Source organism: Genypterus blacodes, unplaced genomic scaffold (genome assembly GCF_046128005.1).
Source record: "Genypterus blacodes isolate CSIRO-AG114 ecotype Tasmania unplaced genomic scaffold, CSIRO-AGI_Gbla_v1 ptg000105l_1, whole genome shotgun sequence".
Taxonomy (NCBI): Eukaryota; Metazoa; Chordata; class Actinopteri; order Ophidiiformes; family Ophidiidae; genus Genypterus; species Genypterus blacodes.
In genome coordinates, this window is record NW_027466909.1 from 2,117,254 (window position 1) to 2,187,811 (window position 70,558).

The following is a 70,558-nucleotide window of genomic DNA, read 5'->3' on the forward strand; positions in this document are numbered from 1 at the left end:
TCAGATCTGAAGAATAAGAGGGCAAAACAAGGAGGACATCAAAGAACAAAAGGCCAAACATCAAACATTCTACAAGAAAATGTTGTGATAATTGAGCTCGACCTGTAGGAGATGCGAGTTCTTCAATCAAACACTGAATTAATGTGAAGGACCTCTTAGAAACGACACACGAGTTAAAGAAAACGCAGCAGTCTTGGGTTTTAATCACATCAAATGGATTTATGTAAAAGTGGAAAAGGAGGAAAACATTGAGTCTCATCATCGTCATCATCGTGGTGATAGTCATGTTTATCACAGCAACAGAAATCTGAACGTGAGTGTGTTCTGTACAGGCCGAGCGTGTTGCGGGTCACTTCCACTGCATGTGACTGAACTGTGTGTGTGTGTGTGTGTGTGTGTGTGTGTGTGTGTGTGTGTGTGTGTGTGTGTGTTGTTAGTGTTACTGAGCAGAATAAAAAGCTGTAAAGAAAAAAAACAACAACCTATTACAGGATGACACCAAACATGTGCGACTACGGCTGCAAACTGCAGTAAAGGCGACCCTGAACACACCCAGGGTCAGTCTCTCATCTCACATCACAACCTTGACTCGTGATTGGCAGTCAACAGTTGAAGTTCAATCACGCGGTTGGCATGTTGCCATGGCAGCATGGCTTCCTGTCCTGTCATTTTGGCATCCTTGCAAACGAAATCCGCCCCACAGAAAACTCTTCTCTTCCATCGGTAGTCCGGACGAGGAAAGTGGGGCGGTTGGCTGATTGATTGCTCCATGCAGATTGCGATAATTCAGTCTGATAGTAGGTTGACATGCTTGAAAATGTCTCCACACACACGCGCGCGCACACACACGGGGCTGAACGTGTAAGGACAGCTCCTGGCTTCTAAAGTAGTACAGATGCTTCTGCTTGTGCATGCCGTCCATTTACAAAATCTTTCATTATCATCATCATCATTAAAAGGCAGAAGGTCCAGCTGATTTGGAAGTCACACAGAGGATCTAAAAGGTCCTCAGGGTCTGTGGGGGTCCAGGTGGTCCTTTAGTCTCAGTCCATCAGGCTGGACGCTCTGTGGCAGTGTGATCTGCCAGAGCGTTCCTTGTAGAAAAAAAGTTCACCACAACATTTTCTAGAGTTCTGGAGTTTCCTTGATTCAAGGAAGAAAAAATGAAACAGAGAAGGAAGCTGCTGTTCTCTACTGAAGTGTCCCAACGTTTCAAAACAAAGAGGGAAATCTGAGATATACAATCTGTTCTGACTGTGGACGGTGTCAGCAGATTGAACTTGACGCCGCGCTCCGAGGCCGCCGCTCTGGCTCTGAGTCCCAGGCAGGCAAGAAGAAGAAGAAGAAGAAGAAAAGGTTGAGAGAGTGAGTGAGAGAGAAGACGGAGAGAGAAAGGGAACAAACGAGAGCAAGAAAAGAGAATAAAAAGTTAGAAATCAGAGACGGTGTCAGAAAGGACAGCGGGAGACGAGGGGAAGCAGCCAGCCGGACTCCACATGCAACGCCAAGGTGGAGGAGAGGGGGGGTGGAGGGGGAGGGGGAGAAAGGGGGAGCGCCACACGAAAGCCATGCATAACCGCGGCAACAGACAAAGCAAAGGGAGAACGCTCCGTCAGCAGGCACCGTCACGACCACACGGGGCGCTGCAGCACTCACAGGACTCACTTAAGGTCACGACCGGGGACACACACAACAGATCAGCCAATATGGTGAACAGCCCCGCCCCCTCCCCCCCCATATACCATGCAGACCGGGGTCTTGTTAAGCTCTGAACGGGCGTTTGGCACCACAGGGACGGCGGGTGACGGAAGGGCGGGGGAGGGCGGGGTTACAGTAACAGCTCAGGGAAGCGAGGGCACAGCAGGATGGAAGACATCTGTTACACCATATTTGAGGGGTTCCCATGGAGACAACACCCCTCCCTTCCGCCCCCACCACCAACACCACAGTCCCCGCCCCCTCCCTCTTTCCTCGCCGAGCAGCTCACTCACTCACCACGCGCTCGCAGCGTGTGTATGGGGGGGAGGGGGGCGGGGCTTAGGAGTTTTTCTGCGGCTCGCCACTCCTGCTTTTAGACTTTCTGCCCTCCACATCTGTAGGACAAAGGCAATGTTTACATTACATCTGGAGACATGAGACAGAGACAAGAAGCTTCAGGAGTTCATAATCGTCATGACGATAAATATAATAAAGCCAAAAAAAAAGAGCAGAAATAAATAAAATGTCTAGAGGCAGAGAGTTCTTCTCCTAGCATCGGCGCATTAAACAGTGCTTGTCTTTGAATATAACTTAATAATGCTTCATAACAACAATCTGTACAACATCTGGTCGGTCTGCAATATAATAAAGTCATAAAGTATTCAGTCTGAACTTGTGGCACATTGTTAAGGAAATAAAAGAATAAAAATCCCCCCAGAAAAGATGTTTGCTTCATTCCAAGACTAATCTGAGCAGCCTTATGAGCTCCAACCTCAACCTGCCCTTTACACTCTCTACTTTATAAACTCAGCCTAAAAACAAAACCCCACACTGGCGTTGTCAACCTGCTCTCCTCCAACCGTAAACATCCATCAGATTAGATTTGGGAATGAAGCTTTTTCACTTTGTTAACAGACGGAAAACCCATCAGAGCATTCAGGACGCTCTAATGCATGAAGGTACAAAAGAAAAAACAAAAGAAAATACAGGAAACCAACGTGTCAAATGTACAAACGTATACAAAACAAAACACCATCCATAGAAACAAAAAGCAGATTCAGGCGATGAGCATTTTGATCACAGCGATCAAAATGAGCCGCACAGGAAGCCATGCAGGTTTAGTGGATACAGCAGAGTGGAGTCACCCGCGGCAACGCACCCAAACAAAGAGGAAGCAGGAGGTGAATCTAGTATCTGACACAACACGGTGACGATTAAGTGATTCCATGAGTGAGATCATGACTTTAGACACTGATGGAGCCTGAATGAAGCTTTTTTTCCCTCCCATATCTGGCAACCTTACCTGGATGTCGCAGCTCGGCTACTTCCACTCAACTCTACTGTACGGCTGCTGCTCTGACCTGAACTCTGCCCCTGACTGCTGTATACAGTAAACCCCAGCGCTGCAGATAATAGTCTTGCGTGATGAAGAAATAACAACGTGGTAAAAGCTGCTTTACAGTCGAACATTCACCAAAATAAAAGCCCAAAAAAAGAGGAAACAGAACGGGAAAGAACCACAACAAAGTGTAGGGGTGATCAAAAACAAAACCAAACTGAGAACAGAGATAGTGCTCTGATAACACATGCAGAGGAAGAGGAGGAGGAGGAGGAGCGTTTCCTCCCTGTTAGGTCCAATCAGGAGCCTCCCTTGTGGTTCACACACAGCCGTACTCGTACCACAGGGACTGGTTGTCCTCTGGGCTGAGCGGAGGCGATTGGTCCGAATCATTCTCATGATTTGGATCAACGGCCTTCTGGAACTCTGGGCCGGACCTGGCCTGGCCGTTGGCGTGGCTGTGGGGGGTCTGGTTGTTCTGGGTGGGGATGGGCTGCGGGTGGCTTTTACCAGCAGCCGGGGGGCCGCTGATGTTACTGACTAGGGTGGGATTGAGCGACAGGAAGGGGAGGTTTTGGCTGTCTGACTCGTTAAAAATGGAGTCCATGAACACCGACTCTACGGTGAAGGAGGGGCCGAGGAAAGACTGGAGGGTGGAGAGGTCGGGGTCCTCCAGGCTGTGGCAGGGCAAGCTGAGGGACTTAGGCAAGGGAGCGGCGGTAGTGAGGGGTCCCTTTGACTTGGTGCTGATGGGGTGGTACTCACTGGGTGTGGGCTGGCCGCGCCCGCCGGCCTTGATGGGGGCGACAGGAAGAGAGACGTCCACCGACACGGGCTGCCGGCTGTCCTTGGACAGCAGGTCGTGGATGCTGGTCCGGCGCGTGGTTCCCTCGGCGGTGGAGATGACGCTGCTGGCCCGGGGCAGCGTGGAGGAAGCAGAGTCCAGCCGGTCGGACACAGACGTGGCTTTTCCCTGCGAGGACAGGCTGGGCCGGACCTGAACCGAGCCTTTCACGCGGGTGCTCTCAGCCTTGCGCAGGGTCGGGCGCCCCGGCTGCCCGGCTGATCTAGGCGGGCGGTCTGAGCTGCACAGTGCCGCTCTCCCGCTGGCTGAACGCAAGATGCCCCTCCCCTTTGTGGCGGGGCGATCCTTCAGCATGTGCTCAGAGGAAGTGGAGAGGCGGGGAGAGTCTACAGTGAGGTTCTCCTGACTGCCAGACTACAGAAGAGCAGGCAAAGCAACCATTAGAATTAAATTAAATTAAAAAGCGCTCACAGCTGTCTAAGATTCAAACCAACAAACCTTTGATTCTACCACATCCTGTTCCAAAACTATTGACAAAACTGTTGATGTTCTATCTAAAGTTAGATTTTCTCGGTCTCTCACCTCTGCAGGGTCGATCCCCTCGTCCAGGAACTGCTGCAGTGACAGCACCTCGTTGGCTGGAGACCCGGTCTTCCTTATCTGGATCTGTCCTGCGATCGCGGCGGCCGCCGTCGGGTCCAGCGACCTGCGCAGCAGCATGGGGCTCTGGTGGGAGGAGCGTGAGGAGGAGGGCTGCTGGACGGGGCTGCTGCCGCTGCTGGACCACACCTCCTGGTCCAGGCTCAGGCTGAACTCGCCGCTGCTCTCACTGTGGGGCCGGCTGAGGTTGCCGTTCAACGTGCCTGACAGAGGGGACGAGGAGGAGGAGGAAGAGGAGGAAGAGGAAGAGGAGGAGAAAAGGCTATGAAGCTCTGGAACTCTACGATCGTCTTTAACTGTGACCGCAAGGAACTTTACTCATACTTTAACATTTTCATAACTTAGATCTGGAGAGAAAAAGAAATTGTAAGTGAAAGAAAAGATGTAAAAAGGAGTAAAAGGAGAGGTTGGTGTAGTTGGGAGGAGGAGGAGGGGAGGGGAGAGGAGCGTACCTTTGGCCTCCATAGGAGATATGAGGTGGGAGTTATGGTTACTATTACTACTGGTGGTCCTGTTGCTATGGAGACTGGAGGGTCTGGAGGCTGGGTAAAGGACAAAAGGGAACACACACACATAATTAAGATGTAGATACTTACACGTGTACACACAAGCACATGGAGTAACACATAGAAAAGCTGCAGACTGGCACAACAGAAAGAGGCCCGCTGGGGGAACAGATGGACGGACAGGAGGGGCGGCACAAACAAACACACAGAGGGCAGTGAACCAAGCACCAACCCGCTCCAGAGGAAAGGAAAGGGGAGGACAGGAAAGGAAAGGAAAGGAAAGAAGTGACCTTGGAACCACATTCAGTTGCAGCTGGTGACCAATATGTCCCTTGGTTGACACCGAATTTAGAATTTAAATGAGCCAGAATCTAAAGGTTCTGTTGAGTACTACAGAGCATACCGGTGTGACCCAGAGTGGGTTTGAGTCCCATGTAGACGTCACTTACTGCAGAAGCTACAGGGAACTCTGCACTGAGCGCTCGGCTCAGCAGGGGAGCGAGACTGAGCCAGAGCTCTGCTAAACACGAGCGCACCTAATGAAAACACACACACACACACACACAAATGCAACACACGCTGGGAGGTGACACATCAAACAGGAAATGAGGCCCAAACGCAGAGACCGGATCCCTTTTGGTGTCATCAACTATCACATCTGTAGCTGCTCCGGACCCAAAGTGTGTGTTCAAAGTTTGATGGCTAGTGGGAAAGAAGCTTTCTGTAGCTATTACGTTACGTTTTTTTGGAGTATTTCTGCCCCCTAGTGGTCATAAATGATCTGCGACTGCGTTCTTTCACAGTTTTATGCCTCCTTTTTCATTGTATTCTCTCTGGAGCAGCTCCAGTCTTCATACCTGATGACATCATACATATTTGCGGGTAAACAATACTACTGCATAATTATCATCACAAAGCATACAAATGTCAAAGTCTCTCTATATTTGTAAGACTTGTAAACAAAACCTGTACATGATGGAGTCTGTCTTAGTGGTGGTTGAACCATTTCAGCACAGCAGGAACATGATGTCATACGCCATTATGCCAAGTCATTGACATTGCAGAGGCACAGAGGTGATGCACTGCTTAACATTTTCCTGCTGTTTTAGGCTATTTAACGTTTTCAGATTCTGCTAATGAATCGTCCTCTGATTGGCTGCTTTGCTCTGAAATACTGCAGCAACAATGCGTCCTTCTCTTTTCTGTCAGTTTGTCTCACCTTGACTCTTTGGCTCATCCAAGGAGCCGGCTACGTCCTCACAGGAGACGTTGTCTGTTGAACAAAAGGAGAAATCAATGTCGAGACAAAGATGGAAATGTATGGAATGAATGGAATGTACAAGAACTGCTCCACGTATCTGCAGATCTAACGGACGGCCCTACCTTTGACCTGCAGCCGGAGCTTGGCCCTCCTGTGCCCGGCAGTGGGCAGTGTGAGTGCGGTGCAGTCGATGGCGTTGGTGGAGAGGGCGAGCTCCTTCATGCGCCGCCCGCTGCGACCGCCGGCAGCCGCCATGCCGGCCTCTCCTGCCTCGGTGGCGTCCAGGTTTTCGATGCTGCAGGCCCACTGAGGCCCGGGACTCCCTGCCACCGCCATGGTCTGCAGCAAGTCATTCATGGCTGAAGGGACAAGAGACAGACAATAAGATATAAGCAGCAGGTCATGTCCCTTTATGAGGAACATGTGCTCTGGGTTTAAGAGTTGAATGCACTTTGTTAAAGAAGCTGATGTGTTAGTAGAGCACACAGAGGCATGCAGAGCTGCTCCAACGGAAGCAGCAGAAGCAGTTTGAGTACACAAAATATCATTGCCAAAGAAAGAGCGATGCAAGTCCAAGTTGAGAGAGACAGAGACAGAGAGAGAAAGAGAGAGACAGAGAGAGACAGAGCGAGAGAGAGAGAGACAGAGGGAGAGAGAGACAGAGACAGAGAGAGAGTGTGTTTTTTTTTAGTCATGCCGTTATGAGCTACAGTCAAAGATGGGAGCAAAAACACTACAGGCACATGAAAGGTAAACAAACCCCCCCCACACACACACACAGCCCATAAACCATGGAGTAGATTGCACTAAGTGGCTCACTACATAGCGTTTCCTGCTGTACATGGACGACATCCAGACTAAACCTTAACAAACCTATGACCACACACACAATCACAGGACAGGTCAATAGAATTTGCTGAAATCCTCATTAGATCCTGTTAGGAATCCAAATCCTACTGATCTGATCCTGAATGTGATTTGGGAGAAAAATCCCACCGTTAACCAACCACGGGACTCGCTGCCTCAAGTGTCCATCACGTCTCACACTGTCATTAAGGAAGGAAAGGTGGAATCTTACAGACTGCTGCTCTAAATGAGGTTAGTGCTAAATCAACACACTCATGGTGACTTGTGCATCTCACAACGTGTCCACAGCACACACAGTTAGTGAAGCTCATCTACGTAGCTTAATTAGTGAAAGCTGATTACAGTTACAGGAGGCTGCAGGCGCAGGGTCGGGGGGTCGGGGGGTAGAGGAGGAGAGGTCACTGAAGGCAGCATGGAGACACATAGGCTCAGCTAAGAGTTCACATTAAAACGTGCACAGAATCATCACACTGTCTTGATTATCAACAGTGAAAGCAGCCAGTCAGTGAGCGCTCCTTCTTTGTGTCTCCTAAGGTGACGGCGAGAGGAGAAGGAGGCGGAGGAGGACTAGCGCGGCGGCGAGCGGAGGTCTTACACATGGAGCGTCTGTAGATGGCCTTGGCCTTGTCTTTGTCCTTGGATCTGTTCCTCATGAAAGGCAACCTTTTCAGAGCTGTCAGAGCGCCCCCAGAGGACAGAGAGAGAGACAGAGACAGGAGAGAGAGACAGGAGAGAATGATGGAGGAGGAGGAAACGGAAGAGAAGGAGGACAGAACAGAGGGGCGTGGTTAACGTTTGGGAGAGAGATCCAGGGGGGCGATGCAGAGGGAGATGAACATATGGATGGATGCTCGACCGGACAGAAGACAACACTTCAGCACATTACACCGCTGAGAGGGTCGGATCATTACATCATGAAGTCCATCTGATTCAGGAAAGCATTTCAGTCAAACACAAACATTTGATTCTTGGTTTCTCGCAGCTTCCAGAGAAATCAGGTCTGGTGCTTGGATTGATTGAAATGAGAATTGTATTGAATTCATAAGATAGACTTCATGTTAAACCTGAATGATCCATTGTTGTCATTTATGATCTATATATGACACAAACGCAAACACACATAAACATCAGAACATATGCAAATACACTCGACACAAATCTGAACGCAACAACGGCGCACAAACAGTCTGATGTCAACATCAGGAGTGATGTCTGCTTTGTAATAGTGACTTGAGCGTTACATACACACACACACAAACACACATACATACACACACACACACACACACATGCACATCAACACAGCTGACAACACGATCACCTACACAAAACACGTAGGATGGAAAACATTAAAGGGTGCAATCATGAAAATGTCAAACCAGGGGAGGTTAATAGCAGCAGGGGGGAGAGGGAGGGGGCAGCGTTGTCATAGCGAACACATACATGTACTGTATGTGCGGGACGCCATTTGTGATTAACCCCTTGCTTTGTCTTTCTATTGTTCTGCTTTGAGATTAAACGTTTCATTCCTGTAATCTTGAAATTGTAATCTTGAAATCTCCTGAAACTACATCTCACGTCAAACCAAAGACATTAAACACGCGACAGACCCGAGGCCTTTCACCCGCTCACTCGTTTCCTCCTCGCTCAACCAACATCCAGACGGCCATGATTGTGTGACCTCATGCATGGAACGCACACGACGAAGCCTCTTACAGTGGAGCTGCACAGATCAGCAGGCTGACACGAGCCCATGAGCAGGGTTTCAATGCAATTACATTACAACTTTACAACCCTTACAGCGTTACAAAGTTTTGCAATATTTTCCAAAACGAGTCTCCAAATTCTACACTTATTCTTTCTCGCTGCTCCGGCCAGTAGGAGTCGCTGTTGCACCTGTGACTGCCATGACTTTGATGAGCTCTCCGTCCGTTAGCTGAACAACCTGAGCGGCCGCTATTGTTGTTTCCATAACACATCAAAGTTGTGGATCAGGTTTAGAGGTCAAAGGTCAACCTAAGGGTGCTGCTCAGCTTATCGTAACCTCCAGGACAGCTGACTGACACAGACAATGGATGGACTGACGACAGCATGCCCAGAGAGACGCGACGGTGCGGTCACACAAGCCCCGCCCCCACCCCGCCCAGCCCCTGTTCAGCCCCACCCATACCATTGGAGGAACCCTGCCCCTGGGCCTGGGACTGCTGCCCTCGCCTCCCTTTACACAGAGGGATGAAGAAGCAGAGGAGCAGTTAGAGGAGAATAAAACAAAATGATTCAAACACTCATACACACCGATACACAACCACACACACCCTCACAGCTGAAGTGTGTTTGGTGTAAACGTGTGCAAGTCAGTGAGTGTGGAAGTTCAGTTTTCTGGTACGTGTGTGTGTGTGTGTGTGTGTGTGTGTGTGTGTGTGTGTGTGTGTGTGTGTCTCTATGGTCCTCTTTCTTTACTCACTGCTGCTCCTCTTCTGCGTCAGCGTGTCGTCCAGCGAGTTGGAGCCGGAGCCGATGGAGGAGCTGTCCTGACCGTCCTGGGGGAAGCTCAGGAACGCGTCGCCCAGCTCCGAGCGAGACGGAGTCAAGGTGAGGGAACGCATGCGCTCCCGGCTCTTCGGCTTGATCAGCTTCTTCATCGTCAGGGTGATCCAGTTGCCGCGCCTACAGAGGGAGGAGGCGGCGATCAATCACATCATATCAACGGTCACTTTGGTTGTAATCGGATAACTGGATTGGAAATTCCTTTTTACCTGCGTGGAGGCGACGGGTCGTAGAACTTGTACTGGTCCATGATCTTCTCCTCCAGCTTCTCCTTCTGTCTCCTCAGTACATTCAGCTTGTCTCTGCCGGGAAGAGAGAGGACAGAAAAACCAGTGAGGCCAGGGTTCAAACATTCCCAGCACACATGTAAACCAGCCAGCGTCTCTCCTCAGGTATTACATGTATTGTCTCTGCTCCACGTGGTACAGGTCCTTGCTCTCCATGGTCTGCTCCAGCAGGGTGCGGTTCTGCAACATCAGGGTCTGGATCTGGTCCAAGAGGTGGCGATTCTCCTCCTCCAGGTTCCCTTTCAGCTGGCTTAACAACTGGCACACACAGAAGAAGACAGTTGGGCTCAAGAGGAAGAAGAGGAGAGCGGAGGAGAGGAGAGGAAAGGAGAGGAGAAGAGAGGAGAGGAGAGGAGAGGAGAGCTCACCTCACACTGGTTAGTCAGCTTGGTGGAGGTGATGTCCAGCTGCTGGTATTGCTCTCTGAGTTTGGAGAACTCAGCCTCCAGCTTGGTCTGCTCCAGCTTGGCACTGTTAAACTGACTCTTCACGTTCTTGTGATCCAGCTGAAGAGACTCGTTGTCCTGCATCAGCTGACGGTAAGTGGTGTTCAGCCTGGATACAGGAGCAGACAAGCGTCCGGTCAGTACACACACACACACCCTCCTCCCTACAGACTGGCTACAGACTGACTGACCTGTCGTTTTCCTCTTTCAGCTGCTTGTACTGGTCCGCTGTAGTTCGGTGGCTCTCGTTCTCCGACGCCATTTTCTCCTGCTGCTCCTTTAGAGTTCGCTCCAGCTCCTCCAGCTCCCCCTTCCTCTGCAGAAGCTGCTTGTATCTGCATGCGTTTACACACGTTACAGAGTGTTACATAGAGAATCATGACAGCACTTTCTATACTGTGATTCCTATACTGTCTCCTCTGCAATCAAGCAGCCTGAATAATTAAAGCACTAAAAGGTGAGTGGGTGCTTTTCTCTCTTTAATAATTAAAAGGTTAGAGCACAGAACAAATAGGTTACAAATGCAGTGAGAGTGTACATTTGTGGTTTCCTCAGACTTGTGTTAACAGCAGGAAACGAGACTTGAACTCTAATTGGACTAGACCCTGTCCCCCATGCCCCCCCCCCCCCCCCCCCCTGTCCCCCTCCCCCCTGTCTCACTTGTCCTCCAGGTCCTTGTGCTGCTGCTCCAGACCCTTGTGGGAGCTCTTCAGGCCTCCGTGTTTCCCGATCAGGGCTTCGAATTCAGTCGCCTGCCTCTCGTGCAGCGCCGCCAGCTTCTCGTGGTCGCGGAGGAGCTGCTCGTACGTGGCCCTCACCTCCTCCTTCTCCCTCAGCGCCCCCTCACGCTCGCCCTCCACGCCACTCTGCTGGCTCTGCAGCTGGGCGTTCTGGGCCATGAGAGCGGCACCCTGGGAACTCAGGGTGGAGTTCTCCACCTGGGAGAGGCGGAGGAGACGTTAAAGCAAAGAAACATTTAACAACAGTTTAACCTGGAGAAGCGATGAGGAGGTCAGTACCCTGTTTGCTCTATAGGGGGCACTGTGTACCCATGTGCTAAACTCCATCCATCATAAAACACAGACAGGAAACAGATTCTTTTCATGCTTCCTCTGTGGTCACAGTGGTTTCCCAGTCCCTCCAATCACCCCTTGTGTGTGTGTAATCCTGCCCCACTCACACTATCACAGACACACATCTACAGTACCTGTACATAGAAACAGCCATTTACCATCACACACACACCTAACATAGAGAAACCCACACGAGCAGCTAATGTATGGTTCAGTGTAAATCTGGACGCTTCTATGATGTAAGCAGGGTTAGAAAGGCTGCTGGGCCAAATCTAGGATGGGGAACTCAGCACTTTGGCAAGACAAGGCAGCCATACACACACAGAAATACACACACACCACAGACAGAAGAGTGCCTGTTCTCGCCATCTGATAAGAAACATTTTCATATCCAGATTTACGATTATGTCAATTATTGTCCCACCCATACATAAGTACACAGTGTTTATAGTATACAGCAGGATACAGGGATGTGTGTGTGTGTGCGGTTTGTGTACCTGCAGCTTGGCGTTCTGTGTCTGCAGCGAGGTGTTGTTCTCCTGTAAGGAGGCCGTCTGCCTCTGAACAGCCACGATCTGAGCCTGCAGGTTGCTGCTTTGAGTCTCCAGCTGCTTGAGTTGACTCCTCAGGGCAACCTTCTCAGCCTGCAGCGTGGCATTCTGGGTACAAAAACAGAAATGTGTGTGTGAAAAATCCTCTCCATTCATAGAGGAGAGTGGCATATAATCATTCCTCTCCTGATGCGTTCACTCACGTTCCTCTCCACTTCGATGAGTCTGTCTTTGACCTTCAGCAGCTCTCTGGTGGCTTCATGACTCTCCTTCTCCCATTTGCTGACGGCCTGTGGGTCCTCTGCTCCTCTAGGGGGCGAGCTCTGCACCATCCTCTCCTCTTCCTCCCTCTGCCGCAGGGCCTCGTAGTTTTTCTTCACCTGGGGAGAGGAGCGTGCGGGGGTCAGAAGACAGGACGCATCATCCTCAACACTACTGCACCATGTTGTCCTGCTGCTCGGTCAGTAGGAGGGACGAGGGAGATGCTCTGTCCCAGGTTGGACTGGAAAAAACTTTGGGTGTTTTTTTCCTTGACAAGATCTAAACATGAAACACCTCCCACAAGGAAAACAGACATCCTCTCCTCCTCCACTGCCGCCTCATTAATAAGTAGACTGGAGACAGACGAAAATTGGTGGATGAATAAATAATATGTCGACCTTGAGAGGCTCTCAGTATTCTCTCTTGTTTGAGACTGCAGGGGAAAGTGTTGTTGAAGGCTTGAGTGGGTGAGTTGGCATATTCTGGAATGTGTGTGTGTGTGGGTGTGGGTGTGTGTTACTGACCGTCTTCAGCTCCTGGCGAAGCTGCTGGTTGAGGTTAGATGACTCATGCAGTCTGGCCTCCAGGGCAGCGATCTTCTCCTCCTTAATCTCCAGAGATGATTTCAGGGTGGACTCCAGCTTGGACTCCAGCAGTTTAAACCTGACAACACAGCAATGGTTAGTTATGTATGTGTGTGTACATGTGTGTGTGTGTGTGTCTGTGTTTGGGTTCATTTGTGAGAGTATACCTATCATCAGAGCCCTGTTCATCGTGCAGAAGTCCTTCCTTGTTCAGTCCGATCTTCTCCAGCTCGTGGGTCAGTTTGTCCAGATCGTTATTCATCTGCTGAGTCCGCAGCTTCTCACTTACCAGCTCCTACACACACACACAAACACACACACATTGTCAGCTATCCTATGTTAACCAAGATGCACAGTGCAGCTTAGGAGGTTGTGGAAAACCTTCTTACCTCTCTGAGTGTGATGAGGGTTTTCTTATCGATGCTGGCCAGTTTGACGATCTCCTTGTTCTCCTTCTCCAGATCTTTGACCCTGGTGCAGGAGTCTCTGAAGAAGATCATCTCCTTGCCCATGGTGCGGTTCTCTTTCTCCAAGGAGGTGATCCGCTGGTTGTTGTCATCCAGCTTGGAGTCACGGATCTCCGCCTGCTGCCTCAGCCGCTTGTTCTCCTTCTCCAGGAGCTTCTTGTCTTTCTCCAGCTGGGAGCTTTCCTGTTCCAGAGTTTTGTTCTAGAGGACATGGAGACCATTTGAAGATATTACTTACAGTATAAATGTCTTGTAAATACATGTTTGGCTAAAAGTGGACATGGATCATCTCAGTTTTGACCAATAATCTGGATTAATCTATCAGTGCGGAAACTATGACATCACTTTTACAAAATGTATAACACAAAATCTATGCGGAAACATTGTTGTAATAGTGATGATATACGATGACACTTTAACTGCAGCGTCAAATTCAGGTTTCACCCTCAGGGGTCATTGTACTGCAATATCGCTATTTTGGATCCAATTGGCCCCATTCTGTCAAAACAAATTGGTTTGTCCCAAAAAAAAGTCTGTGGAGTTCCAGATTCAGCTGCGGTCCAAATATATTTCTCATCTGAACTTAGACTTGGCTTATGTGATCAGCGTATCAGCAGGAAGTGAGTGAATGGTTGAACATCCTTACCTCCTGCTCCAGCTGCTCCAGACGCTTACTGGAGATCTTCAGCTCCTCCAAGTTGCGCTGGAGCGTCTGATTCTCAGCCTCCACCTCCTGCAGCTCGACCTCCAACTGCTGAATCTTCTTGCTGCTGTTCTCCAAAGCCTTCTGCAGACGCTGGTTCTCCGTATCTAGGCCCTGATAACTCACCTGGGAGAGAACAGACCAGGATATTAAAAGCATTTGTGAACTAGTTGTGCTGTTCCCTGTGCCCGTGACCTGTAATTTACCTTTAAAAATATCAAGCAAGCCATTTTAACTGAATCTTCCTGCTCTCATCGTCTCACCTCTAATCTCTCGGTCTTCTTGGAGGAGGCCTTGAGCAGCTCCAGACTGCGCTTCAGCTGGCTCTTCTCGCTCTCCAGCTCGCGGTTCTCGGCCTCCAGCTGAGCGGCTTTGGCCCCCGCCGACCGGACGCTCTCGGCCGAGCGCCGCAGCTCCAGGTTCTCCTGCTCCAGCTGGGAGTTGTCTTTCTCCAGCATCTCCACCTGGAAGGCCATGTTCTTTAGAGAGTCCAGCTTTTTCTTCAGACGCCGGCCCTCCCCCTCCAGCTCCATGTTCTCCTTTTCTAAGGACAACACCTGTACACACACACATGTAAGCAGTGATGCTGAAAACATGAGAAAAAGTTGCTTATGTTACTTTCTATTGTTTCTGGGAAGTCAGACCAGACAGAGAACATCAACCAGACCTTTTCACAGGTGATGCCTAGACTGGCCACTTTCTTCTGCAGGCTCTCGTTGTCCCTTTCCAGCTTGCGTACCTGAAGCTCCAACTCGTCTGCTCTCTCACCTTTCTCCTTCATCACCTCAAGCTCTTTACCTGCACATACAAATCAACATTCTTAACACCAACGTGGCTCACATCAGAGATCTCCCACAAACAGCTGGAGACGGCACGTCACTCACGTAGCTGCTTCCTTTCAAACTCCATCTTGTTGAGCTTAGCGCTGGTCTCACAGATGGACTCGTGCAGGACGCGGTTCTCCTTCTCCACGTCCTTGACACGAGCCTCGGCGCCCACCTGGCAGCGCTGCCGGAGAGACGACACCGTTTGTCCCAGGTGCTTGTTCTCCTGCTCCAGACCCTTCAGCTGGTAAAACAGATAGAGAGGGTTAGGGTAGTGACTCACTGAGCTCAATCTGATTATTAGTAACAACATTTAAGCATATGGTGTGTGTGACTGGTGATGTGGTTGCCTTTGTAAGTCACTGCATCTCCTCATCGTTCCACTGAAGAGTAAATTAATGGCACTTAGCTTTGATTCAGTAAAGCTTAAACAGAGTTCTGTTGATCTAAGTTGTGTTTTTTCATTGGTGCTTCCTGGAACAAGAATCAATGCTGGTTTTGTGGAGAGAGCAGCATGAGTGACTCAGGCTCTCAGAGATATACCAGTGATTAATGTGATCTTAACATCAAAGACAAGGACCCACAGGGCGACGCTGTGCTCTGAATGAATCTGCACAGCGACACACACGTCCAACAAGCTCATGCAGCAGCTTATATTACGGCAAAGATGTCAGTAAGACGTATACATGTGCGGAATTAATACGATTCAGCCGCTCCCTGAATATACACGACCACATTACTAACTCATCTCAGCTGCATGCAGAGAACACTCAGTATTCCTTTACACGCTTGAGGGAATTGACTGACATTTGCATTATCTAGGTTTGTTCCTCCACACTTGATTTATGCTGGAAAAAGATGATTTATTGCTTCAGTCGTGTGATAAATGAAGTTTAAGATGTAATCATACAGATACATGTTATGGACATAGGAAATGTGTGTAATTCATGCTTTCATATAAAATGTTGATTTTGTGTGACATTCAGGGCAAAACATTTCAAAATTACAAAAACACTGAAGCGAAACAATTTATGTGGGTATAAAATGAACCCATGCACATGTAAACACTCCCTGCTCTCATTTGGCAGTGTGTGTGTAGTGTGTGTATGTGAGGTGTGTGTGTACCTGTCTCTCAGAGTTCTCTCGGAGTGTTTCCAAAGTCTTCTCCAGTAAAGCCTTCTCCTTCATCAGGTCGGTGCCGAGCGACTCGGCGCCGCGCAGAGACTCCCTGTCTGCTGCCAACTCGCTCTCCACCTGCTCCAGCTTTACACAAACACACACACACACACACACACACACACACGAGACGGCATTACACATTAAGAAAACAATCAATAAATGAAACCTGACAACAATTGGATCTTGATTGGATTCGACTGTGGCTGGGTAGCAACCAATGCTAGATGCTAGCACAACCAAATTCTGTGTTTCCCCAAATAACAACATTGCAGGCACCAACGCAGAATTGTATGTTATGTAAGAGAAGCTTCAAAAGATTAAGAGATGAAACAGCAGAACGCCATTTGCAACGCTTCCTTTTCTGGAGACATTTTAACTGTGACACTGTTCTGCTTCTGCCTTTTGGCTGTTCATGAAGGACCTACATTTGAATAATGACCCATAAGTTGTGCGTTGGTGTGCTGTAACAACTGATTACACTCCCAACACTGCCTCCTGGATTAAACTCTCAACTAAACTTAGTGTGTGAAGTGTGCGATTAATAGTTTATTAAAAATACTTCGCTATTTAAGAGGAAGTTTTCCTGCGATCACATTGGTCCTCTCAGCAGATCTCACATATAAGGAGAGTATCTAAGGGTTTGTGTGCCTCCTTCTTTTGTTCTGATCTCCTCACTGGTTCTGACTAATATAGACTAAATGTGGGGGAAAGGGCCTGAGGGTTTGTTTTGTTAGCTTCTATCAGCAGCTGCATTCACATCTTAATGCCTTTCGCTCTAAACTCACTGCGTCACTCGTCGATAAATTTCCCCTCCTGTTTTTTTCCTCTTTGTAAGAGAAAAGTACAATTTTTTAGCTCTTTATTTGTGGGCCGCACACAGAGGGGCTTATGTTTGTGAGAATAGCTCCGACACTTCTCTTAGCAAGGGGCGTTCAAGTGTCAAACAGTGGCAAAGAAAAGGCAGTGCAGGGGCTGCGTGGATTTACAGCTCAGCTTTCATCCTCCCATCCTCCCCTTTCTCTTTTTAGCCTCCCCCTCTCCCTCTCCCTCTCTCCTCTCTCACCGCCGCTGTGTGAAAAGGTCTAGAAGCCAAGTGCTGGTGTGATAAATTACAGAGGAGGCCTGGCACATGATAGTGAATGGTAGGTGGTAATTGTGATGAGGAACCAAAGCAGCATTTCCAAAGCGAGCCTCGACGTGATTGCAGAGGAAAATTAGACTGAAGCAGCGTAAACACTCCACACTCACTCTCTCGCCTTCTTTCAATGAGTCAGGCAGTGTTGGTTGTTACATGTGCTTAACCTGAGGGCAAAGGTTCATTCTGACCTTGTTTGCAGGGATGTTCTCCTCCATATTCTTTAAATTGCTCCATATTTTACAGCTAATCCCAAAGATACTCAACAACATAACCAACAACTAACTGATTCATTGGATTTACCAGAAACATTTCTCCAGTGGGCAAAAACAGGAAATAGCTTAAATCCTTCAAACTTGGCCCTCGTGTTTTACCCAACCACTGAGACACACACACACACACACACACACACACACACACACACACACACACACACACACACACACACACACACACACACACACACACACACACACACACACACACACACACACACACACACACACACACACACACACACACACACACACTCCCTTTGCTTACTTTCTGGGCCAGTTTCTGGTTCTCCTGGCTGACTTTGCTGAGCTTTGTGACAACGTCCTGGCTGGCGGCGCCCTTGAGCTCCTCCACCGTCTTCAGCAGGGCCTGGTTCTCCTTCTCCAGCTTCAGTAAGCGGCTGGACGTCAGATCGTTCACCTCTTCGCCCAGAGACTTTTGAGGTGCTGCTTGTGGATGATGGCAAAAAAACAAAAAACAACCAAACTTATATACCCTCAACTATACAATGAATAAATTAATATACCTCATTTTCTGTAAATCCCTCCTTTGTGACGATGATAATGTTCATTTTGCTTATATACAATTCAGCAATGGGCAGAAAAGGCAAAAATAAAAACAGTCTCTTCCCCCATAGCCGGTCTTTATCCAGATCCCAGGCTAGTTAACCCTCTTAACAAGCTTTTATAATCCAAACCCACAGATTATCCTCCAGGAGTCACTGGATGTTAATTACACATCTAAACCTAGTGGAATGAAAACACAGTGGAGGCTGGCAAAGGCCGGAGGACCATGGGGACGAATCCAGGGCCAAGATCTGAGGGATCTGCAGTTCGAACCCGTCACCTCCAGCCTCACGCTGTTCTTCTGTATCTGAGTATGTTGTTCTTGGGTTCTCAGCCCTGATCCCTCCTCGCCCTGATCCCTCCTCACCCTCAGCCATCTCTGGTGTCTTGGAAAGTTGCTCCAGCTCCCAGCCCAGGTGCAAGGACTCATCCATGCTCTGCTTCTGGGCCATCTCCAGCACCAGGTTCTCCTCCAGCAGCTCCTCCACACGCTTACGGTCCATGTCTCGCTCCTGGAGAGAAAAGTAGTTCAACATTTAAGGAAACAGTGCTCACAGGCTTGTTTCCTCTTCTACCTCGACTATCGATCGGAGTTCCAGATCTTTGATTGGACCTGTATCACTAGCTAACTCTCATATCTCATCTCTCTGTTCACCCCAATCTGTATCCAATACGTTCATCGATCATCTCACCATCTCCAGGTCATGGATCTTGGATTTGAGCTGCAGACTCTCCTTCTCCAGGAGGTGCAGCTTGTCAGACCGGGTCCTGCTGGCGTCCAGCTGCTCCTCCAGCATGGACTTGGTCTCCAGCAGGACTTGGTTGTCCTCTTTCAGCTCCTACACAAGCAATACAAACCATAGCACCGGTATAATTGTGTGTCATCTTTATACACATTCTATTTTGATCGATTATTTTAAGCTGCATGAAGATTAACTATCACACATAAACACACACACACATACCTCGACTCTGGTCTTGTAAAAGTCTATATCATGAAGTCTCTCCTTGTATCGGCTCAGCTCGCTCTCCAGTTTGTCCACGCGGATGGCTTTCTCTCTGAGGGCGTCCAGCTCGTCTCTGTAGGCGCGGGCCGAGCGTGCGTCTGACAGCAGCTGGTAACTCTGCAGGGGGCGAGGAGAGGCAGCACAGATGAAGGAATATGTTCATACATGTCCTGGTTTATACAGTCGTCCAAGAAAACAACTTCAATCTTGTGTGTTACATATAGTATGTAGATGAGGGGGGCTCCATCTTCACACACACACACACACACACACACACACTCATCCACTTTGTTTATCCAAGCCAGTCAGTCTGCCGCCCACTTTAAATCAGAAGTCAAGCCGCGCTGCTCCACTAAAGACAAAGTCAGCTCTGCTCTAATAGCCCATAATGAGCTAAGGTTGGAGCTGGTTGATTACAGCCTGGCAGCACTGCAGAAACAAAGCACTTAGACAGAGGAGGGAGGAGCAGGTGGACTGATTGAAGACATAGAAATGTGCGTGTGTACATGTAGATGTGCGTGTGTGGCCTCACGTCTTGCTGAAGCCTCTTAAGCTCCACTTCCATGTTCTCAAGCTCCTGCCTGGTGTCCAAAAGCTGCTCGCTCTTCTCCTCTCTGGAAAACAAGAAGGACAAGGAGGAAATCATTCATGTGCGTGAGTGAGTGGGTGTGTGTGTCCATCAGCATTAACAGGGAAAGTTCCTTCAGGGCTGTTTCCCTTTCAAGCCCCTAAGTGAATCCAATCAGCGATGGCAACTGACAACGTTGCACTGCTGCCGACCTCTGATGAGAACTTTTTTAATCCATCTGAACTCCTGGTGGAATTCCCGGTGAATGCAAACTCTGAAACTCACAGGATGTAGTAGTAATGTGTGTGTAATACACAGTTGGCCTTCAAATCAAGCCATTCTTAGATACTGTCTCTTTAAGTTGGCCAGTTGCATCCAGCCTAAGCTATCGTGACCTTCATGTAAGTTTGTCTGACTGGATGCATTTCTGTGGGCTAAACCTCAAGCGTTGCAACTTAAAGACACACACACCACATACACACACACGCACACACATAACAAACAACAACAAGCCCAGTTTGTCTCCTTTAAGACACAGATGACCCTACTAACCCAGTTTCCACAGTTTAACAGCTCACTGTGTCCCAACTATCTGGGCTGAAACAGACGTTGCAGTGTTCAATATTTTTCTGTTTTGCCCGCAGCTCATCTATCAATAAACACTCTTTCTGCTGGACATCACACACACACACACACACACTACGTATACGTTTACCCTTGACCATGAGGTTTTGCTCAAAACACCCCTCATTTGTCATTGTCTACAACTGTGTGTGTGTGTGTGTGTGTGTGTGTGTGTGTGTGTGTGTGTGTGTGTGTGTGTGTGTGTGTGTGTGTGTGTGCATAACTTCTTTACTCCCTGTAAAGGGCTAATGTGCGACACAGCTTGGAATAAAAAGGGACTTTACATTCTTGGGATAGTCTTCCCTCTCCCTCCATGTGTGTGTGAGTGAGTGTGTGTCCCTATGTCCTGTGTGTGTGTGTGTGTGTGTGTGTGTGTGTGTGTGTGTGTGTGTGTGTGTGTGTGTGTGTGTGTGTGTGTGTGTGTGTGTGTGTGTGTGTGTGTGTGTGTGTGTGTGTGTGTGTGTAAGTGCGACAAACTGTTAAATGCTCCACTGAACATCTGATTTGATAGCCACAGCTCTCAAGGGTCTGGGGTTGCATCTCAATGAGGCTCTCTCTCTCTCTCTCTGTCTCTCTGTGTCTATCTCTCTTCCTCCTCCTCCTCTTCCCACAATCTGGGAAGTTGGAGCTGATATGTAGGCAGGAAGTCGCTCATCAGTCCGTTTTTGTTTTATCAGATAACCCGCCTTCCCCACACACACACACACACACACACACTCCTCTGTTGCCCCCTGTGGCCCCTGCCCCAAATCACAAACACCTGTCAGCTCCATCATGGGAAGATTATCTTCAGGCTCAAATTATGGATGCAGCTGGTTCTCCTGCTTATGGTAATGGTTTAACACGTGCATACACTCACTCAAACACACACACACACACACTGACGGATATATTTGGAAATCCACCATTGGCAACCTTTGTTCCTTAACCGAACATTTCCCTGATAAAGTTTAAACGTTCCAATTAACTCTAGTCCTGCATCTTTCAGTGAACAAAAGCCGTTACCATCATGTTTCTATAGGGTGCACACTACACACACACAAACACTCAAATATTTAAACTACAACAAAAGATGCTGCCATCAGTCATTCAACATCAACGGTTTTAGCACCACCTGGAGTTTGCTTGCCCTTGCTTACAACCAGAACACACACACACACACACACACACACACACACACACACACACACACACACACACACACACACACACACACACACACACACACACACACACACACACACACACACACACACACACACACACACACACACACACACACACACACACACACACACACACACACACACACACACACACACACACACACACACACGGTTATTGGAGCTTAATTTATAAGCTTGTGTACGTTTGATTAGCTGAGCGAGGTTTGTGCCACAGCTGATCAGTTTATCGCTGGAACAAACTCCTGTTGTATTGTTCGAGTGTAAACATTCCCATAATTCAGCTCTTCGTCTCATAAGTGCCATGTGATGCATCCAATATTGAAGATAAACCTTTGCATTCGCCAGACAAACCTGATAGAATCCCATAAAATACAACAAACGCTTATATAATGTTGTAAAATGTGTCGTGCCTAAAGATGAACAGCAGACAGAACAACAACATGTGTGTAAAGCCAACGTGCTCATAAACAACAGACAACAAGACGTACCCTCCCCCAAGCTCTGACCTGGTAGGTCTCACACACACACACACACACACACCGGCAGATACACACATCCAAACGTACACAGGCAGACACACATCGCAAACATACTCCTGCTTATAGCCGTGTGACCAAAATTCCGCTTTTTTCTCTTCAGGCCCATCACATGCCAATTACATTCTACCACACACACACGCACGCATGGACACACACACATTACAAAACAAGAAAACAGAACCATGGCAACCTACAAACAAAATAACCTTCTTTATGGATGTTTTGTAGACTTATATAGGTCCACAGACAAAGTAAAGAAGGTCAGGACAGTACAAAGGGACATGTGATGTTTTCAACACACACACACATCCTATAGATTATACATCCTGTTTTGAGGGTCCACCAAGTTTCTAATGTGTGAATTAGAACCAAATATAAGTCAAATCTGATTCAATCACTTCAACAGCCAGTTTGGTAACTTATATGTTAGTTCAGGTTGAAATACTTCCCCCTGAAACAGAAAAGTACAAACAGCAGAGGCTCCTTCTCCTCTCTGACTCATCTGTGTCCACCATGAAGCTTTGTTACTGCACTTTAAAAAAGTAAAAGTGAGCTGTATTATTCATGAGCGGGGTTTAAAAGGCCTCTCCAAGGTCTGTGTATGAGTTTATGTCTGTGTATGTGTGTGTGTGTGCATGTAGGGAAGTGTGAAATCAAAGCGGCTCAGTCTCAAGTGACTAATAGACATGCAGGGAGGAAATGGACGCTTGTTCTAGATGATTCTTCCCCTCTGCCTCATCATTGTTCCATCAGCATTGTGTTTGAGTCGTGTGTGTGTGTGTGTGTGTGTGTGTGTGTGTGTGTGTGTGTGTGTGTGTGTGTGTGTGTGTGTGTGTGTGTGTGTGTGTGTGTGTGTGTGTGTGTGCGCACAATGAGACCAGCCAAGTTCCCATCAGGACCGTAATGTCGAATACAGCAGCGTTTCCTAAAACGCAACACAACTGTTTCCCCTTACACACACATCGATTACACATGTTAAACAATCAAAAGAGCTGCCATGCAGGACTCAAGGGCCAATGACATCACAGAGTTTACAGTTACCATATGATTCTAGCCAATGACCTTTAGTAAATTATGCTAAAGTGACCAGTAGGAGGCCTGGATACATTTCCTGTTGTCATTTGTGTCCCGTTGGTCCAATTTAGATGATTCCATATAGTCTGAGCGATAAGGCGGCGGCACTCACAGTTCTTGACGCAGGCGTCTGATCTTGGCCTTGGCGTCTGCCAGCTCCACAGAGAGGTGCTGACGGCTCTCGGTCCTCCTCATGCTGGGGGAGTCGCTGGGAGACTGACCTGGACAGGGAGCCATGGGAGACAGCTGCACACAGTCCCTCTCCTGGGTGAGCTCCACTATAGTCTGGATGTTCAGAGGAAGAGAGAGAGAGAGAATCTGATTGATAGTTGCTCAGATGAACCCAAACACTGGATTTTGTTGTGTACGTGTGTGGATTCTTTTTATAGCATAAAGTAAAATACTCAAAGGTCTTGAATAGATTAAAGGCTAAAGAGGAGAGTGGATCCTTGGATTCACCCTGAGGTCACACACCCCAAAACCAAATACACACACAGAAGAAGACAGAAGAGAATCTCCCCCAATCCCACACACAGTTTATTCGCATTCAGGAAATGAGGTTTTAATCGAGAGCGGCTGGTCGACTCGGTGATAATCTGGAGGCTATTAGAGCTCCTGACACAAACACACACATCAGCCGTATCAGCCTGGGCATCTGCACCCCATGGGCTGGAAATGTAATGTAATGACGCATATACACGTACAGAACATGCTCTGAGCCACACACACACACACACACACACACACACACACAGACACAGACACAGACACAGACACACACACACACACACACACACACACACACACACAATTAGACAGTTTCAACCCTTCCTTCCTGAGGCAGCTCTCTTGTGGTAACGGCAAAAAGGGAAAAAAAAAGTTTCCACATTTACAAAAGCTTTCTACCCAGAAGCCCCTCGCTTTCATTACAGCTCCATCGGTAAAGTGTAGGAAACACACACAAACGTACATCACACACGGTTCAACGCCCTTTCATGCTCCACCTTGTTACACATACATACTAAGTGCAGTAAATCAACACACACACCTCCAGCTGTGTGTCCCTCTCATCCACGAGGCGTTTAAGGTGGAACGCCAGGTTTCTGGAGAGGCCGTCCAGGTCATCAGGGGGCATTTCACCACTTTCCAACCACTGCAGATCCACTACGTTATCCTGGTTATGAGTCACCTGTCATCACAAACAAAGGAACAATAACAGGAATCTGTGAGTAACGATCATAACACACTAGTAGGTTATTGGGCCACATGTTTGGTATCAACGCCATGGTTGAAAATACCTCTTGGATGTGGGACGCTATGGCTGCTTTGGTGTCAAAATCCAGAGTCTGGATGCGCTCGATATACTCTTCCTTCTTCTCACACTGTAAACAGGAGGGGAGGAGAGGAGAGGAGAGGAGAGGAGAGGAGAGGAGGAAAGGCAGTTTCTATGTCAGCGTTGCTCACATGGATGTTGGCTTTATGATGTCTTTTCGTGAAAACAATGAAGCCGGCGAAGGATTGATGCTCCTGTTTGAACTGTGATGACTAACAGCTGAATGGGAGCTTTGTCACAGCACAGGAAAGGTCTGCACCTTCAGCACTTATTCATTTCATCAAAAGAGGCAAACTAATAATCAAGGGAGACTGACTCAATCACTCAGTGAGAGACAAACGAGAACTCTGACCAAAGGTTTTAGCAGGAAAACATGACATCTGCTGCTAGAAAATAAACGCTGAATGGTTGTTACATGTTGTGTTGCTACTTATACATTGGATCTATTTAAGTATACAAATATAAGAGGTATAAACTCTATTATTACCTGGACAGCACAGCCGAGCAGCAGCAGCAACAGTTTCTTCATCTCCTCCAGACCTTGTTCTAGAGAAAACACACAAACCAGATGGATATCAGGCTTCTGCTGCCAAACCTCTCAAGTCAAGTGTAAGGGGCCATATCTCACAGTGACAGGAAGTGTGCGGCTGTATATCCCTTTGCTCAAATCAAGCCTTTTGTAATGAAGACAATAAAAAGATACAGAAATGAGACTTAAGGATCCCACCTGCTTCTCCTGACATGCAGCCCACATTAACAGTGCTTGGGTGTTCCAGTAATCTAAATTCTCACACTGGCTCCTTTTTCCCTCTTTATAAACAAACCCCTCCCTCTTGTTACAGCGGCGCCTGAACCTCCAGTCTCTTGCCACATGTTGGGGCATATTAACAGAAAATACTGAAACCCACAAACAGCTGCTGGCATTCTCAACAGGCCCGAGCTCATCTGCGAGACTGGGGGATGAACAACAGCAAAGCAGGTGGTGTGTGTGTTTGTGTGTTTGTGTGCGTGTCTTGTACTGACTAACTGTTGTGGTATGGTATGTGCAAAAGTTGTGTGTGCGTGTGTGTGTATGCGTCTGTACTGTGACTGAGTGTGGTTTTTCCTATTTGAAAAAGAGTGTGTGATAAGCCGGCTCAAGTCTGGCTCTAATTATAATAAACCCAGATTAGCGAGAGCGCAGTGTTTTGGGGTGCAGGGTGGTCCGATTCCACAGACACACACTGCTACTGCACATATGCAGTAAGTTACACAAGAGAAAGAAGAAGCTCATCTGAAGTGCTTTGGGTCTGCATCATAAATGTTAACAATCAAGCATTCAATCGCTCAGCTTAGTGGTGAGATGTTTCCTGCTTGGATATGAAGCATGACATCATCCACAAACTGGATGACACCCTTTTAGATCCCCAAAGACTCCTGTGGGTGTAATATTTTTAGGAAGCAGTAGAGAGGAAATACAGTATGAGCCAGGCGGTGACCCCAGTTTGACCCTGCTGGTGCCGAGCCCACACACTGAAGTCTTAAGCTCCTGTTTGAGTCACACAGCTGCTTGAGACGTACAAACTCAATTTACTAATTTAAATCAGACACAGATGGCTGAAACATGAAGGATCAATTACACTGGTATATGAGGAACATTTCATAAATGTCACTTTAATATGACCTAGACTTGTGCTTAATTAACCCATATACACACATCGGATCAATGCTAATTATATAGTTTGGTTAAAAGTCCCAACAGTGTAGAATAGCTTCTCTGAACTGCAACCTCACTGGATTAATTGCTACGAAACACTGGCTCCAAATAAAGACACAGCATGTTAGGGGGTTTTAACTGGATAATTTATCATAATTTCAAGAGATAATGATGACAATAGCTTGAAATATTATTGCCATGTAATTCCATTCAAGAAGCTGCAGTAGTGCTGAGTACAGAGTTGTTCAGGGCTGATTTACCCTTCAAGTCTCCCTCATATAGGGAAACCTCTATTCATATGGAAATGAAGCAGCAGCACTAGAATGAGGATGCGCAGATTCAGGCCTGTACACACACTATTGATGATGTCTCTGCATCCTGAGGGGATACCAGCAGCTAGAAGTTAAAAAGAATGTAAAGAAAAAGCATCATCAGCACCTGCATCCATTATAGCAAAAGGTATTTGAAGTGCATGAATAGAATGTATGCGAATTTGCGCCTCGGAGGTCAAGGACTGAAACTTAATTCTCAGGGCCGCGGGGCTTAACTGGATTGTAATGAAGCAGCAGGAAGCTTCGTTCAAGTCAGGCGAGCTCGGCGAATCTATTGGAGCAGCATAAGAAAGATAAGGGACCCCGTAGGATACATTATTTATGGGGGAGTGAGAGGAACAAGAGGGAGGGACGGTTAGGGGTCGAGATAAAAAGGAAGGAGGCGAGGGAAGGAAGCAAAGGGAGAAATGACCCACAGATGAAGTTCCTTCAAGTGGCAGCATGGAGTCTTCATCACAGCGCCACTCATCTCCCATCAGATCACACACACTTCTATCCACCAGATTATTCTCTGCAGCACACCATACACCCACCCTTCCGTCTTTCCTTCCTTCCTTCCTTTGTTCTGATGTCATTATTTAACTCAACAAGGCTCGTCATCTTCCTCCCTCCCTCCCTCCTTCATCTCTTTGGCAGGAAACGAGGTCAGAAGGACAGTGACTAACCCTCTTTCCTGCAATGTCATTGTTCATCCGCGAGTGAGTAAGAAAAAAAATCGAACGTGTGTGTGTGTGTAATCTGTCTGTGCATTGCTCTCATCTGGCATTATGAGCCATTACTGGACCTGATCGCTTCCCTTTAAGTGAGAACATGATATTGCTTTGAAAGGATGCCAGTGGCTAATTCAACCTACTTTCCTGCAGCAGAGGACAGACTGAGCCTCCTTTCCTAATTATTTTTGGGACATTTTTTTGCTTTTGTAAGACAAGATGCAGCAGGGAATGACATTGGACGGAGTGTGTTACATAATGCAGCTCAAGTCGGCATAAATGAAAGTACGCTCAGTCTGAGGGACAGAACATGATTACCCAGTCCACCTGTAGGAGACGGAATCCATTCAATTCTTTCTCCGTACGAGTGCCTGCGTGAGTGCCTGCGTGCAGACACACAAACACACACACACAGTTGTCAGTTTATTCTTTGCATCAGCTGCCAGAAAGAAGAACTTGTATTTCCTGTTTCTGTCATATTTATTTGGTCAGATCCAATATAAATGATTCATCAGGACTTTTTATTTGAGTGTTTATATTTGCTTACAGACTGAACAAAGGAGGCACTGTGTGTGTGTGTGTGTGTGTGTGTGTGTGTGTGTGTGTGTGTGTGTGTGTGTGTGTGTGTGTGTGTGTGTGTGTCATGTGGATGCAGCCATGCACTGCTTGCATGCATGCGTGTCTACAAGGTAGACTAGGTTAAATCAGAGCCTGAGGTACTGCAGTGTATTCCCACATTGTACTGCAGTTAGACACCCCTCCCCCATCTGTTAACTAAACACACACACACTCACACACGCACACACACACACACACACAAACACAGTCCTCCCCTACCCCCTAATGAGTGCATAATAAAAGCCACATGGCCAATGACTTTCAGCTGCAGAGCCACAGTCTCCACAGCCACCGCTGGTCTGACGGACTGATTATCTGACAAGCCAGAGGTCAAAGGGCAAAAGAAACCCTAAGGAATGCACTCTTATGTTTTCTGCTTTGGTCTGCTGTGAGCCGCCGGAGCCTTACACTGTCAAGTTTACTATTTACTTTACACCCAGACATTGGAGATGTTGCTAGAACTCCAAGAATGCACTGCTGTAAAAGAAACTGTGACAGCTTCTTCAGCAGACAGACTTTCTCACACTTCATCTTGTTCTGGATGTCGTGTGTCTGAAGTAATGAACCAAGATTAGCTTGTGTATTACTGAGAGCAGCAGAGGACACTGGTCTAACTCTAGCTGTGTCCACCGAGTGATGACGAGGAGATGATGACTGACACAAAGATGAACACAAGGCCACAAACATCCATGGAAAATCAACATCAATCCTTCCACATGGCCAACCGCGACGCATTGGGGGCAGCAAATCGCACGCCACTTTAGCTTTTCGACTTGTCCATTTTGTCCATATCAACCTTTTAGTCACAGCTACCATTGGTCTGCTGTGGTGGCCTGCTGCTGGTTATGTTCTCTCCCCAGCAGCACACTTTAACCAAGGTCACCCTGGAATATCAAATAACGTTTTTGGGCCAAATAGGTCGAGCTGGCAGGGGTTACGGCTCGATAATGTTTTCAAAGGACTTCACGCTGCACTACCGGAGCTTTAGGATTGCTCAGATGTATCGAATGGCACGGTCAGGTTCACAGGGTCAAAGCTTTGCTGCAAGATGTTTAAATTACTTTAACTTTCGGGGTAATAGAGGTTTATAGACTTCTGGTCTGTGGGGAAATCACAAGGCTCCGTCTGGAAGTAATGGTGACGGCCATTAAAATGACTGATGCCTTTCAAATGCAGTGGAGTTCACGATTTCTGTGTCCAACAGGTGGATTCAACAAAATATTGAGCAAAATAACAGGAAACAGAAACGTAGATGCAGAATAAAATTTAAGCATGTGATGACAAAGGACAAAGGACAAAGACACACTGCTGGTTTTGTCCTTGAAGGAGGAAAATCCCCCCCAAGTCTAAACTTTAACTGGTTATGGCTGACTGCTAATTATCTCCCACAAAGACGGAATAAATGTGGAAAATCAAATCTACAGAGAGAGAGAAACTCATTTCGAGTATAGAAATGTTTTTTTAAAAAATGGGACTTTTGTTTTCTAATCAGGAGACGAAGACAAAAATCACTTATCTGTGCGTCGTATCGAGTGCGTGATCGTTGGCAATTTAACTTTAACAAAAGAAGAGCCGTCTACTCGAGGGATGACTAGCTGTGCTGCAGACCGTCTGATGTCTGGATTTCTATACAAACGTTGTGATAAATAACAGAGCCACGTACCGGAGAGAGGGTTCCGACCCAGCGTCAGCACGTTGGGTAGAGGCATCATCACCAGCTGCTGGAGGCTCTCCTGTTACACAAAGACACAGAGCAGTGAGGAACACAGATCAGTGGACGCTGCAGACAAAAGGACAGAGCTGCACCGTTATATACAAACATAACATCTTAGAGACCGAGATCACCACTGTTAGTCTTCATCATTTGAGGAGATTTAACTCATTGCATTTGGCAGCAAACTACTGCATCAAAATAACTTCACAGAATCAAATTACTATGATAGGAATTCACAGATTTTATGCTTTGGTTTCCTCAACATGTGTATCGAAGATTAAAACTTGGAACTTCAAGCAATACCAACAAAGCCAAGGGACGGTGATATTAACTGCATCAATCTTCTATAATAGACAGCAATGGTGGTGTCATAAGGGTATTCCCCAGTCTGTGTGTGTGTGTGTGTGTGTGTGTGTGTGACAGTGTATGAGGGTTAAACTTCATACATCCCCTCCAGTCATACATCAATCAAGAAGACAAAGACGTATCCATAAGCCATTTTAAACACTCACCCACACACACTGTACACGTGCTGTACATGCACACATACACAGTGTTTGGGGATGGGCATGGCTTTGTTTAGAATTTGTTTGAATCAAATGCCATAGTCATAAAACGCACAACAAATCATTTTAGGTCTTCTTGTCTAGAGTGTTCCCTCCTGTCGTGATCGAAGGCTCGCCTCGGCTCGGCTCACTTGAATATTTCATGTCCACCTGATGGGACAGAGCAGTCTGACCTCGTCCGACACGCTGGTTCCACTAGTCTGCTGGCGTCATGAGGAAGAAGCTTATGTAAGTAAGAGGTTTTGGAGAAGCTCCGTTCCACTGTAACCATCTGCCCTATGCATATTGCATTACCTCATCGTGGCAGTACGGGGGCGGATGGGGTAGAAGATCTGATGTCACTGGGTTGTTTTGATTGGTTAAAATAGAGTTTGAGCTTCTGATTTGTGTTCTATGCATTTCTGAATAACCTGAGGATCTTGTTGAGGGATCAGAAACGCTGGAGGGGAGAAAACTTGAGGAGAAACTGAAGACTTAGAGGTTCCTGATCATATGGATACTCTCATTGTTGTAAACTTCACACCCACATTTTGTGAAACAGGTTTGGGGATCTACACACACATTTTCCCTTTACTGCCGTACACCTGTGCTCCTGCAGCATATGCTCGCTGTTTGAAGAACCCGAGTGTGTCGTTTCTCTTTTTATTCCGCACAGTTGCACACACCACACGAGCACATCTCTCTTATCAGGAGTCTGCAGCAGAGGCTACCGTGGCGACTGCCGTAGTCTGAACCGCACAGAAAAACTGCATGAAATGAGAGACGATTGTGCATCACCTGAATCAGTCTCCAAGGAGATAGCAGCACCGTCTGACAGGCAACCGCAAAACCAACATGCGATGATTAAAGCTGTGCATAGAATCAGATTTCAAGCTGAGGTAAGCAGGATTTCACATGGATGTCTGAAAGATTTATACTTCAGAGACATTTTGTATAGGCAAGAATGATGTTGGTAAGCTGTTCAAACAAATCCCATGTCAGTGGTGCTGCCTCGGTTCAACGCAAGTTAATTTACATTCAATCAAAAGCCAAGTCCAGCTACAGTTCCCTGATTGTGTGAAACAGTAGAATCTCTATCAAAAGCAACCAAATGAAGCTGATATAACAATGCTTGAGGTCCAGACAAGCTTTGACCTTCACCTCAGGTCAAAGTAAAGGTCAGACATGGATTCTAGGAGGTAACCATGGTTACCGGCATGGTTGCTATGGTCTCTTGTCAGTTGTGATAAGAGCTACGACCCCAATTGCCCAATCTGTCCATCATTCTGTCTATTTTGGGGCCAGCGCTGCGGTGCGCTACGCTTCGGACACAAGAGAAATCACATCTCTGTCGACGCTCACAGAGTCTTAGATAAGCAACAGAGATGTATGGTTCCAATGGATCAGAACCTGTAGGAGAAGCTTTAATCCTGTCTTTATCTGTGCGACCAGCAGAGCTCTCGCACAAAACCAGCGGAATCCTATTAAAAAGCTCAGTGTATAAATATGAAGACGACTCAGATGATAACGATAACAGACGGCGAGACAGACAGCAAAGATGAGCGAGCGGTTATAAGGTTTGTAGAGTCAGACGGATAGACTGGCCAAGCGTCAGACTGAATAATGAGTCCTCCTCAGACGGCCCAGTTGGCGTCTATCAAAGAGACATTTGATGCGTCTGACAACCAACCTACTGTGGAAGAACCCAAAGAAAGCAGCGTGTGTGTGTGATCAGAGTCGACCATGGAGCAGAATCACTAATGTGGAAACATCAAAAGACATAAGCAAAAGTTACCGGCTCCGTTTGAAGACGAATACAAAAGCTTCATACACTCGCAGTTACACATTACAGAATACGCCGAGTCAGAGTGGACTAAAGAACACAACTGGCACCAACAAACGCACGCACACACACTGTTTTGCGCTTTCCCCTCAACCACCTGTTCCAACCACTGCTGACAAACACAGTGACACACACACACACACACACACACACACACACACACACACACACCTGTCCCCTATAGCGACAGCATGTGTTTGCTGTGCAAGCACTGTGTTTCACGCTGCGCTTCATTTATGTCCGTCGTCTTCCTCTCATACCACCCAAACACAACCACAACTCTATTTATATGACGGGGCTCCATGGCACCATTATGCCACCTGTAAAATATTTGTTTGTGCTATTACTACAGTTGTCATTTGATCAAACATGGCAAAAATTGTAAAAGCTTTTTGTATTTAAACTAAATCCTACAAGAGCTCAACTATGAAGCTGATACTGTAGAACTGATACAGACGAGATGTTTATGAGCTCATACCGCTGTATCTAGCAGAAAACAACACCGCCACCACTTGATCTTTGCCACCAAGCGAGCACAGCAGGGGGCACAGTACAACGTGCCTGCATATTTTACGTCACACAGAGAGTAAAATTACAATCTAGAGCCAATTTTCACTGCTTAATTAGCTGGAGACCAAAGAGGAATGAGCCAAAACAAAACACCATGCGTAAGACCGAGCCCAAACCAGAGCACGTTAGACTGATTTCTCTCCACTTTGTCCTGCTGGATTGTATTTATGAAGGACGCAGGTTCAGGATGAGCTGCATCCTAATTCCAGTGAATAACTACAGTGGACCAATACGGCACTTGGATTAGCTGCCGAGGGTTTAGCACTCATACATAAAACATGCCCGGCACTGCAGGAGAGGGAGCAGCTAACACACTTATGTATATCACACATCCACACACACACACACAGAGAGGCATGCACCGCTCTGTGACAGTAAAAATGTCCTTCACGGCGACTGCTTTAACATTTAGGATCACAAAATCAGAAAACAGTGTGAGGTAGTGATGAGAGCAGGAGGAAAAAAAGGGTGAAGGAGAGCGATGCTGCTTTGATTCCATCACTTCTCACTCCAGGCACGCAGGGCTGCTCTCCCTCCTTCTCCTCCTCCTCCTCCTCATCCTCCATCCCCCCATCCTGTCAGTATATCACTGTGTTATTGATTCCAGCAGGATTTGAAGTACTCGTCCATCTTCCGTCCCACAGAGACTGAATGAGGCGAGCTCACCAAACACAACGGAATTTACTCACTCAAATGTACACCTGGATTCCCGTCTGTGTGCGTGTGTATTTTGTGAAAAACAATACGGCTTTCCTTCCATTTGACTGAGAGTTTATGTCAAATCAGCAATAAAATCTCAGAATTTGCTTCACTCGTCAATTTATAGCCGACATTTTATCCTCCTGTGACGTTTTTCTGTCTGGGGAAATTGATTTCCGACGGCCTGAATCCAAACCTTTGCTAAAGTTGTATTATTCTTATTCCCTAAACAGAAACACTTCCAGGCCTAAATGAGATGAGATCTGCATCTGGCTCGATTGTCTCAAACTGGATCCAGGATGAAATGGAGCTCTGCTGACAATAAAGACAGCTGGCTGCCTCTAATCTGCTGATGGAGACACTGCAGTGCACCTCTACATGGCCACACACACACACACACACACACCCCTCCACATGGTCGCCAACTGCAGCGACCTCGATACATAGCAAGGGACCCGCTAAGAAGAATAGTGTGTGTGTGTGCACTTACACTATTTAAGCATGTATGTGTGTGTCTGCTTGAAATTGGTGTCAGTGGAAAGGTTATAAGGCTGCTGTGTTATGGTCTCACTGGAGCTCTGTTTGTTAAACCAGTCTCACCCACACACACACACACACACACACACACACACACACACACACACACACACACACACACACACACACACACACACACACACACACACACACACACACACACACACACACACACACACACACACACACACACACACACACACACACACACACACACACACACACACCTAACACTCTTTCCCATCTACCCACCCAAGCACAAGTTCCGCTACTGGCACAGCTTCAACAGGGGACTAATTGTACTTCTACTGTGTACGTGTGTGTGTCTGTGAGCGTGTGAATGTGAGTGTGTGTGTGTGTGTGTGTGCATGTACAAATGCTGCCTGAACCCTGAAAGCCTGAATCACACCCATTCTGCAGACATGGAGTGAGTTACCATAGAAACGGGGAGATGGGTTTATTCTCCCCATCCTGGTTACTCTGACAAACATACATGTGCAAGCTCTCTCTCTCCCTCTCTCTCTCACACTCTCACACAAACATAAACCCTCCCCTGCTTACGGCACTGCGGACTTCTCTCCTGCTGAACAGCGGCACAGAGATTATGAACTTGAAAAGGCTGTTAGCGCTAACAAAAGGAAAGAGAATGTTTCCTCTTTTTCTCACAGCTGTCGCACACAACCGGGAAAACACAAAGCGCGCAGTAAAACAGCCAGCACTTCCCATTTACAAGTAGAAATGATTTTAGTCAACAAGATCACACAGACAGCTTCAATGACAGTAAGAAACAGAGGAGACTGAGCCTTATTTCAAACTGTCTATTAAAATCAGTCCAAAAAACCTGAAAGAATGAAGTCAATCCACATCCAGCAGCGAAAAAAGCCAATATGCATGTTGAACCACTAATAAATGGAGTCTGACCTAACAGGATTTGGAAAAACAGCTAAAGGCAGAAGCAGCAGCAGCAGCAGCCGCCGCCTGTCGGGCAGATGGACAGATCGTCGCTCCTGCGAGGAGTAGGAGGAGAAAATGAGCCTCTAAGTGCTTCATTTCTTTTGTTCTTGGCTGTTATCTATCAGCTCGAGTGTTTTTACAACGCAGGCCGGAGGCTGCAGGGGCGGAGGGCCGTGAGCCTGCTGCTGCTCCTCCCCGAGGTAGAGAGGCAGGTGGGCCGAGGAAGCCTGATCCTCCTACACCAACACCCCCCTTAAAACTCAATCACCCCAGGGCGCCGGCTAGAAAAGTTACAGTGTGATAGGCACATGGTCACACACACACACACACACACACACACACACACACACACACACACACACACACACACACACACACACACACACACACACACACACACACACACACACACACACACACACACACACACACACACACACACACACACACACACACACACACACACACACACACACACACAGTGACTGATCACTCCAAGGCGTGACTCATCTATGAGGGTCCTTTCTGTTGACAGTTCACTCATCCATTGTTCTCCGTTTAATTTGCTCCCAACTGGTTAACATCACAAAACTTGCACCTCTCTGGCATTAATGTTTGTAAGTGCTCGCTTGATTTTACTTTTGTATATTTTAGACTTCTGCACCAGTTCAATGGCGCACTAGAAAAAGGAGAACACAGCTTCTGAGCTTCCTCTCCTAATGGTGCCCAAAAATAGCTCCATTTGACCATGTGGGAACCTGCTCTACACCACAACTGCCATAAATGTACATGTAATTCCACTTCACATGTACTTTATCTCAAGCACACACACACACAGAAATCATGCACACACAGTAATGTGTGCACACACTGCTCTGTTATTTTGGGCAGCTGAGATTCCATTTCCCGCACTGGGCTGTGATTATGTGATGTGGTTGTTTGAGTGGATCGGGATGTAAGGTGGACGCCGCCGGACGTCTGAAAGTGTGTGTGCTTGCTGTGTACCAATGAGAGGGCACGTTTGTTTCTTTACAGAAAGCCTGCAGACTTAAATCATGCTTGACTGAGACACAAGCCATAGTTAGGAAGTTAGGAAGGAAAGGAAACGGCTCTGGAGTAGAGAACAGAGACGGAACATGAGGACATTCTGTGGTCTGTCATTTTAAGTACCCAGTCCTGTTAAAATGAACTCAACATCCATGTCCAAATCCAATACGCAGACTTGACCTCAGTCGTAAATGAAAAGCCTGAAGCAGAAGGGTTTGGTCAGGTTGTCTCAGCGGCTGCAGGCCTACAGGCCAGATCAGATTTCCCCCCTTTACTTCTGACAAATCAAATTTTAGCCGCATGGAATGATTCAGCTGAAACGACACCGTCTCCTGCTGCAACTAAATGGATGATATCGTTTCTGCTTTTCATCATCAGGCTGAAACAGACGCTAACTGTACCACCTGTTCAAAACAGCGTGTAGTTCTGACATCACATCTCTTCAAAACAAGCAAGAAATTGTAAACGTTTAGCAGGGACACTCCAATGTAGATGAAATGATAATGATTGGTCATGATTTGCAGAAATGGGGCTCATCCTCATTAGGCAGACCTGATAAACGTCTAGAAAACAACAACTTAGCCAGCTAGCTGCTTTGACGTCATCAAGATAATGTTTAAGCTAGCATAGCATGTGAGCATTTGACCTGCAGCTTCAGCCACATGCCCCAATTAACCCATTTGCTCATGGCTGATACAGAGCCGCGTAGTGGGACAAAGCATGACTGGGGAATTCCACACATTAAAAAAATATTTATGAAGCCAAAAATAAGATAGTAGGCACCTCTAATTCAAACCGATGGCAGCTAGCTTAAAGGTAAACCTGTCAAAACAACGATGGAAAAAGCACAAAAAATGTTCTTATAGCTATGTTCCAGTGTGTGTGTGTGTGTGTATGTGTGTGTGTGTGTGTGTCCAGACTGCAGCCTGGCCCTGTAACAGAGCATCTTTGTGAGTCATTGCGTCACAAAGAGGAAAGAAGCCAGGCTACATCTACAGTAGCAACATGACACCTTAAAGCCGCCTTCTTTTCAAACTTAAACGCCATGAGTGAAGCAAAGCATCGAAACAGCTTAAACCCTCGAACGGAGGATTATACAGCTTTAATGCCAACACAGTGAAGCCTCCGTTAAACCAAAATGCTAAATCCAAAGACTGACAGCTCATCAAATTTGAGGAAAAATCCGACTGTATGGCACTCAAACAGAACAAAAATGATAACAAGCAGCCAAAGTAAAGGAGGTTAAGTGACTAGCTGCCCTACATTGCCAACGTTTAGCCAGGGAGCAGCCTGTTGAGGAAGCCTTGAGAAGTCTTAAGTTGGGCATGAATGGTGGCCTCTGTTACCCCTCAGAAGTATCAAAACAGATCCTGGCCGGCCTCACGCCACACCCCAAACTAAAGCACAGGACACAGAGCTGCTCTTATTTCCAAACGAGAGGCTGTGAGAAACATCACTACCGCTTGCCTCGTCAGTTTTCCTGCAATGACCTGCAGGAAAACAAATACAAAACAAATAACCTGTTTTCTTCATCTAAAATATGTAGCTTTGATATTTAGTGGCAGCAGCTGCTCTTTTGTGCAAATTACCCATAAAACAGGAAAAGGAGATTCACTTAGCTAGAGAGAAGCATTTAGAAAAAAGAGGAGGTTAAGACGTCTTGAGCCGACTGTAGCTCGGTATTACGGCCTTCTACCTATGCCAAACCGAGCCCGCCAAATTAAAAAGAGGCCCTGCTTATATTTGGACCGACTGTGGGAAAGGAAAAATACTGGACTTGGCTGTATGGAAATGACCAAGTAACCAGAAAACCTACAGACCATGTACAGTACATACAGGAAGTCACTAAGGAGGGGGGGATGTGATCATTGCTAATGGGGCAAATCTACCCTTAACTCTGCCTTTAAATGCATCTCTGCAATACACAGAATGTACAGTATAAAGTGCGAGTATGCCTACAGCTGTTCTCTCTTGATCCTTATTCCATATTCTGAAATCAAAGAACGCCTGTCTAGACACTGAACTCCTCCTACACAATTTTCCCAACAAGAAAAATAACAGAGGCCCTCAACGCACATCTACACACACATTCACACACTCACTCACGTGCACGCTCAGCCCATTGAACCACAATACTATCACATGACAACCTTTGTTACGGAAATATCGCGGCTGGGGCTGATCCACTTTTAATAACTTTGCCGTGTTTCTGGTGTGGAAAATAAGACGTGGTGCAGACTTATTACAAAGATCCAGCAAAGATGCAGAGGGGTAGAGGGGAGGTGTGGAAAAGCAGGAAAGGAATGGAACAGGAGGGGGGGTAGGGAAAGTCCTACGTTTCACTGCCCATCCGTCTTCTGATGGTTGAAAGAGGTTAATGAATTAGTCTGCACTCTGCACCAGAAGATATGTTGGCAACTTAGCAAGGGTTCACATTGAATAAAATCCCCTCCTCCAGCCTCCTGCCATAAATCCTAAGTGAAATGTAGCACATGTGACTAGACAACACAAGAGTGGAAAACTGCCAGAGAGAGATTTTCCTTTGCAGGCGTGAATCCAGCTCGTGTTGCTGCATCGCTCGCAACTCTTTCCTCTTATAGTCAATAAAGGAAGCCAGCGAGACCATGTTGGGAAACAAAAGCTATCCTTACGGAGTGAGTGGTTTGTAACTGATTCTGAGGCCTAAGTGAGGCCAATATATTGAATCAGAGGAAGCAACCAACCGTGCCGAGCCTTCTCGAGCACCAAGTCATCTTTCTAAGTGCGGGCGATGGAGTAAACGGAAGAGCTGCTAAGTCGATTAGTCTTGGACCTGAATTGGTCCGTCTCCATCCATATGGCTCTGGAAATCGGAAACCAATAAATGACAAACCTACTAAAGAAAAAGGAGACCAGCATATTAAAAGAAAACTTAAATATATCAAAGCCCCCAAGTAAGAAACGGCACCTTTGATTTCAGAGCAGAAACAGTGCAAGGGTAGGTGCACGTGTGGGTGGGCAGCTGTAAGTATATACACACCATATGTGTGAAATTAACACACACTGAACATACACACCGATTCAATAACCAGCCGTTCTTGAGTTGAGAACAATTCATGGGATACAAAGTCATCTGGACATGTAAACCATAAACTATATTACTCATTATAGATTCTCACATGTGCAGACACACGCACAAAGGTTAACATGATAGTTGCAATTTAACTCATCTTTGAACTATTGATCTCATAGTTCAAAGATGAGTTAAATTGCAACTATCACGTTAACCATACATGTTCCTCATCCACCTAAAAAAGAAAACAGAAGCCGTCTGTCTACCAACAGTCCTGGATTGGTTCCAGAGTTTGGTCTGATGTCTCTACAGGGGTCTGGACCAGTCTGTCTCGTTTGTCTTTCTGTCCGTCTCTGGCCTGCTGCCTAAATGGTGACCTTTTAGTCCTTACAATCTGTCTGTCTGTCTTGGAACAATCTCTCTCTCTTTGCTCTCTTGCTTCTCTTGCTTTCACCAACGTTTGCCTATTAACACACTGAGATCTTCCATTGAAGTTATAAGGAACTGATGGCCTTTTGGAAACACTCAACAATTCAAATGTACGGCGCTGAATCTTTTAAAACCGATCTCATTTCCAAGTCAACCAGTTGCGAGTTAAGTCCCCGAAAGATCATCAAGAGTGCAAAGAGATGGACAGTACAGACAAGGGGGACGCTGGGTGGTTCTAACCTGCAGGTGGTCCCTATGTGTCAGAGGCTGCAGACACTGGTGACTGGACAATAGAGGTCAATACAGCAAAGCAGGGACGGACAGAGAGGATTAATGAAATACCACTGAGGAAGTCGAGTTTCGTTGTTCGGCTCCCATTGTCCTAAAGCCAAAACAACACATACAACAGTTTGGGTTTAATGACACCAAGACCAAACAAATGCTACGAAGCTGCACACAGCTCTCAAACAAAGAGAACCATTTGCTGACGGTGCCTCTAATGTTCTGCTCCGTAATCTAAATCTGTATCACACCATAAACTGGGCTAAATGTGGAAATTAACAGGAGCAGATGTCATTTACAAGAATGTGCACATCAACATTGGCTTCTTAAATGTGTATTATAATATCAATACATCTGCTTATATACAAACATTTTCCCTTTGTGACAGACATAAGAAATATGATTCCTGGTGCTCTGCCACCGAGATGCCACAGGTTAATGATCTTAACCCTTCCCACCATCCATCAACTACACTGGTCACTGCTTAACCCCCAGTAGCCACTAACTCAACCCACCGGCTGCCTGCTAGATAATTCTGCAGGCCATTTTCATCCCTCGTGGAGCTTCTGTCACTACAATAGGCTCATTGTTTCAATATGATGACCTGGGAGTGATTAACAGGATGTTGGCCACTAACGCAAACCAGATCACATGAGTCAGTTCAATCAGAACTTTATTTTTGTGGAAGAGAAAAAGGTGGAAGCATGCAAGCAAATATCAAATAGTAATAATACATCTAAAGATTTAAGTTTAAGTTTCGTTTTTGTGTTTTGGTTGATAAGTAACTGCTTTTGTTCAGACTTTGTGTCGACCCTGAGTCACCAGCCACTGAAGTCTCCGTCGCTGTCAGTGCACCAACTTGGCCGTGGCAACATTCCTAAACTCAATGTACTGTAGCTCAAGCATGCTGGATCACGCTCAGCTCCTGATTATCACTCAGTACATTTACGTGTAATTTCCTATATGTGTGCAAAGCTGATCAAAGTCCCTCAGGACTGCAAGAGAATCACATCACACTAGACACGTGGCCATGTATCTTTGATGGTCTCCATGTGTGTCGTAAGCGATCACATCTTCAGGCGTTGTTTGTGCTTTCTCTGCCTCTGCTGCATGTGGTTTTAGGCATTTCAGGCATTCCATTCAACTCAGGGTACGCAGACGCGTCCTTAGTGAGTGTTTCACATCCCTGGTGTCTCTCTGTACGTTTACTAGCCCCCTTGACTGACATCTGGATGGAGGTTATGATACCACATCACACAGTGACACACATCCGCAAACATATTTCTCTTTATACTGCCAAGTCTCTTGTGTTTATGCGGTGTGCTGATTTCTCTAGAGTCTGATTGACTTTTTCCATCATAACAGGAGGGAAGGGGGGTGAATACACAACAAAAGTGCCAAAAGGGGATTAGGGAACAAAGTCTCACTTAACTTTCCACACAATCTTTATCAGGATTTTACCCACATGAAAAAGAGCCCTAAACAAACACGACACCTAACCTCTGATAATCCCCTTAAAAAAAGAAGAAAAGTGACAGTTTACTCTGCATATTGTTCAGCAAAACTCTACATAGCAACTTGAAGTTCTTACCTGATAGTAGGCTTTGATCTGCTTGATGAGAATAGAGAGGTTCTGGATGCGCAGCGTGGGATCATTGTTCACCTTCTTGTTGGTCCTCTGCACAGTGGCCTTGGGGTTTCTGTGGACAAAAATGTTTCATATTCAATGAGAGTGTGACAAACAGAACTTCAGGCATAAACAAGAAATGACTATTTGAACTGTGTTCTTCACGATCTAACCAGCCAGACTAACAATGTTGAGAATACATTTTAAAATTCCTGGAGCAATTGTTTCTAGGGCCAGAAATAACTTTTTGAAACAAACAAACCAACCAACTGATGCAATTGAAAACATAACAGCGGTAAGAGTCTGTTCTGGACATCTCTGCTAGTTCAGCCATTGTATTCAGGACTTTTCAACCCATCAGAGAAATAAATGTGTACTTCAGTTTCACATGTTGGCGTCAGTGATGGACCTCTAGTCAGCTTGGCTAGAAACATTCACACCACAGTGACAATGGACCCTTGTTTAAATAAGGTCAGCGCCATATCTATGTTAAAGTAACCCCAGAGCACTGACATACAATCTGATGGTCACACAGTATTCTTGCCATATGCAGACTCTGAAGCATAACAAATGTGAATCCAGAGAGTTTGACCCAGCTTTTACACCTTTGTACAGTTCAGAGAAGTGATGGTTCGTGGTTCCTCTTCTCTGACCTTCAACCACAATCTAAATTTGTTCCAGCATCTTCAAATCATAGTGAAACGGTGTTGCACTTTGAGTGTGCCCTCGAGTGCGTCGCCCTAAGGACTCTTAAGGAACACGCATGACGACTGATGTTATCACGGGTGTCAACATGTTTAAGTGAGGCTCACCAACATTCCACACACACACACACAAGGCTCTCTTATCTGAAACCAAACGAAGCTTCTATTTGCATATCAACCTCACCGACCTTTTGCATCCAAGACCTTTCTAAAACTGCATTTTGAGGAGATATTAAGTAACAAACGCATAGATTGTTCCTGTTATGTTTGCATCCGTGTCCTTGGAATGCGTGACATGCAAGTTATCTGTCAGTCGTCCTGTCACTAAAACCATTCCCAGCCTAATTACTTTCCCCATGTTGTATTTGAGGAAGTAACATGTCAGGGCTTGTCGATGGCTATCTGTGACAGCAACAGTGGTACTGAGTGAAAGGGGGGAAAGTTGGCAAAGCAGATTTTTGGAATGATAAACATTTTTGAGATAATACAGGGGAACCACAATTTAAACGGACCATTAAATGTTCTCACAAGCACTTACATAACCGGAATGTTACAGTATGTCAGTGTACACAAGCAAACAGGAAGTGGAAGTTTGATATCTCATTTAGTGAATATAACCAGGTACCAAAGGGGCGACTGATGTTGAGCTTCTTCTGTCTTTCCTGAGCTAGGGCAGATTGTTAATATTTGTCAGCAATCACTTTACATTCTACCATTGACCATAAAATGCCATCAAAACCACACCAAACTGCTTCTATCCTTGATATCTACATCAGACTTCAAAGCATCTATTACCCCTGACCCACATATGAGGGTCATTAAACATCCAGTAGGTAAGGGGGAGGAGAGTCTTCTGTGTTTGTGTACGTATGCGAGCGTGCAGCGTGCCGCACATGTGCAGTCATGCATGCGTGCACGCGTCGGCATCTGCGCTCTCGTGCCCCGGCTTAACACACGTTAGAGACGAAGCACTCAAAACTAAATTATGAAACCTAATTGACTAACTGACTGGCCTTTTTTCTCTCCTTTCTCGTGGCAGAGGGATTTGGGTCTCGGTGAAGTGTGTGAAGCAAAGAGGACACCATCAGTCACAGGGGAGTTACAGTGGAAAAATCCTCTCAAGCACCAAATCGCATTCTTGAACCCCAAGTCCTTATCAAAACAAACAAAACCAATAGAAGTTGCTTGATCGCTGCAGAAAGAAAGATTCAGACAATTCCTGTGTGGATTGATATCAAAAAGCAGTGCTGACATGCAACTGAAGGAATAAGGTTAATATTACATTTATCCATTTATATCTCAAGACTATAGAAACCGCTCAGACACGTATTTGTAATGTTACATGTGGAAAATGGCAACATTTCTAGTATTGAATGGAGGCGAGTCGTCCTGAAAGGCACACGGCTGCAGTGTGGCTGTGTTGGTCTCTAGATCAGCCTCCACTTTGACACAAAATCATGCTAATGAGAAGGACACAGTGTTCCTTTAACGCTGGTCTAAATGAGCGCAGTCATGTGACTCCTCCCCCCGCTGCCACCCCGGCCGCACACATGCAGCCCCTTTTTCGAGCCCCATAGTAGGGGGTCTATTTAGCCCCGTAATTAAAAAGCACAGAGGAGGCTGTAATCCTGTCAGGGCGAGGAGGGTGATACTGCGATGATGAGGGAGGGGGGCGCGGCGTGGGACGGACAGAAAAGAGATAAAGACGGCGAGAGAGGGAGGCTGCCCATTCATGCATTCCATCACCATGCAGCAGCCAAGAACATGGCATCATGAAAACGCCACACACAACACAATGCACGCTTCGGCTCGTCTTTGGCTCCATCTCTGACACGCGACAGATCAACCCCCCGCGGCTCAGCGGGGAATGAATATGGGGGCTTAGCGGCAGTAATGGAGGACAAAACGCCCAGATATTGCCTTCCTGTCTGTTCCTGCTGATACACTGAAGTGCAGACTGACTGTACATACACACACACACACACACTTTTGGGAGATTTTGGTAGAGCTTGAAAGCCAGACAGACAACAAATCAGCAAGACGGCCAGTCAATAAGCTGATTCGTCAATGCTGTCAATCGCCACTTCAGCCTTATGAGAGCCGGAGGCCACGAGGGCGCTCCTCTCATCACACGCCTTCGATTGGCTAGGGAGTAGTGCTAACCTATATATGACAGGCTGCATTACAGTCAGCATGAGCACCCAGGCACAGACATACACACACCCTCGCAAAGCAGGCTATATGCACACACCCACATTGAGAAAAAAGCAGTCTACGCTTGGCCACGTGTTGGAGATAGAGCCTATGAGATGTGCTATCCAAACGTAGTGGAGGAGAGACTGTAAGTGTGTGAAGTGTGTGTAGTCTGTGTGTGTGTGTGTGTGTGTGTGTGTGTGTGTGTGTGAGTGAGAGAGAGAATGTGGAATGTGGGGGGATGAGCACTTATTAGCAGGCACACTGTCAGAGGTAAACGTCGGTACAGGAGGATTCTGTGCGGGTGTGTATGCAAAGATCGCATCGCCAAACAGGCTTAAACAGGCCAACACACATCCACACACAGCATGATGACACACACACACACACACAGAACGGGAATCCGGCAATAGTTTGATGAAGAAAATATTTGCTTTGCAGTAATCCAACTTCCCCAAACAACACATTTTAACCAATATTGTTGAACAAAAACTGTATCATGCAAACCAAAACATCAAGACGTCTGCATCCTCTATTTACACCCCACCCCCTTTGCTTATCCCAGGGGAACAAAGAGATACAAACAGAGCGCTGAGAATCCCACCATCGCTATGTGGTTCTCATCACCCCGTTTCCTCGCCGCGGACTCGATTCTCTCGGTCCGTCTTTGTCTTCCTGTCTTTTTCCATGGGGCCTCTTCCCATTCCTCGGCCGTTGTGTATCCATAGGGACTGCTGCTAAACCTATTCCTGCCAAGTTGGATGTGACCTGACGCATCCCTTTCACCTTTCCACCCCTCGCATGACCTATATTTATAATCCCTCCGTGTACAGTATGTGCAGAAGCGAAGCGTTACAGCAGCCAGGAATTCTAAGTTGCCTTCAAAATATGTCCATTCAAATGTCTGCAGCTATAAATCACCATGAACATGAAGTGTTTTTATATGAACTTATAAGAACTGAGCTCTTTCTATAGGACCAAAATCCTAAAGAGGTTCCCGAGAGCTCAGCATGTCCCTCACTGCCGCACGTTAACACGGCCCTGTTAAAAGTTTTGTCCCCTCAAGGTCACAGCAGCTGTTTCCTGTCTGACTGGACGCATATCCTCCTGCCAGACAGAGAGAATGGCACAACACAAAAGCGATGAGTAGGAGGAAGAGGAGGAGGAAGAGTGGCCAGACCAATGCTGAACATACTTTCATCTCAAGGATCCCACAGCAAGGTAGCAGCAGTGTGTGTGTGTTTGTGTGTGTGGACCTGACAGACAGACAGAGAGACAGACACCCCAGGAGCACGTCTTTTCTCCAGACCAGCTGGAATCCCAACTATGTCTGCCATACCTACAGAGAAAAAGCCAACAAAAGGTTTTGACATGCTGCTTAAAGCAAACAGAGGAGAGGAGAGAAGAGGAGGAGTTTCCATATTCATATTTGTGTGATTGTGGTCTAATCTCAAAATACTCTACCACAGCTGCCCAGTCGCATCAGTGCAACATATCCTAGACAAAAGTCTGCTACAGAGATCACTGGCTGTGTGTGTGTGTGTGTGTGTGTGTGTGTGTGTGTGTGTGTGTGTGTGTGTGTGTGTGTGTGTGTGTAGCCAATTCTGTCGGGAAAGGAAGTGATGACAGAAAGCAGGAGGACTACATCCTGTGTAGGTGTGTGTATATGGTGGCCGTGAGAGAAGCTGGTGTGTTTCCTCTCCCAGCGTCACACAGGAACAAGATCCAACTGCTCTTTCTTCAATTAGAGTAAAAACTATAATTAACACAAATGTCACCAAATTACCACAAAAAGTGCAAATCAAACCCAGAGAAGAAGTCATAAAGGACACACACACACACACACACTGTGTCCCATCATGCACGGCGGCCGTAGAGGACAGAGCCGACTGGTTGACAGGTTTGACGAATTGGCAGGCGAGCGGGCGACTCAGCTGTTAATTGGCCGTCTCTCTGCCGGGCGGGAGAACTAATTGGTTTGACAGCGACGAGGAGGCGACGTAACTGGCTGGGTAATGTCAGCAAGGGGAGGGGTCAGGGCCGCCGCCATCTGGGTCCCAGCAAACCGTTAGATAATCCTGGGGTCTCTCTCTCTCTCTCTCTCTCCCTTCTTCTTTCCGTCTCTGCACTTCTCTCCATCCCTCCATCTCAATGACAACTGCTGTCCGTCTGTCTGTCTGTCTGTCTGTCTGTCTGTCTGTCCTGTTCTCTGCCGACGTTCACACGGCAACACAGCAGATTACACTGCAACAGCTGAACTCAAACTGCTGCACGAGTGTGAGTGTGTGTGCATGTGTGAAAGTTGTAGATGAAAGAACACACAGACGGAATTTATCAACATTTTCTGCACACTTTGCTGTGTTTGTGTGTGTGTGTGTGTGTGTGTGTGTGTGTGTGTGTGTGTGTGTGTGTGTGTGTGTTGTGGTTTTATCAGCGTCACCGCCAACAATTTATCAATGTAAGCAGCAGCCACTGAACAGAGGCAGGCGTCGGGGGAAGTCCTCTTAGTACGATTGGATCGATCCCAAGCAGCCCGATGTCATGCCATGCTCTCATTTTAGAGGTCAGAATGCAAGGGGCTAGGAGAGGGAAGAGTGTGTGTGTGTGTGTGTGTGTGTGTGTGTGTGTGCCCGTAGATTGGATGGATTCCTGCTGTCAGAAAAGTCATCAGGGGCTTTGAAGCTAAAATAGCTGAAGAGTACAGGAGCTAACTCACACGCGTCACACAGACCTATGAACCCAACGCCTCCCTCACATCTAAAGAGTGCGACGAGTAGCCTCGGTGCAAACATGGCGAGCGGATGACGCACACCAACATGAACCTTGTGATGCAGACCATTTCAGTTTAAAAAGAGCGAGCGGCTAACAAAGAAGCAGCCGTGACCAACGACCGACACAACATCTGACGAGCACTGTAGGCCCTCTGTGTGGGAGGACGACTGAGCCAGACGACTGGCAACAGCTGCCCCAAGCACACAAAACCAAACGCACAAAAACACAGTTACACATACGCCCACACAGACAAGAGGAGCCCAACACACACACACACACACAAGAGCGGTGTGAGTGGCAATCCTGATATTCTGTCAGGCGATCACAAGCTGGTCACAGTTCATTTCAGCTCCACACTGGCTTCTCTCTCAGCACAGCACAACACAACCACAGACACTCTCACTCGTCATTTACAGTCAGTCGCAGTGTGTTAGAGGCGGAATCTGAAGATCGTCATGGTTGCCAATGTGGCTGGAATTTGTGACCTATATTTGGAATATGGCCCTCTTTCTTCCTCGTCACGTTCAACAAGAAGCTGCACCTTAACCACAACCCTGCTGACCACCATTCACACCAGACACACACACACACACACACACACACACACACACACACACACACACACACACACACACACACACACACACACACACACACACACACACACACACACACACACACACACACACACACACACACACACACACACACACACACACACACACACACACACACACACGCATACAGGCCCAGCTTCAAGGACCGAGACAAGCGGCGCGATCGATACCGCCAACCCTCTATAAGCACTTTCTGATGTGTTTCTGTGTTCCATTCTTTCCAATCTACGCTTCCCCCGCAGCTCTGCAACACATTTTTCCATGCTTCCCCGAGAAGTGAAAATCAATCTCTCTGGATGCGGAGCTCGGATGCACAATTCCTTGTCATTCCTGCCAGGAACTAAGTGCTGACGGCGTAGACTTCAGTGACATTAGCGTTGATAGCGTGGAGAATATGGAGAGGATGGATTTGTCCGGCTGGTAGGAAGTAGCAGCCCGGAGGCAGACAAAGGAATAGGAAAGCTGCCACGTGTTGTGCTATACGCTGGATGTCAAAGAGGTGACTGGACAGATTAATATTACATCTATTGCCTCAGCCGCCGCTGCCGCCGCCTCCTCCTCAAGCATCCTCCACCTCCTCCATCCGCACCACCTCCCACTGAATAAAAACAGCACATAAATAAAACACACGTCGCCATTTCCGTGCATCCTGACCCTTTATTGTACAGAGGACAGCAGCGTCTCTACTATTTCAGGCTCCTGCTTCCAGTCTAATCTGGAGCACAGCAGGGACTGAGAGCCGCGCTGCTTCCAGGGGCGGGGTTGACTTACAGCCGGCTGCAGATGACAGTTCAGGGTGACTGAGAAAACACAGGCGAGCCAACTGGAAGCCGGGGAGCCGCCTGCTACCGCCTTGGATCGCATGTGCACAATCACACACACACGGAGAGAGAGACAGAGAGAGAGACGGCTTCAAGGCATCTAAACAATAACTGTCTGCTAAGATTTCTTACAGTGTGACCTGCTACTGGCCCCAATACAACGGCCCATTGTGCCTCGCTTTCATTGAGTCCTTGAAGAATTGGTTCATTTGGCCATGCTGGGATGGTCCCACTAAAGGCCTGGGAGGGGGGGGCGGGGGGCAGAGCGATCTAATGGCCCACTTCTTACCTTCATACCCTGCATCTGATCCAAACCCTTTTCTGAATCACCTGGCAGAGCTGCATTTACACACCTAGTTACATTTACATGAGGTCCCAAGCAAAGGTGTGTGTGTGTGTGTGTGTGTGTGTGACTTGATCTGTCCGGTTACTTACATCTCCAGCATGATCTCATTCAGGTAAATCCCATCCACTAATTCCACATATTCCGATAATCTGGAGCCATGGCTCTCTGCTGGCTGCCCGACTGTCCTCACCTGGAAACGGATAGGAGAATGCAAATAGGCGTTAAGAGATTCAAATAAGGGGCTGGGGGGTTAAATGAAGGAGGCTGTAGACATGTTAGGGTGGTTGATCGTGCTTCTTACCCAGCAGACCAGAGGGGTGAGCATGAATTGCTCCAGCAGAGGGGTGAACACCTCGCTTTCCATGTTATCCAGGGGCAAGTGGGCGCCTTGTGTGTTGCAGAAGAAATGCAAGGAAACGCGTGAGATCTATTGTGCGGCGTTTGTTGCGACTCCAATCATGTGTTTGATCCGATTAAATCGACGCTCATTTTGGCTAACAGCCGCTGAAAGACCACCGGGATTCTTTGATTTAAAGGAGGAAGAGGAGGAGGAGGGGTAATCCACTATATTCTCGATGTAATCCAGCTGTTCCCGGCGATGCCAACGACGCGGCTCGGCTTCCACTTTGGGAAAGAGACGAGGAATCACATTTTCGTGAGGTGAAGCTTTGAATTTAGGCTCTGATTCGGCGTCCTTTGACCTGTCTGCGGCTGCGAACGGAGACAGACTACATGAGACCCGGACCCGGTGTTCCGTGTACAGACCACGGCAGGAAAAGAGCACAAGATCCGCGTTAGACCTCCGCACAGACACACACAGAGTCCAGATATTCCTTATGCGCGGGGAAATCAAGGAGAGAATCCCAACGCAGACCCGATGAGACGTTCACGCTCCCGGATTTAAGACGATCAAATCATCCCTCATGTTTATTGCGAGGAAACGTATAATCTGGATCTGAGCGGTCGGTGTCGATTCCCCGCCTGTCTCCTTTCAAATGCAGGATGGCATGAAGACAAGGAGTTCAGAGGATGACTGGAGGACACATAGCACCGCCTCCCTCTCTCTCTCTCTCTCTCTCTCTCTCTCTCTCTCTCTCTCTCTCTCTCTCTCTCTCTCGGAAAATGAAATCAGGGCATTGATTTTTTTTATATTAACAATTTCTTTGCGACGTGTCCAGGTTATTAGGAAATATTTGGAGAGCCACACAACATCATTATTACAAAAACTCATATCGGTTAAAAATCACCAATATATTCAGGCAAATGACTAAAATAGTATATACTGTGTATATATAATACGGTACACACATCTTTGAGTTGAAAAAAAATAAGAGGGAAATTATCTGTGGCCATTTTTGTTTTAATTTTATATATTTTTCAACATAGGCTACTGTACATTAGTCAGCAATAGAAGTAAAAGGCGAGGCACTGACACCTGGTGGCTAATGTACAAAAACACTACTGTTGTGTTTAAATGAAGGACAATAAAATGCTGCATAATCACCATGTAGTTTATTAAATTTAACCTAATTCCCAATCATTCTTATTTTCTTAATGGTATTTATTTATATGTTCATACAGACAGTGAGAATGGAGGGGTGGTCTTAACAGTGTACATGATGTCAATGCTCCAACTTGGGAGCCCTTGATGATGAGTCATTGATTTGTATATGGAAATTAAATACAAATGTGTATTGTGTATCGACACGGTGGTTGTTGAGAGTTTGTGTTCACGTACAATCAAGGCACGTGAGGAGTTGTGTCTTGGGTGTCCAGAGAAAGCCTTTTATTAGATAATCGTTTTTTTTTTTTAAGTAGAAACAGTCCACAAACACAAGAGTTGCACCTTCGGAAAACCTTCATCAGGGTGTGGGAATGCAATGAATTATAACTAATTATAGAAATATTTGAAATACATTACTGCTGAGCAAGATTCTGTATTTGGGAACTCATAATGATTTATTCTGTATTGCTGGAGGGGAAAAGCATAGAGGATTTGAGTTTCAATTAAAACCAACAGCCAGTAATGCAAACCTATTTTAGCTTTGTCAGCAACAAGATAATGGCTTACAGAGACTGGCTGTGTGACTCCAGGAGCTCCATACAAGTGATAGGGCACTCCTAATCAACATCTGATGAATGGCTCTGTCAGTGTGAACAGGAAGCTGAGGCTGTGCAGCCAAATAGCCAATTAAAAGGGGATTCTAATCACTGATGTGGGAGTTTGGGCCCAGGGTCACCTCTCAGATCAATGGATTAGTGTTTGTTAGCCCAAAACTTTTAATAAGAATAATTGTGCAGCAACATGCTCCATAAGCAGAGTTGCTTATTTGCATTTAGAATAACGGTCACCTCTGTTTCTCCCTGAGGCTGTAGAATGACATCCTGGTATGACTTGTTGGGTCTTGTTTTTTGCCAAACTTGTTTAACTGGATGCATCTTCCCCCAATGAATGTAAATCAGACGCTTATGCAGCAATGTGCATTTTTCCATTTTGACCCATGAGCAGTGCCTTCAGGTGGACCATTGAAAGGGTCACACAGACTTGGATTTGTTACTGTGACCTTTCAGTCTGCCTGCCTGTCTGCCTCACTAACCTTATCTTGCTTACTCTTTGCTGAGCCTTTGTTAGCCATCTTTGCCTGTTTGTGATCACCCCTACGTCTGCCTGACCAGTGAAGACTCTCTTTCAGGCGGCATAGTCATCTTTTTCACTCATCTGGCCATTATAGCTGCAATCTCAGGCTGTGCTTTCAAGAGTTGGGCATTATTTAGGCTAACGTAAAGTCCTTATGATCATCACATCACTAGCTACAGTCCTGTGTGTTTGAAACTGTGATCTCTGTCTATATATAGAGTTTGGAAACTGAAGGCAAAATAATAGTTCTACTTATTGAATATCGTTCATATTGAATTCAAGTCTTAATGCTGTTCATTTTAATCGTTTTAATGCATTGTGTTTTCTATCCAATCCAGTATTGTTTCCCCATTGGAAATCATTAAGTTCGATCTCATCTTTATGTGATGAAACAGAAAGGCTTCAAGGTCTGTTTAAATGAGATCCAACACATTGTATGAGTGAATGAATCCCCAGCCGCATCACCGCAGATTAAAACGCTGACGCAAGTAATGAAAACATCTCATGATGCTGTGCTCGCTTACGCACACCCCAGCACCAAGACAATTACCTCCAGCTCAATTATCACTCAGACTCAGATGGATTGTGGTATAGCTCTGTGTTTGTGTGAGTGTAGGTGTGTGTCAGTGGTGTTGGACAACAGGGTGTTTATGCCTGTTTCATCTAAATCTATTATTCATGAATGTTTTAAGTAGTTTTCTCACAAAGCAGCATCCAAGTGAGTCAGTGAGTGTGCAGACCCACCGCAGCATTCCTCACACTCACACACACACACGCTGGGCTCTAACAGCAGTAAAAACTACACAGTGGAACCGCACAGGCCTCCTATTTTAGCTCGTCGGTCCTGAGCCAATACGCTTGGAGCAAAACAGTCGGAGAAACACATTGAAAATTTTCCGCTACTCGGTGTGAACGTAGCCCAGGGATCAAGAAAACCACTGACCAAGCAGCAGTGCCACAACAGCAGCAGAAATATTAACTGGATAACTTAATCGTACCGTCACATAAAATTCCCTTTGGGTTGCTGTGAAATGACTGCAGCTTCCTGTTAGTCAGTTCGCAGGAATTTATTAGTTACCACAAACATCCTGCGTCAGCCTTATGCTGATGTCAGACATCTTTGTATGTGAGGTGATCTGAGTAATGTATCGCACTATAAACCATGATAAGTGTGTTTGAGTCGTTTAGAGGTAAAATGACAGAAAGGTGGATTCCTGGCATCAATATATATCATAAACATTTATTTTGTATTTGTTGGTCATGATCCTACTTGAGTAATTGAGTATTTATTTGTCTGTAATCTGAACAGGGTTTATACTGTTTTTGGTTAATCCCCATAAATCCTATCAACATGCCAACACACACATTGATTTTGTTTGGTTGAGTCCTTTAGGTTCTAAATCAATACTCTTCATGCCCTCAAGGGTTCTCTACATGCATTGTATGGTCAAAGATTTCCAGTTTTCTTTTTGGCGACACTGCAGCTGATAGACTTCTGCTGTCGCCACACACCTCAGCATCCTGGACCCTCGCCATGCGCCATAATGTAATTAACACGCTTCTGACAAAGGAGATCGCGCTCTGCCAAATCTGGTCACAGTGAGCTGTCTAAACGGTGGCTCAACTCGAGCTTATGCATGTCTGTATCAATCAGAAGGGGGTGGATCCTGTTACTGGCTCCTCACACTCAGACAGGAGCACGGCGAGGTGTCTTTCCCCAACAGGGAGGAACGAAGACAAGGCATAGCAAAAGTGCAGAAGTCTGCTGTTCAAGCTTTTGTAACATTAGTCACACTGAGAAAATACTGAATGTTCCTCAAATTTTTGAGGGATTTAAATTTTTTCCGTGAATCTTGACGTTGGGTGATGATACATAATCTCCTTTAATACCACAATCAAGACTGGTTGCCAGGGGCCCAGAAACCTGAGTTCTCACCCCTGCTGAAAGGCGCTTTGCATGTTTGTGTGTGTGTAATGGAAACCAGTGCAGTGCTAATGCAGCCTGTCCTGCTGTCACCCACTGTAACATCGCAGCAGGAGCGTCAGAAAAGCACTAAACCGTGTAAGTCCTGAAACGACCCACAGGCACACCCTGAAACACACACACACACACACACACACACACACACACACACACGCACACACACACACACATAGACACACAAGAGAAAGAGACAGCGACTAATCGGGATTTTATCCTTTGGCATTAATTCCACAACTTTGCAAATGAAACAGCAACTGGCTTCAGTTTATGTAAATCTCAGAACCCAAAACTAAAATATAAGAATATTGGAAAAACACCAAACACTCACACAGGTCTTCATCAATCACATCACATCAATAACTTGTCTCTGTGCAAAGGTCACAGATGTCACTCCAAGGCTAATAGATTGTGGACTTGACATGAGTGATGTGTAAATCTACAGTCCAGTGATGGATAATGGATTGATGGCCGTGTCGGTCGGTGTGTATTCACAGGAAATGATCCTTGTCAAAGCACAGGAACATTTGCACCGAACTGTTTAAACTCCATCTACCACACAACACCGACTGGCTCATTCCACACTAATTGTCCTCTGTAGCTGTATCTAGGTAATAATGAGATCCCAACACATCCCAGAGCCATGGAGAGAAGATAATACACGGCTCATTGCTATTGCTAAGCACAGCCTGTGCTTTTCTTGTTTGTGTGTGAAGGGGTTCATGTGCGAATCCCTGATTTCCCCCCCTGCAATTAGCTGGAGAGCCAAGTGCCGGCACGTGTGTGTGTGTGTGTGTTTGTGTGAAAGCGGATGAGTAAGTGTTAGAGATGCTGTTAATGCTCATCTGTTCTGTTGCCATAGCAACTGTAGCAACCCCTACTGTCAAAGTGCTGGCTTGCTGAGTGAATGGAGGGCTTTCTGGCAGGCAAAACAACTTCTAGACTGATCAGCAAGGTCACCAAATTACTGACTGTAGTGATTTGATACATACAAATAAGAATACACCGTGTTTGCTGTGTATTTAAGGTGAAGGGTGGTTGATCACCCTGAATAAAATGTGGGAGAAATTATGTAATAATGAAATTGATTTATAAATGTAAATACATCTGTGGTGTGTATGTATAAGAAAAAGGTAAAGGAGCTCCCGAGTTGGTTTGTACGGTAAACGCTCTTCTTGGGTGAAGGACGCTGTTTGTGAGCTGATCCTGGCTCCAAGCGGTGTTAATTGGAATTGCACATTGCTTGTTTGTTTCCACACGATACAGAAACAAAACAAAACATGTATTTCGTTTCCCCCCTCTTTATTTACAATCCCAACAAACAAACGGTAACAGAATATATGTAATGAAGTGTAGTCAAAACTACATTGTGTTAAATATGTGAATCACCGGCCATATGTTAATCACCATATATGGCTATGTGTTCACATAATTCAAGGGTACTATGATTAAACATTGGAAAAGCTTGGGGTAACATTTAAACATCTTAATTTATGCATTTGGATTTTGGGGAAAACAAAGTAACACACACTTGTGTTATTGGCAAGCAGCCTTTGTCTTTTCCATCCCATCTCCCTATATGGAGAAAAGGTATCATTGTATATTACTATTGTTACAAAATATCAAATGATTACTTATATAGATTCAATAAATTCTAATTTATATATATATAACGTTATTATTTCCTCTTTTTTTCTCTAGGTATTATGACGGAATATTGTATGCCGCAACATTACAGCACGGAACGGAACCATTTCTGAGCATGTGAGCGATGATGTGACGGATCATTTCGACGTTACACACCAACCTCGGTTGGTCCAATCAGACACCGCCGGTCCACTACGTACTTCCGTACATGTGACGTGGTGTCATGGAAGCCCCCGTGCACAACACTACAGCGTGAAGACAGTGACTGACACCCGAATTAAAAACATTTGACCGTCTCACCCTTGAAGACATGAAGAACTTCCTCCGGCTCGGGCCCTCGTTAGCCCGCCTCAGTGTCCGTCTGTGTCACCGGAGTGTGTACAGCGCCAACTCACAGGCGTGCCGGGCGGCTGTGAGCCTGGGGGACAAGTGAGTGGACAAGATAGATTCATTAATCTCTGAGATGAATACAAGCACACACACCTGCTTTCAAAGTGTCTGGTCGCTAAAGAGAAAGAGAAAGACTACGCACATATTTGTTTGGCCGGTGTGTGACAGTGTGTGCGTGTTGTTGTTGTTGTTGTTGTAGGAAGCTGGAGATCTCCTCAGGGAAGCTTGCCAGGTTTGCTGATGGATCTGCTGTAGTCCAGGTACACACACACACACACACACACACACACACACACACACACACACACAGGAACTACACTACAAATACTTCATGTGCAACAGGAGCATCAGGAGAGTTTCAGGATCATTCACTCAACTGATGTTCAGTAACTTCTTCTTCTCTTCTTGTTCTGTGTGCAGCTTGGGGACACATCTGTCATGGTGACTGCTGTCAGCAAAACCAGACCCTCTGCCGCTCAGTTCATGCCTCTGGTGGTAAGTTCTTCCTCAGCCCTCCTCGCTCACACACTGCTTTTAACATCTCCTGTGGTGACTGATGTTCCGCGCTCATTCACAGGTGGATTACAGACAGAAAGCCGCCGCTGCAGGTCGAATCCCCACCAACCACCTGAGACGAGAGCTGGGCACCACTGACAACGAGATCCTCACCAGCAGACTCATAGGTGCGCTGCTGGGATTGTGTGTAACGTAAGTGCCTCTGTGTGTTTAACACTTTAACTCATGACGTCTGCTTTGTGTGTTTGTGTCACTCAGACAGGTCGGTCCGGCCTCTGTTCCCAGCCGGTTACTTCTACGACACTCAGGTTAGTTCAGTGTAAAATCAGCTGTTATGCCATAAATGATTTCCCCTTCTGAGTCTGAGAAGAAATTGTGTGTTTCTGTGCCTACTGAAGATCCTGTGTAACCTGCTGGCTGTTGATGGTGTCAATGATCCAGATGTGCTAGCTATCAATGGAGGTGAGCTAAATCTCCATCCTCCACATTGTTTCTTTGAGAGATTCTTGCTGAAACCAACCGAGTGTTTCTTTCTCAAAAGCCTCTGCTGCTCTGGCCCTGTCTGACATCCCCTGGAATGGACCCGTCGGTGAGAAACCTCTCAGAACTTTAACCCCCCTCCCGTTTTCACTATATTCATTATAACACATTGAATTCTGTGTGTGTGTGTGCTCCAGGTGCGGTGCGTGTAGGCCTGGTAGATGGGGAGATCCTAATTAACCCCACGAGGGCGGAGATGGCTTCCAGTACACTAAACATGATTTTGGTTGGAGCCCCCAGCAGTCAAGTTGGTAAGCTGTCAAACACGGTAACACGTCGTCACCATGGTTACATTATCAGGTAGATGATCAACTTGCGTCTCTGATCACATTTTCTCTGTCTGGTCAGTGATGATCGAGGCTTCAGCTGAGAACGTGCTGCTGCAGGACCTGTGTCACGCAGTGAAGGTGGGACTGAAACACTGCACACAGATCGTGTTGGCCATCCAGCAGCTAGCACGAGAGCAGAAGGTCACCAAGCGCACCCCCACTAAGCTGTTCTTAGCCCCCGCAGACATGGTGGAGCACGTGCAGCGGTGAGAACATGATGTATTCTAGGCATTTGATACATTAAATAATGAGTTTGTTGACACTTGAGTACACTCATATAGTTTTAAACACGTAGTAAGTAAGAGTATTGGTTATGTTATATCAGTTTTCACTCTTCCTCCTCTCAGATTAGCTTCAGAGAAGATCTATGCTGTTTTCACCAACTACACCTATGATAAGGTAAGAGCTGTCAGACTTGCTCAAGTTTGGTTTAGTCTGGCAGTTATGAAACTCTTTATTTCAGAGGATGACCTTATTTTCTATGAATAACTAATAATCCCTTTCTAGATCTCCAGAGATGAAGCTATCAATAAAATTCGACTGGAAACCGAGCTGGACCTGAAAGGTAAATCTACAGCTGGAATAAACCTGACATATTAAGGTCAATTAAGAAATGTAATATTAAAGAATGTAATCGTATTCTATTTTGTTTTATTTTCAAGATTGCTTGATTTCTATAAATAATTTTAATCATTTAGTTTTCATTTCGTTTCGTTTTTCTTCAGCATGTTTTGCCCATTTGTGTTCTTTTCTATCAGCTGAACAGAATCTATTTGTGTTTTTCATGCATAGAGAAATTCCCTCATGCTGAACCGTTTGAGCTCATCGAGTCTTTCAACGTTGTGTCCAAGGACGTCTTCCGCAGTTTGGTACTTAATGAGTACAGAAGGTGAGCTTCCTCCTCTGCTCAGTTTGAGTCTTTCCTCATCTATACTCATTGTAAACAAATCTTTATATCCACTTCTGTGTACTTTATGTGTCTGTGTAAAATGTGTGTGTGATAGGTGCGACGGTAGAAAGCTGACGACGTTACGGGATATTTCTTGCGAAGCGGACCTCTTCAGACCGCTCCATGGCTCGGCTCTGTTCCAGAGAGGACAAACACAGGTATGTGCATTACAAATAAAAATGCGAGAGGAGTTTAAGCCTTTAAACAGAGAAACCTTCATCCTGGTCCTTTTGCTGTAGGTGCTGTGCAGCGTCACATTCGACTCCCTGGAGTCCAGTATCAAAGCAGATATCATCACCACAGCTTTGAGGTAATATATCAGCACTCATGTTCACACATCGTATCAACATTCCTCAAATTGCCTCACCACTACATTTGCATGTCTTGTCTAATGCCTTGGTTGTGTTGTGCTATGTGGTAAACCTCACATGTTTACCCGACTTGAACTGAAATAAACAAAAGTATTAACAAGGCCAATTTGTCTTCTCTTCAATTTTTTTTACAGCGGCATTAAAGACAAAAACTTCATGCTCCATTATGAGGTGAGTGAATCCTCTTTATATGTTCATGGGGCTATTCGTTATTGGATCCATGAACCTGTAATTCAATCAACCTCAACTTTCATTTCAGTTTCCTCCATATGCAACCAATGAGACGGGCAAGATGGGAGGGATCAATAGGAGAGAGCTCGGCCACGGTTTGTATTTGTATTTTGTATTTGTTCACATTAATCTGCCAACCACCACAAATCATGTGGCAAGTTGTGTGTGTGTGTTCTGTGTTTGAGCATTATGTTGTCAATGTGTGTTTTCCCAGGGGCCCTGGCTGAGAAGGCCCTCAGACCAGTCATTCCTAAAGACTTCCCTTTCACTGTCAGAGTCACTGCTGAGGTGTTGGAGTCTAACGGTGAGTGTGGTGGTGCGATGCTGCAGCACATGGAGGCCACTCCATACAGGGAAATCATATTTAGCTGTGTTCCTCCTCCTTATCGCTCCATCACTCTTTTCTCTGTTCCTCTCAGGGTCTTCGTCAATGGCCTCAGCATGTGGAGGCAGCCTCGCTCTCATGGATGCAGGTACTAATGGAACTCTTTTTTAATTTACTGTTCAAATACTGAAACTCTGATCCATGTAACAAACTAGCTCAATATGTTTTGCCATACATGTTTTCTGTTCCTTTGCAATTTTAAACACAAGAAATGTTGAAACCTGTGTGTCCTAGGTGTACCCATCTCCTCTCCTGTGGCAGGGGTCGCCATTGGGCTCATCTCTCAGCCCAACCCAGCCAAACCTGCTGAGATTCAAGACTACAGAATACTTACTGATATCCTGGTACATGAACCTTGTGGTCTACCATCAAAATTAAACCTGCTGGGTAGACTTATTTGTTAATTTTAAACATTTTATTGGAAATGTTAATTGATATTCTTTCACAACAGGGAATAGAGGATTACCTTGGAGATATGGACTTCAAAATGGCAGGAACACAGAAGGGCATCACAGCCTTACAGGTACTGAGTCTGGCAGCCCACAGCAAGAGTCACAGAGCGACGTGTTGGCCTCCTCCATGGCTCATCACTGATTGATGAAACTGATAAAATGATTAGCCCAGTAATATTCCATTTTATGCTGTTGTTCTCCTCCATCTGACCTCTAGGCTGATGTGAAGATCCCAGGCTTACCGCTGAAGGTGGTCATGGAGGCTCTTCAGCAGGCCACAGGTAAGCCCACATGGCAGCCAAAACCAACATTTAATACACAGGAATCAAGGTGGTGCCTTCCTGTACAGCCCTTGTCGTTTGTTTACTGTTTTCTAGTGGCAAAGAGGGAGATTTTGGGTATCATGAACAAGTGCATAGCGAAACCCAGAGAGTCTAGGAAGCCGAATGGACCTGTTGTTGGTAAGCAACGTGCTTGGATCCAGTTCTATGCCTCTGTTTTAGGAAATGGACACAGAGAGAAGTCAGTCAGTTGAATATGTTTTCCGTTTCCTTTCCCTGTAGAGAATGTGAAGGTGCCTCTCTCCAGACGAGCTCAATTCATCGGTCCTGGGGGATATAACCTTCGTCGACTGCAAGCTCAAACAGGTTACATGTTGTTTTGTTTTAATTATTATGCCACTTAAGCTATGGACACTATAGACTTTTTTTCTGCCTGCTATACATTGCAGGCTAGTGAGAACAATGTTGCAATGTCAGCAGGTTTTCCTTTGGTGTTTCTTTAGGTGTAACAATACATGCAGTGGATGAGGAGACTTTCTCTGTGTTCGCTCCAACGCCAGAAGCCATGAATGAAGCCCAAGCGTTCATCAATGAAATCTGCAAAGATGATGTAAGTCGCTGGCACCTGCAGGAGCTTCTGAAGCTGCTTTCATTTTAAACAGTGGTGCCGACTACACTATGTTACTGTTACTGTGCTGTGTGTATCAACCTGCACTGACAATAATGGGCTGGGAACAGTTCTGACTCTGATCTGACTCTATGCACGAGGCTGTGTGTGTTGGTGTGGTTGTACTGTATCTATAAACTTGCATGTGTATTTCTTCATTTCATTACTCAGCAAGAGTTGCAGCTGGAGTTTGCTGCCATCTACACTGCCACCATCACTGAGATAAGGTACAACTCCTGCTTTTTGCTATTTACTGTACACAGCCATCATTCATTTAAGTCATCAGTGTAAGGCTATAAGCAGGTTTTTATTAGCAGATGTTCTTAGTAAAGTAAATTACACGCATAATGGAATATAAATCAATAACACTTGTCATTATTATTGTTCCCCCCCTTTGTTTCAGGGACATTGGTGTTATGGTGAAGCTTTATCCAAACATGAGTGCTGTCCTACTGCACAACTCACAGCTGGACTACAAACGGGTTAGAAACCTTGTCTCTGTATAATTTTGGTTGTGCCCATGTCGTTGTTTGCATGTTTGAACATCAAATCATTACTCAAGTGTCATTACTCTGTCTTCTCTTCTTTTAGATCAAACATCCAAGTGCTTTGGGTTTAGAGGTTGGGCAGCAGATACAGGTATGTGTCTGCCAGGGACCTCAGAAGCTTCCGCAACAAAAATGGTTTCTTTCATGTTCCCTTCTGGACAACTTCTCTCTGTCTTCTGCCAACAGGTCAAGTACTTTGGACGTGACCCAACAGACGGCAGGATGAGACTTTCGAGGAAGGTTCTTCAATCTCCTACTGCGTCTGTTGTCAAGACGCTAAGTGAGAAACAGAGCATCTCCATGGGATCAAGCGACAGACTCAACACCACTACAGACTTGTGACATATCAGCACAAAAGGCCAACAAACTGGATTTACACTGAGAAAATGATGCAAGAATGCAGATTGTTGTCCCCACACAGGGTGTCAAAGTATCAAACTGAGAGCATCAGCAGTTGTTGCAAACAGAGCCAGTGTTGTATATGAAGGAGTAGCCCCACTGCCGAAGGTGTGGATTTAACTGACCTGTGTTGAGATGAGCTCATTCAAGATGACAACCTGCAGTCAATGTGCTACCATGGATATCTGCACACACCCAGATGAATTCCACTAGTAGGATAATAATCATGATATACATCTTTAAGATGTGGTCAGAATAATCGGCATCCCCGTTTTACATCATACAATTTCAGATTTGGTACCACAGCGGAGAGTTACTGTACGGCCTTTCCATAATACATATATAAAAAAAATACGTAATGCAATCTTACATAGCACATTTCCATATTTTCTCTTCATTGTGGCAATATGTGTTTTGAGCTCTCAGGTTCAGAATACAGATGAAGACAGCAAACTGGGTGAATGATGTAATTCAGTTTTTTTTTTATATATATTTGCTTGTATTTTCATGTGGATTGGTATCTAAATAAAACATCTATTTACTAATTGCTTTACTGAGTGTATTACCCATAGCCACTGTTAGGGAAACAAATAAAATGGTCCATTTAACATCAACAATAAGATCTATCAGGGGAAAATCTTAAATTGGCATATTACAATGTGTAGTAAAAAAAGGGCCAAAGAAAAAAATAAAACCAACAGTACAACTTGCAGACAGACAAAGACTTTCAATACAACCAATTACCCAATAACTTTGTGTTATTTTAATCAGAAATGTGGACACGATTGTACTCCGCATGCATTATGTAGATGTGACCTGTACAGTCAGAGTTACTGTGTGTTATGTGCTGTACAGTGATGAAACAAATTCACTGACTATCCCTGCAATCACCATCAAAGGTTTATGGTTGAACATATGTGCTTACTTCTCGTAAAATGTATGAAAAGCTTGGAAAAACGATGAAATGATGTAATTGTTAATGCAATCTCAGGGGACCATTAAGTAAGATCAGTGAGAACAGTGTACAGTTAAACGAAGAAGAAAATGAAGAAAGTTTATAATTTCCTTTATTACTTATTTTTGTGGCTTAAGAGCCATTTTTCTTTATTATTGTTGTTATTATTTATTTTATTATTTCTGTTTTTCTTTCGGGGTAGTTTTTTTCTTTTTTCTTGAACAGTTTTGTACTTTTTCCGGCACTGACCGCTTTGCTTGACGTCGAAGAAGAAAAAGAACACAAGATCGGATTACAAGATGGCGGAGTGTGGACGTTAGCAAGGAGGCCGGAGAGTTGTTGTGTTCGCCGCGATTTTTTACTGCTCGATCCTCGTCCTCCTGTTGAATCTTTTTATGTCGTACGCGTACCGGGGCTGGAGTAATATGTGTTAACGCGTCCGGTGCTGCTAGTGTGAGCTCCACTCCGGCGTGCGTGCGTGTGTGTGTGTAACATGCGGGAGGAAACAAAGTTAACAGATCGAGGATAGAAACACTGCACAGGGCGAGCTGATAGCCTGTTAGCACGCGGCTAGCCTGCTAGCTCCGACTCGGATCACCATGTCGGACACTCGGCGGCGGGTGAAAGTATACACGCTTAACGAAGAGCGGCAGTGGGACGACCGGGGTACCGGACACGTGTCGTCCACTTTTGTCGACCGTCTGAAGGGAATATCTTTATTAGTACGAGCCGAGTCTGACGGTAAGTTATGTTAGCTTAGCCGCGCGCTGCCTCCGGTGGCTAACTTTAGCATGCTACCGTTGCTTGTTCGGGCACAACGCGTTACATGACTAGAAGTTGTCAGTACTAAGCTATAAATATTTTACGTAAAAGCACAATAGTATACATACGCAATGGCTACTTGTAGTATGTGTAGCTTAGGACCGTTATTCGGACTTATTGTCGCGAACTGGCCTCGCTTAGTGTGTTTAGCAGGTTATTTAGCATACAGCCTGTAGCATGGGGGCCTCAAAGTCTGATCGTTCAAACTTACTGCTTGCACTCGATACAATGCAGATAAGATAACCAAACAGATAAGCAAATCAAAGCAGCGTTATAAAAAAGCCTACTCAAATAGATTTGCATTAATTGGCGCTGTAATAGTGAGTTTAATCTTTGTTTTTAATACCTCATCCCTGCTCCGCTCAGAGGTTCACATTGTCTAACTGAACGCTTTTAACTTTAAAGCTTTCCGTTCAAGTGGTAAAGTTATCACCCAGCCAAATGAGTTCAGTTTGTATTCAGTGGCACTTGTTTGTTAAATAATTAACGTGTGTTTTCTTTGTGTTTTAGGCTCGTTGCTGTTGGAGTCGAAGATAAGTCCGAATACTGCATATCAGAAACAACAAGTGAGTGCGTTTGACTGAGTAACTGAGTCTGATTAGGCCACAAGTTACATCTGTGCGTTTGATTTGGAGCTGAAGTTCACAGCAGATACAAAAGTGTGTTGTTTTAAAACGAGTTTCATAGTGAAAGCTTTGTTCTGGTGCAGTTTAATTGTCCTTTCTTGGGAGAAACTTGGAAAATTACTTAATTGCAGCAATCAGCAAAGCTTCCCCCCCCCCCCAATTAAACGTCACCTCCCTTTCATTACAGAGAAAACTGTGTAAAATTGGCCCCATAGTCTAAAACAATCAGTTTTCTCTTTTATAGCTTAAACTATGTCTTCAGTTGTAGCGGGCAGTCAAAAGCTTTTACGCTGTTTGACCACTTTAAAACGCGTGTGTGTGGATGAGTTTGTTGTGATATTTCTGTGATGTCTTGACTGTTGCCTTCCTCCAGGACACACTGATCGTCTGGTCGGAGGCAGATAACTATGACTTGGCCTTAAGTTTCCAGGAGAAGGCTGGCTGTGATGAGATCTGGGAGAAGATATGCCAGGTACGTTAAACTCAGTTTGTTCACGTATGTCTGTTGCTTTGGATAAAAGCATCCGCTAAGTGTCAAATGTACACCCTCTCCTTCAGGTTCAGGGGAAGGACCCAGCTCTGGACATCACCCAGGATCCCATCGACGAGTCAGAGGAGGAGCGCTTTGAGGAGATTCCCGAGACGAGTCACTTAGTGGAGCTTCCTCCGTGCGAGCTGAGCCGACTGGAGGAGATCGCCGACCTGGTGACCTCCGTCCTCTCCTCGCCCATACGCAGGGAAAAGCTGGCTCTGGCCCTGATGAACGAGGGCTACATCAAGAAGCTCCTGGGGCTCTTCAGGGTCTGCGAGGACCTGGACAACAGGGAAGGCCTGCATCACCTCTACGAGATTGTCCGCGGCGTCTTGTTCCTCAACAAAGCCGCCCTCTTTGAAGTGATGTTCTCTGACGATTGCATCATGGACGTGGTGGGCTGCCTGGAGTACGACCCGGCGCTGGTTCAGCCCAAGCGGCACCGCGAATTCCTGACCAAGACGGCAAAGTTTAAGGAGGTGATCCCCATCACGGACTCTGAGCTGCGGCAGAAGATCCACCAGACGTACCGTGTGCAGTACATCCAGGACATCATTCTGCCCACGCCCTCAGTTTTCGAGGAGAACTTTCTCTCCACACTCACCTCCTTCATTTTCTTTAACAAAGTGGAGATAGTCAGTATGTTGCAGGTAAGGATGCAGTCGGTTAGAGAGCGACCTTCTCTTCATCCTGCTGTGTCTTCAGACAACCTAACAGCTGTCACTCCATTGACCTTTTAACTTCTGATTGGTGTGTGTGTGTTTGTTACTCTACCAGTCAAAGTTGTGTGTGACCCCCTCTCACCTTTCCTTACTAACAACTTAAAGATAAAGCGGGTTAAACCATGTGTGTCCTTGTCCCTGTAGTTGAGTTTCCTTATTGAACTTCCTGGAGGCTCATTTTCACCGCGCTGCGTTTTCCTTCACATTCTCCCTCTTTGTTTGTCTTCATTTTAACCTTGACTGGCTTGACTTGGTTTTTTGTCTGGGTTTTTTTGTTTGAACATGTTTTCCCTGTGCTACAGGAGGATGAGAAGTTTTTAACAGAGGTCTTTGCACAGCTCACAGATGAAGCGACAGAAGACAGTAAACGGAGAGAACTTGTAAGTCAAACGGCGGTCACCTACCCGGGGCCGGGGACAAAAAGATGATGTCATGTTGGCAGGATGTGTGTTCATGTTCACTCAACTTTTCTGTACGGGGTTAATTTTGCTCTGTCATTATTGTCCATTCCTTCCATTTTGTTTTTGTGGAATTATATATATTTACTAACATTCTCTGCACACTTTGACATCCTGATGCCAAGTTTCTCTTTGTCCATTGGCTTTTAATACCACAAACAAGGCCGCATTGTGCTAATGCAACGTCATGCTCCTGCCCAAAGTGAGAAGTGTCCCCAACTAGATGGACATAAATCATTTACTGCCCCCTGTAGCGGGAAAAGTAAAAAAAAAAAAAAGTTTTATTAAGTCATTCAGCCTCTAACAGAGAAGGTGATTGTGTTTCACACTAGATCAGATCTGAGTTTGTCTTCCCTTCACTGCTGTAGAATATTCTAAGTGAAAAATGGGTTTTAGAAATTGGATTTGTCCATGATTTTGATCAGTTTTTATGTATGAGGACTTCCACCGTGTCTGTTCTTCTTCTCCACCTCGCAGGTCAACTTTGTCAAGGAATTCTGCGCCTTTTCACAAACTCTGCAGCCACAAAACAGAGACGCGTTCTTCAAAACTCTGGCGAACCTGGGCATTCTACCCGCGCTTGAAATAGTCATGGTACGTCTCTGCAGTTGCTCCGATGCAAATATCTGAAATCTCCTTAGAAACACAGCGGCTCAACTGCCACTGTGCTCCGTCTCTCCTGTCTCAGGGAATGGACGACCTGCAGGTGCGAGCAGCAGCCACAGACATCTTCTCTTACCTGGTGGAATTCAGCCCCTCCATGGTCAGAGAGTTTGTCATGCAGGAGCCGCAGCAGACGGACGACGTAAGTGAAGCAAGCAAATGTAAAAGTGTGACTTGAATCGGACCGTGTACTTACTTTTTCTTTAATGTATCAGAGTTTTTGGTCGATTTGCTTCACACGTAATCTGAATCTGCATCTTTTGAACCGTCATGATCTATCGGTTCTCGGCTATGATTCTGAAAGGTTCCCTGTACGTGTGTGTGTTTGTCACAGGATGTTCTTCTGATCAACGTGGTGATCAAGCAGATGATTTGCGACTCAGACCCAGAGTTAGGAGGAGCCGTCCAGCTGATGGGTTTGCTCAGGACACTCATCGACCCCGAGAACATGTTGGCCTCCACCAATGTAAGTAGAACTGACAGTGTGTGTGTGTGTGTGTGTGTGTGTGAGAGAGAGAGAAATCTGCTGAGGACCTGCACACCGTTCGTTCTTAAAAAAAATTGTTTAGAAATGAAAACAAGAAATTGAGTAAGGAGGCGTTATTTGGCTTTTCTCTTGTTGCTTGTCGAGGCTCCATCCTCTGACTTCTTAACTTCATCGTGGGAAGAATGACATCGTTTTGGAGTGACAGTTATTTTCTTCCATACAAAATTTGGATTCTAAAATTATTTGTTCTTTTTCGTGATCAGAAAACGGAGAAGACAGAATTTCTGAGTTTCTTCTACAAATACTGCATGCACGTCCTGACCGCCCCTCTGCTGGCCAACACTGCCCATGACAAAAACTCTAAAGGTGAGCGACCAGACAGAGATCACACGACTGCACCAGGTTCAGACTTACAGATTCACACATCAGAGGAACATGTGGCTGATTTTTATGCATGCGTGTGTGTGTGTGTGTGTGTGTGCGTGTTGCCTTTCAGATATACAGGAGACCTCAGCTAAGATCAACCCCGTCTGTCCAGGTAGGTGTCACAGCAGCGACCTTTGACCTCTCAGCACTCTTAACACAGGGTTATTGTGGCCTCCAGATAAACAGCTAGATGGCTTCAGAAAGTAGAATTTGTTGTGATTGTAATGTGTGTGTGTCTGTGTGTAGACAACTTTCAGACGGCTCAGCTGCTGGCGCTCATCCTGGAGCTTCTCACCTTCTGCGTGGAGCATCACACCTACCACATCAAGACCTACATCATGAACAAGGACCTGCTCAGGAGAGTGCTGGTGCTCATGAACTCCAAACACACCTTCCTGGCTCTTTGTAAGTCTCGAACACACACACATACTTTCTGACACTTAAATTGTCTTTACATTAATGCATTCTGAACACAGCTCTGTCCATTCTTCCTAACCTCTTGGGTGTGTTTTTTCCCAAGGTGCCCTGCGTTTCATGCGCAGGATCATCGGGCTGAAGGACGAGTATTACAACCGCTACATCATCAAAGGGAACCTGTTTGAGCCGGTCATCAACGCCCTGCTGGACAACGGCACCCGATACAACCTCCTCAACTCAGCCATCATCGAGCTCTTTGAGTTCATCAAAGTGGTGCGTAGACAGACGGTCACCAGGATCCACCTCAGTGAAGTGTTTGTGTGTAAAATGCTTTTCCATCTCTTGTCTTTGTAGGAGGATGTGAAGTCTCTTATAGCACACATTGTGGATAACTTCTACAAAGCACTAGAATCTATCGAGTACGTCCAGACGTTCAAGGGGCTGAAGGGCCGGTACGAGCAGGAGAAGGACAGGCAGAGTCAGAGGCTCAACCGGTCAGTGCTCTGCTTTTTATTGTTCTTATATCAGGTACATACAGGGAAATTGAGGAACTCTTAATGACATAATGATATGATTGATTGATTCAGATATCGTCGGGATGCGCGATCGTTGGATGAGGACGAGGAGTTGTGGTTCAACGAGGATGAGGACGACGACGAAGGAGAGGCGGTGGAGAAGAGCCGAATGGAGGACGACTTCTCCGACACCTACGGCAAGTACATGGAGGCCAAAAAAGGTACGCCCCCCTGCCGCCACTCTCCACGCCTCAGTGCTCCTCCCATCATTCGGGTGTTCTAGAAGCTCAGGTGTTTGTTTTGTGTGACTGCAGGAGCTGCCAATGTGGCTAACGGTGCCAACAACAACGGGAAAACTCCTGCAATCCCACCTGCCTCACCAGCTGTCACTCCAAACAACACCAACAGTTCAACCTCCGCCGTCAAGACAGCAGCTCTTCCTCCAACACCAGTAGTGAAGGTGTCACATCTGGATGAATGTGTTCATGGGTGTGAAGTGTCCTTCCTGATGAAACTGTTCATACTGTAACTATCCTCTGCTTATTCCTTCTCTACTTAGACTGCTATGGTTGGTTTGGTGGACTACCCTGATGATGAGGACGAGGAGGAAGAAGATGAGGAGGAAGAGCAGTCTCCAAGGAAGCGACCGCGGCTGAGCTCTTAAGAGTGTTCCTCCTGTTGGGCCATGGTGAACAGACCGACTCCCGACCTTGCTCCCTCCTCTGGTTGTCTCATGGGCCTCCTTGGGTCACCTGTCAGTCGCTGTCCTCACCTGTCTGGGTGAGAAGACGGGCAAAGCTGAGCTCCCACACATGTTCCTCCTGATCTCTGCTCCTTTCTCTCCAGCAGAAAGGCACGCAGGCCTCTTGTCTTTTAGTGGAAAGCGGACCGATCAGGCTACTTCAGCCCCTTGACTTCACCTCTTCTTCCTGCACAACAACTGCCTCCCTCCAGGAGAGCCTGAAAGTTTTTCCTTTCTGTCTCTTTCTGAGGACAAACACACTGAGCCTTTAAGTCATCCCTCCTTCCTTCATGCTCTCCTGCTCTCCTCTGTCTGACCTCCTTCCCTTCAACTTTCTCCTTCAAACCACCACCACCACCGCACTCCTTATCGACCGGAGAGGCTGCAGTGGAAACCGTGCCAAGGCAGCTCCCTGTCCTGCTCTGTTGCTATAGCAACAGGAGCCGAGGATGCTGCGGTACCACAGGAGTGTAACCCGCGCGTCCTCATTTGAACTCTTCCCTCCATCCTCCTCAAACCTCGACCCAATGAGCTCCACAGACGGGACGCCGCCACGCGACACGACCAGCCAGTAAACGAACTTACCCGGTCAGCCAGTCAGGCTAGCAGGACTAGCCGCCAGTTATAGAAAAGCTTGACTGGCTGAAGCAGCATGTGTTGACCTGTCATAGAACTGTACGTTTGGGGGGGATAGAGGGATGTAGGTAACGTAGACAACAGACGAGGGGAGGCGACACGTGACAGTGAGTACCAAAAGGAAAACTCGGCAGTAATGAGACTCGATTCCAGAGGAGCAGGACTCAACCAGTGAAAGCCAGGATGTCAGTCTGGCCAAGGCAAACACAACACACACATTCTGACACAGGACTGCGAGAGCCAGAAAATCCTGTCTTTCATGAATTTGTTCAAGTACTGTACAGATGTTTGTTTGTTTTTTCTTTTTAATCATTTCCCCTGATCTGATTTCTTTTTGAAAGGGAAGAGAGACGCCTGCCTACCTGTGTATTTTTTTTGTCGTCGCACAAAACGGTGGGGTCGCTGTCGCCCTTTCAGTCCAGTTCATTTGTTTCGATGTAAAATGCAGAGAAAATTGCAAATGCTGGTTTTAAATATAACATGTATTAAAACTGCAGTAAAGTCATTTTTGCAGCAAACACTTTGAGTGTGTTGACATGTTTTCTTTTTTGAAACACTGCACCAAAATGCTTCTTTGAAATGGGTCACAAGCTGGGGGGAGGGGGGGGATTACAACTTCATACATCAACTATCATTGAAAATATGAACTCCTAATATTTTCAATGATAGTTCAGTTAGTGTCTATTTAAAATTGTTACGAATGCAAACATAACTATTCACCTTAATCATTCCAGAATCAGTCCAAGTGAGCTAAAGCCACTGAGCCACAGTTTCCATATACATAAGTTGGACGCATGGATGTTCATATAAAACTGACTTTATTTAACAGCATATCATTACATAGGATCTGGTGTATCATGGTTATTTCCAAGTAAAAACTGCAGGTTGGTTTACAGGTGAATACTGTGTTTCTCAGCCCGTCACCGCTCTCTTAACCCCATCATGACACACGACAGCGTTCGTCTATACGTCTATACATCCACAGTGTATAATTATGGTGAGGTGGGTTTGCAGCAGCTGACTCAAGTCTCTGCGAAAGCTAAAGACGGGGAAATGTGAGTGCAGGCTTCAGAGAGCGTCGTCTCCTTGTTTCTATTGATGGAGCGTTCAGCGTGTGCACTCCAGCTGTGAGCTATGGAGTCTACACACAAACCAGTCCAGGTGTAGGTTCTCATCATGTTGCCTCTGCTTGGACACAGGAAATGCATGACCATCACTTCTTCCACTGATGGGTGTTCGCTTCTATCATGCACATGTGCTTAACTTGCTCGGTGGGACAGGTTAAATACTAACGCGGTTTCCAGGTGTGGCAAAATACATACACCCTTTGTCTCTGTAGATCACAATGGAATGTTTCTTCCAGAGGCTCTTCTTAATGAAGGAAGCTTAAAGTGACAGGAGGAGGCAGTCCAACGTGACTGACATGTGAAGTAAAGGGACATGATGCAGTACACTAGTGCATGAGGCCTATTGTGACGCCTGTAATGTTGTGCCTATCTTTTTGAGGATAGTTAGTAATAGTAACATATTGGACTGCATGATTTTGACGTGTTTCCACTTGTCTGCCTCTCATCTTCTCCCAATCCAATCCAAACTGGTATCTCAGTGTACATGAGAGTAAAGCAGCAGGAGGTGAGGAGGAACTTATTTCTTGATGACTTCCTCTTTCAGCTTGTCAGCGAGATGTTTCCTCTTCTGAAGTTTCTTCCTCTCCTCAGCCGAGATCTCCTGCATAGAAGTCAGAGCGCCCGCGTTAAC

At 46.2% G+C, this 70,558-nt stretch overlaps 4 protein-coding genes across 7 annotated transcripts in view; 2 read left to right on the top strand and 2 right to left on the bottom strand.

The window, feature by feature from the left end:
- Positions 1–2,013: 2,013 nt before the first annotated feature.
- ccdc88ab (coiled-coil domain containing 88Ab) lies at positions 2,014–49,534 on the bottom strand. 3 transcript variants are annotated; one of them, XM_076160392.1, is made up of 37 exons: positions 48,777–49,533; positions 48,565–48,665; positions 40,987–41,095; positions 29,387–29,456; positions 24,855–24,913; positions 24,333–24,416; positions 24,083–24,223; positions 23,147–23,319; positions 19,575–19,656; positions 19,001–19,159; positions 18,728–18,874; positions 18,403–18,547; positions 17,737–17,915; positions 16,005–16,142; positions 14,940–15,123; positions 14,723–14,853; positions 14,319–14,612; positions 13,999–14,181; positions 13,275–13,553; positions 13,053–13,180; positions 12,826–12,964; positions 12,244–12,420; positions 11,987–12,148; positions 11,077–11,354; positions 10,608–10,751; positions 10,339–10,525; positions 10,083–10,228; positions 9,893–9,985; positions 9,601–9,803; positions 7,732–7,809; positions 6,392–6,628; positions 6,228–6,281; positions 5,458–5,544; positions 4,955–5,044; positions 4,425–4,705; positions 3,803–4,256; positions 2,014–2,093 (listed from the first exon to the last, which is right to left on the bottom strand). In XM_076160392.1, the coding sequence occupies exons 1-37, from the start codon at positions 48,837–48,839 to the stop codon at positions 2,038–2,040; spliced, it is 5,715 nt and encodes a 1,904-aa protein (XP_076016507.1). In that variant the 5' UTR covers positions 48,840–49,533; the 3' UTR covers positions 2,014–2,037. The 3 variants fall into 3 exon arrangements, with proteins under 3 accessions (XP_076016507.1, XP_076016505.1, XP_076016506.1); XM_076160390.1 differs by having other exon boundaries at positions 2,014–4,256; positions 48,777–49,534; XM_076160391.1 differs by lacking the exon at positions 5,458–5,544 and having other exon boundaries at positions 2,014–4,256.
- A 5,398-nt stretch (positions 49,535–54,932) lies between these two features.
- Positions 54,933–61,344, top strand: pnpt1 (polyribonucleotide nucleotidyltransferase 1). The gene is made up of 28 exons (XM_076160464.1): positions 54,933–55,170; positions 55,331–55,391; positions 55,552–55,626; positions 55,709–55,814; positions 55,906–55,955; positions 56,046–56,109; positions 56,189–56,236; positions 56,325–56,438; positions 56,536–56,722; positions 56,864–56,915; positions 57,024–57,081; positions 57,309–57,405; positions 57,521–57,623; positions 57,705–57,775; positions 57,971–58,007; positions 58,096–58,162; positions 58,282–58,371; positions 58,487–58,540; positions 58,687–58,796; positions 58,904–58,975; positions 59,122–59,185; positions 59,282–59,365; positions 59,468–59,551; positions 59,689–59,795; positions 60,024–60,079; positions 60,256–60,334; positions 60,444–60,491; positions 60,587–61,344. The coding sequence occupies exons 1-28, from the start codon at positions 55,052–55,054 to the stop codon at positions 60,740–60,742; spliced, it is 2,313 nt and encodes a 770-aa protein (XP_076016579.1). The 5' UTR covers positions 54,933–55,051; the 3' UTR covers positions 60,743–61,344.
- A 675-nt stretch (positions 61,345–62,019) lies between these two features.
- On the top strand, positions 62,020–69,217 carry ppp4r3b (protein phosphatase 4, regulatory subunit 3B). Its single transcript, XM_076160337.1, has 16 exons — positions 62,020–62,495; positions 63,087–63,142; positions 63,576–63,674; positions 63,761–64,384; positions 64,759–64,836; positions 65,392–65,508; positions 65,603–65,719; positions 65,912–66,043; positions 66,328–66,430; positions 66,561–66,602; positions 66,737–66,895; positions 67,011–67,180; positions 67,262–67,401; positions 67,495–67,643; positions 67,737–67,882; positions 67,982–69,217. The coding sequence occupies exons 1-16, from the start codon at positions 62,354–62,356 to the stop codon at positions 68,084–68,086; spliced, it is 2,379 nt and encodes a 792-aa protein (XP_076016452.1). The 5' UTR covers positions 62,020–62,353; the 3' UTR covers positions 68,087–69,217.
- A 401-nt stretch (positions 69,218–69,618) lies between these two features.
- The window catches only part of cfap36 (cilia and flagella associated protein 36), a 6,159-nt gene continuing 5,219 nt past the window's right edge, over positions 69,619–70,558 (bottom strand). For both annotated transcript variants that reach the window (XM_076160472.1, XM_076160471.1), the window contains one exon: positions 69,619–70,528. In XM_076160472.1, the coding sequence (XP_076016587.1) occupies positions 70,445–70,528 (84 nt within the window). In that variant the 3' untranslated portion in view covers positions 69,619–70,444. The remainder of the gene's footprint in view (positions 70,529–70,558) is intronic.

What these genes read in the sequence shown, in the direction of transcription:
- ccdc88ab (XM_076160390.1), bottom strand. Translation starts at nt 48,839, where the DNA reads ATGGAAAGCGAGGTGTTCACCCCTCTGCTGGAGCAATTCATGCTCACC. An exon ending in AGAGGGACACACAGCTGGAG is followed by an intron (nt 23,320 to 24,082) that starts GTGTGTGTGTTG and finishes CTGAACATCCAG; the next exon opens with ACTATAGTGGAGCTCACCCA. An exon ending in CACAGAACGCCAAGCTGCAG is followed by an intron (nt 11,355 to 11,986) that starts GTACACAAACCG and finishes CGCCTCTCCCAG; the next exon opens with GTGGAGAACTCCACCCTGAG.
- pnpt1 (XM_076160464.1), top strand. Translation starts at nt 55,052, where the DNA reads ATGAAGAACTTCCTCCGGCTCGGGCCCTCGTTAGCCCGCCTCAGTGTC. An exon ending in GTTACTTCTACGACACTCAG is followed by an intron (nt 55,956 to 56,045) that starts GTTAGTTCAGTG and finishes TGCCTACTGAAG; the next exon opens with ATCCTGTGTAACCTGCTGGC. An exon ending in TCGACTGCAAGCTCAAACAG is followed by an intron (nt 59,552 to 59,688) that starts GTTACATGTTGT and finishes GTGTTTCTTTAG; the next exon opens with GTGTAACAATACATGCAGTG.
- ppp4r3b (XM_076160337.1), top strand. Translation starts at nt 62,354, where the DNA reads ATGTCGGACACTCGGCGGCGGGTGAAAGTATACACGCTTAACGAAGAG. An exon ending in CCATGACAAAAACTCTAAAG is followed by an intron (nt 66,431 to 66,560) that starts GTGAGCGACCAG and finishes GTTGCCTTTCAG; the next exon opens with ATATACAGGAGACCTCAGCT. An exon ending in GTACATGGAGGCCAAAAAAG is followed by an intron (nt 67,644 to 67,736) that starts GTACGCCCCCCT and finishes GTGTGACTGCAG; the next exon opens with GAGCTGCCAATGTGGCTAAC.